At 43.5% G+C, this 60,948-nt stretch overlaps 1 protein-coding gene across 1 annotated transcript; it reads left to right on the forward strand.

The window, feature by feature from the left end:
• Positions 1-5,509: 5,509 nt before the first annotated feature.
• mtbp (MDM2 binding protein) lies at positions 5,510-60,184 on the forward strand. Its single transcript, XM_015949073.3, has 23 exons — positions 5,510-5,664; positions 6,429-6,512; positions 6,598-6,671; positions 7,663-7,814; positions 8,025-8,083; positions 10,399-10,543; positions 10,921-11,035; positions 14,990-15,100; positions 25,265-25,359; positions 27,334-27,400; positions 27,488-27,605; positions 27,891-28,067; positions 31,151-31,264; positions 43,822-43,965; positions 45,308-45,401; positions 45,542-45,700; positions 45,972-46,067; positions 46,140-46,403; positions 46,505-46,659; positions 47,791-47,885; positions 57,018-57,131; positions 59,601-59,666; positions 59,733-60,184. Exons 1-23 carry the CDS (start codon positions 5,598-5,600, stop codon positions 59,775-59,777), a joined length of 2,610 nt encoding a protein of 869 aa, XP_015804559.3. The 5' UTR covers positions 5,510-5,597; the 3' UTR covers positions 59,778-60,184.
• The last annotated feature ends 764 nt before the right edge of the window (positions 60,185-60,948 follow it).

Raw genomic sequence — 60,948 nt, forward strand, 5'->3', positions numbered from 1 at the left:
TGGGATCTAACGGTGGTTCTGCGTGGCTTATCTGAAGCCCCATTTGAGCCAGTTGGACCAAGTTCCTGTCACTTACAACTGCCTTGCTGCTGGCATTGGCATCAGTCACGAGAGTGAGCGACCAAACTGCCCTCTCAGTGGCTCCCGCATGCCTCAGGATCCGGGCAGATGGCGGGTCTGCTGTTTTCTGCCCCAACCCAGCCTTTGTGCCCGAAAAACATTAATGCTTCCTTCAAATCCAGGTCAATTTCATTGGCTGGACTTTTTCCTCCTCCCCATAATTCTGAGGAGGAGGCGGCTTCCCCTCTTCTCTGCCCGGTGCGCGCGCTCGCACGATATGTGTCACGCACTTCAGGGATTCGCCGCTCACAAAGCCTGTTTGTGCACTACAGGGAGTCTTCCCTTGGGCACGCGCTGTTGGCCCAGCGCCTTTGACTCTGGCTATGTGACGCCATTTCACTCGCTTACACATCATCGGGGCTGCATCCTCCTGAGACACTCAGGGCTCACTCAGCCAGAGGGATTTCCTCTTCTGTGGCGCCCCACAGTGGTGGGTCAATGGAAGTCATTTGTCAGGCTGCTTCATGGGCTTCACCCTGTTCCTTTACTCGTTATTATTTACGAGATGTGTCTTCAGGATCCATCACTAGTTCAGTGCTTGGACCTCAGCAGGCTGAGTGAACGCATTATGGCACCTCATCAGCCCTGCTTGAATGAATTTCATCCTCTTGTGGATGATATTTTTTAGTGGTGGCCCCACTCTTCTCTCTGGCTAACTCAGCCTTTTAAGCCCTGGGCTGAGGCTGAGCTACACCCACTAAAACGAGACATGTTGGGTGTGTCCATTGGTTGAGCTAACCAGTGTGGCGTAAACCCATCCAGCTGCGCATTATTCCAATAGCAGCTCGCTTAAGGGCTAAGACTAGACGAAATAGAACGTTGGTTACGTATTGTAACCCCGGATTCTATGAGTCTAGTCGCAGCCCTTAAGCCACTTGGCCACACTGGTTCTGTTAGGACTAAGAGCCATCGGAGGCGAGCAGTGGAGTCGCTCCACTTATATACCCACAAGGGGTGCCCACGTGGTGGGCGTACATTTAAGCTCTTCATGATTGGCTGATGCTGAGATCACCCTTCCAATAGCAGCTCGCTTAAGGGCTGCGACTAGACTCATAGAATCTGGGGTTACAATACGTAACCAACGGTCTTCCTATGAATTTGATCTGTTTTCTGTGGAAAACTGTTAACTTACTTATAACAAATGAAGTGAACTTGATCTTTATACTTGTGTCGGTAAAAGTTCCCCGGTGTAATGGAACTGATGGAGTTCTTATCTGAGAATTCTGGAGATCCAGGATTTGAATCAGAAAAACTAGGGATGCACCGATACGATACTGGTATCGGTATCAGCACTGATACCAGTACCGGTATCGGTAAAAGTTAACTGATACCATGAACCGATACCAATGCAGTTGCTTGAAAGTGGCTTCCCTGTAACTTGTCATTTCTGTTCACCTAATATTTTAGTTTTGTGATGATTTCTATTCATATATTTTACTTTTTATCTACCTCACAGTCTTTTCCTGTTGAAAGCAGAGAAGAAAATAAAATCTGTGTTCCAAATCATTGCATTGTTTTGTGTGGTAGAAGTATCGGTATTGGTAATCGGTATCGGCGAGCACCCAGATCCAAGTATCGGTATCGTATCGGTTTGGAAAAAAGTGGTATTGTTGCATCCCTAAGAAAAACTCTAGAGATGTCATGGACAAACACTCTGAGATAGTCGATTCAGACAAGAAGCTTGCTGAGCTGCAGAAAAGCAGCTTGGAGAAGAACAGATTAAACTTGGTTTGGAGTCTGAGCTGATCCAAAGCAGGGAGACGGCCAGGCTTTATTATGAACAAGCTGAGAAGAACTATGGAGGAAACAGAGATCGACCTCCATAGTATAATTTTGGACCTTCTAGATCAGACGAGTTAAGGAGCAGCCTGAGGAGTTAGAAATCAAGCTGAAGCTTCAAGAACAATTCTGTTCCTAGATCCAACTCAGTTCTGAACCTAAATCACAGGAACCAGAAACATCTGTGGAGGCAACTCTGAGGTTGTGACTGAAAGATGGATTCAGAAAATCCTAACAATTGTCAGATAGACACAGGCTTGGACACTGACCGGAATCTGTGCGGAAAAGTTAGATTCAGTGGAAACGGACAGAGGTCTCCGTGGAAACAACACTTCCCCTAAAGACTTAAGCCCCAAAGACGAGGTTCCACAACCAGTCAGAAAACATCAGGGGAACCTTTCATGGAGTTTATGACTCCAGCACATCTATGGAAACACAAAATCAACTCCTCTGACTGAAGAAGAAGAAGAAGAAGAAGAAGAAGAAGAAGAAGAAGAAGAAGAAAAAGAAGAAGAAGAAAATATCATTTCTATAGCGCCTCTCAAGATAAAAAATCATGAGGCGCTTCACAAAAACAAAAAATGTAAAAGATTGTAAAAATATAAAAAAGCATTCAGAAAATGTTTAAAAATATATTTAAAATGAGCAAGAATAAGCAATTGCGATTTAAAAGAAAAAATGTTAAGAAAGAGAGAGAGTGAATAGGAAAGAGGGAAATCAGTGGATCCTGAGGAAGGTGGAATAGGTGGGGAGAGCAGAATAAAGAGAGAGTGGTGAAGAAGGTTATACAAAAGCCAGCTTGAACAAGTGAGTCTTCAGCTGCTTTTTGAAGGAGACCACTGAGTCCACTGATCTCAGGCTCAGGAGGAGAGAGTTCCAGAGTCTGGGGGCCACAGCAGCAAATGATCTGTCACCTTTGGTCTGTAGCCTGGTGCTGCACAACCAGTAGGCTTTGATCACTGGACCTCAGGGACCTGCTGGGGGTGTAGGGACTAAGAAGATCACCAATGTAAGATGGTGCTTGTCCATGCAAGGCCCTATAGACCAGAACCAGGATCTTGAAATGAACCCTGAAGTTGACTGGCAGCCGGTGAAGCTGGAGGAGAAGCGGGGTGATGTGGGTGTGTTTGGAGGACTTGGTCAGAAGCCGAGCACAGGCATTCTGAACCACCTGTAGACGGTTCAGGGAGGTTCTGCTCAGACACGTGAAAAGAGAGTTACAGTAGTCTAAGCGTGAGGAGATGAAGGAGTGGAGAACTGTCTCAAGTTCAGAGCGGGACAGAATGGGACTCAGCTTAGCAATGTTCCTGAGATGGAAGAAGGAAGAGCGAACAAGAGAACTGACATGAGAATCCAGGGTGAGAGCTGGGTCAAAGGTCATGCCAAGATTCCTGACAGATGGTTTGGTGTGGGAAGCAAGCTGACCAAGAGAGTCTCTGAACATATAGACTGGTGGACGACACCTCCCCAACACACAGACACATGGAAAAATGGGACTGTGTGGTGGAGAATATGTTAACCCTTTAGCCTTACAACAATGTTGCTGGTCCAAATTCCAGCAGCAACCTTTCTGTATGACGCTAGCGTATTCTCCCCCATGTAAACAAGCCGCTTCTGTGTAGGGTCATACAACAAAACTGATGTCCTTTGAGGGATCTTTTATAAATGACCCACACTTGTGTAGCACCTTTCAGAGTTAGAGGACTCCAAAGCGCTTTACACTACATTGCATCATCCACCGGTGGATTAAGTGTCTTGCCCAAGGACACAACAGGAGCATTCTCTGCCGGGATCTGGGAATGATACTACGCTCCGATCGCTGGACAACCCGCTCTACCTCCTGAGCTACTGCTGCCCACGTTACAGTTTTTGTCGCTCTAACTGATTGTTTTTATGTTTCAGTGTAGATATTTTTATTGTTACTTGATTATTCTTACTGTAGTAGTAGTAGTTACAGGGGCGATGGTGGCACAGGAGTTAAGTGCTCGCCCCGTAATCGGAAGGTTGCAGGTTCGAGCCCCGCTCAGTCTGTCGCTGTCGTTGTGTCCTTGGGCAAGACACTTAACCCAAGTTGCCTGCTGGTGGTGGTCGGAGAAACTGGTGGTACCAGTGCTCGGCAGCCTCACCTCTGTCAGTGCGCCCCAGGGCAGCTGTGGCTACATCGTTGCTCATCCCCACCAGTGTATGAATGTGTGTGTGAATGGGTGAATGACTGATTGGGTTGTAAAGCGCCTTGGGGGGTTCCAGGACTCTATAAGGCGCTATATCAAATACAGGCCATTTACCATTTTACCATTTAGTTACTAGCTTATTTGTTCAGTGTCATGTAAAACAGCTAGGTTAATTGGTGACTAAAGCACGTAGTTCTCAATCAGTGGGGCAGACTCCCGGTCTCCCCTCCCTCTCCCCCGATACACCAGATGGCCAGTCCGTCCTTGCAGGGTCCCACTCTGGGCCTCTTGAGGCCCGCAGAGCCAATGTCCCACCGAACAAACACACACGCCAAGAACAAGGTGCGCATGGGGCTGCTGCATGGTAGAAAAGGTGTTGGTGCTGTAGCCTCTCAGTGAGGTTGCTGGTTCTAAATCAAGATGCAACCTTTCTGTGTGATGCAACCATTTTCTCCCTCATGCATGTGGGTTTACTTTGATCATTTTATACCACCAGGTAGTGAATGGGTGAATGACTGATTCTATTGTAAAGTGCCTTTGGGGGGTTCCAGGACTCCAGAAGGTGCTACACCAGATACAGGCCATTTACCATTTCAACTTGAAATTGTTTCTGGGTCATAGTGAATGTCACACCCTGTCCTGTCTCCCCATTCTGTTCAGTCCTGTGTCCATGTTAATTGCTCCCACCTGCCTCTCGTCTCCCAATCACCCAAGGTCCCAGCTCCTCCTGTATTTAAACCCTGTTAGTCCATTTTGTCTGGGTGGCTCATTGTTTCATTGTCCAGTGTGTGTTCAAGATTAAAGACTATAAACTCATTCTGGATTGCCTGCCTGCCTGCCTGCCTGCCTGCCTGCTTCCTTCCCTCACCGGCATGTTGTGACAGTGAACAGCTAATCTGAAGAAACTTGGACGGGGTCCTGCGCCGCAGCGTCATCTGTTACAGAAAATGAAATTACAGCATAAATTTGCAGTCTTAGCCAATTAGAGCATATAAGTGAGCAGGTTAGTTTAGTTTATTTATGCAGCACAGAAAGAGTCACATAGTGCTTCACAAATAACATTAAGAAGAAAACATGATTGGGAGACGACTGATCATACTGAGCCTGCTTCTTTTGGAGGTTTCTTCCTGTGAAAGGGGTTTTTTATTTTCCACTGTCACTACATGCTTGCTTAGTATAAAAAACACTTAGAATACTATGAATAGGTTCAATTATCCAGGCCCAATTCACTCTCTAATCAGCTAATTAATCCAAAACATCTGCAAAGGGTTCCTGAGCCTTTAGATAGTTGATCAGCCTCCGCTGAATTACTGAAATAATTTGACTTTTGCTGGATTTTCCAGTTGTTGCGAGTTTCACTCGCAAGTGGAGAGACACGGTTGTGGAAGCTGACCTGTGTCAGTTCATGGTCAGTCCGTTAGAGGGCGGTGTGGCGAGTTTAACTTCATGAAGTTATTTCTACAATAGAAGAAGAGCTGGCGGGAAATTGACGTCACACCAAACAGTATTTACAGATGTTTTTGCACGATGGACCGCTATGTGTTGGTTATTTACTTTTGCCAAACGTCAGACAACTTCACGGAAGATGATGCACGTAAGTTTTACTAAGAAGTCCGTCCTGCGCTTCCAAAGTTAGCTGTGCTAAGGCTGCTTAGCTAGCCAGGACAGTCGCTTCAGAGGCAAATGACGCTATTTGTTTAGCGCCACATTGTTTTCAGGTGTAGTTACAGTTTTACTGACCCTACCTAAATATCTATGGCCTGTCTCATATCATAGTAGCGAAGGGTTCTTTTAAAGTAGTTGTGTTGTTTTAGCACTTAAAGCTAACCGGATTCTTTAGTGTCATAAACAGAACAGGAATTACAAAAACACTAGATTAGTAAAGACAGTTTAGACACTGTCCTGATTTAAAATGAACTCGGAAACAATAAGACAAATGCAGACATTACCAGAGGTATGACCAAGTCACTGCTTTGCAAGTCACAAGTAAATCTCAAGTCTCGAGTCAAGTCGTAAGTCTTAATAGATTTTATCAAGTCAAGTCACAAGTCATTAAAATAATGACTCAAGTCCAAGTCATGTGACTCGAGTCCACACCTCCTGACATTACTCTAAAACCACTATACTTTATTATGGCCACACAGATTACAGCTACATGTCTTGGTGTTTGAATTGTTGAGGATGTCAATAGTTTTATTACTGTCAGGATTACATTTTGACGAAAAGCAGCACATTTATTATATCCTGAATAAAGTGCCTGCCTCATAAGAAAGTCAATAAATGTTCTTTATCTATTTTTAATATGGAATAAATCTGTTGTTTGTGAGCAAACTTTGACTGCTGTGTCCCTGTCTGCAGGTTTGGCGCAAATAAAGAATGTCTACAGCACACTTGTGGAGATGTCCATTCAGGACTCGGCCAAACCGCTTTCTGTGTTTCCAGGTGTGAGAACTTTTAACTGAGTTTTATTCACACAGCTGCTGTTTTCACACCAACTTCCTCTCACCTCTGTCTTCCTGTTTCCCAGCCTGCTCGCTGAGTGGCTGCCCGACACCTCCGAGGTGCTACTTTGCTGTTCAGGCTTGCCAGTCGGCATCACAGGTGAGAAACTGGCAGAGGTGTGGACTCGAGTCACACGACTTGGTCTCGAGTCAGACTTGAGTCATTATTTTAATGACTTCTGACCTGACTTGATAAAATCTATAAAGACTTATGACTTGACTCAGACTTGAACGTCGATGACTTGCAAATTGAATCGACTTGCATCTGTTGACTTGATGATGACTTGAGCATATTTGATATTTTAGCACAAAAGTGGCACGACATGGACGGAAATCATGAATCATTCTTGGTTCTGGGTTTGATGTTGTACCGCTAACTGCAGCAGCTCTTTGTTTAGAATCATTATTATATCAGCTTTATTTCTGGAATGTATTTATTATCATCGTCATTAAATACAAGTTTGACAGATGACTCGATTATGACTTGAAAATTCAGAGTTAAGGACTTGGACTTCCACATCATTGACTTTGAACTCGACTTGTTTGTCTTTGACTTGGACTTGACTCGAGACTTGACTGGAAAGACTTGTGACTTGCAAAGCAGTGACTTGGTCACACCTCTGGAAACTGGAAAACATTCCTGATGACTTTGGAAAATACTAGTTAGCAAAAACGTTGCTCAAAACACAAGCAGAGTTTTAGCCACACTTGAGATAATTATTTTCTTATAAATTGGTTAAAACTGAATAAAATAATCAGAAATCTAGTGAACGAACCATTGCTGTTGTACAGCTAATGTTAATCAACTTGGAACACTTTACTACGAATCTCTCTGTTTCTGTTCTTGACCACTTAAAACCCAGTATACGTGTTTTATTCTAGAAACTGCTGTGCCGTTTTGTCTGTAGATAACTCTCGAGCAGTAGCTTTAGCATTATTCATGATCAGAAGTTTGATAAACACCTGGTGTCGTTGTGGATGCATTCGTCATAGATCATGTGTACAAGCAAGATGCAGATATATTTCCTCATTCAGACCATCCGTTTGTGATTTTAATCAAGTTCTTTTAATTAACTCTGGTTTCAATCAAGTTTTGCAGCTCTGACTGGGAAGAACTGGTGACAAGTCATCACACAGCTGACTCTGAGGAGGAGGAGAGGTGTACGGCTGTTGAGGAATGTCTGACTTCACTGAAAAACCAGGAGGAAGCAGATCGAAGGGAGGAGCAGCTGTCACTCACAGAGTGAGCGCTGATTGTATTTGGCCTGTTTTTCTGTAAAGAACCATTTTCCTATAAATGTACCTTCATAATAAATAAGAAGCATTTTCTTACAAATCTCGGACTTAAATTTAACGCACACGTAAAAGTAAAACAACGAGGACAACCGGTAATCGAGGAAGAAATTATGGGATGGTTCTATGCCGATGTATTCTGAATATCTCTGTTAAACAGGCTGCTAGATGAGGCTGCAGAAGGACTTCATGTGTTGTCAGACAAGCTGCCACCTCCAGGTAGGATTGGTCAAAGCACAGCATCCACTTCCTGTTATTTAGGAGATTTTAGTTTCGCTCTAATGAATCTGTTAAAGTAGTCCAGCACATATTGTTCTGTGGTGGTTATTGAAATGTTTTCACACGTTGCACAGCTCAGCCTTCACGTTTCTCAGTGTAATGTCTCCATGTGTCAAAAGTGAGACGTTTACAGCAGCAAACATCATGTTTATACAGGTGCTGGCCAGTAAATTAGAATATCATCAAAAGGTTGAAAATATTTCAGTAATTCCATTCAAAACGTGAAACTTGTACATTATATTCATGCAATGCACACAGACCAATGTATTTCCAATGTTCATTACATTTAAATTTGATATTCATAAGTGACAACTAATGAAAACTCCAAATTTGGTATCTCAAAAAATTAGAATATTCTGAAAAGGCTGAATATAGAAGACACCTGCTGCCACTCTAATCAGCTGATTTACTCAAAACACCTGCAAAGGCCTTTAAAAGGTCCCTCAGTCTTGTTTTGAAGGCACCACAATCATGGGGAAGACTTCTGACTTAACAGCTGTCCAAAAGACAATCATTGACACCTTGCACAAGGAGGGCAAGACACAAAAGGTGATTGCTAAAGAAGCTGGCTGTTCGCAGAGCTCTGTGTCCAAGCACATTAACAGACAGGCGAAGGGACGGAAAAAATGTGGTAGAAAAAAGTGTACAAGCTCTAGGGATAACCGCACCCTGCAGAGAATTGTGACGACAAACCCATTCAAAAATGTGGGGGAGATCCACAAAGAGTGGACTGCAGCTGGAGTCAGCGCTTCAAGAACCACCACGAGGAGACTCATGAAAGACATGGGATTCAGGTGTCGCATTCCGTGTGTCAAGCCACTCTTGAACAAGAAACAGTGCAAGAAGCGTCTCGCCTGGGCCAAGGACAAAAAGGACTGGACTGATGCTGAGTGGTCCAAAGTTATGTTTTCTGATGAAAGCAAGTTCTGCATTTCCTTTGGAAATCAAGGACCCAGAGTCTGGAGGAAGAGCGGAGAAGCACAGAATCCACGTTGCATGAGGTCCAGTGTAAAGTTTCCACCGTCAGTGATGGTGTGGGGTGCCATGTCATCTGCCGGTGTTGGCCCACTCTGTTTCCTGAGGTCCAGGGTCAATGCAGCCGTCTACCAGGAAGTTTTAGAGCACTTCATGCTTCCTGCTGCTGACCAACTTTATGGGGATGCAGACTTCACCTTTCAACAGGACTTGGCACCTGCACACAGTGCCAAAACCACCAGCACCTGGTTCAAGGACCATGGTATCCCTGTCCTTGATTGGCCAGCAAACTCGCCTGACCTTAACCCCATAGAAAATCTATGGGGTATTGTGAAGCGGAGGATGCAATACGCTAGACCCAACAATGCAGAGGAGCTGAAGACGACTATCAGAGCAACCTGGGCTCTCATAACACCTGAGCAGTGCCACAGACTGATCGAGTCCATGCCACGCCGCATTACTGCAGTTATTGAGGCAAAAGGAGCCCCGACTAAGTATTGAGTGCTATACATGCACATTCTTTTCATGTTCATTCTTTTCAGTTGGCCAACATTAGAGAAACAAACATTTTTTCATTGGCCTTTAGAATATTCTAATTTTCTGAGATACCAGATTTGATGTTTTCATTGGTTGTCACCTATAAATATCAAAATTAAACGTAATAAACATCGGAAATACATTGGTCTGTGTGCATTGCATGAATATAATGTACAAGTTTCACGTTTTGAATGGAATTACTGAAATATTTTCAACCTTTTGATGATATTCTAATTTACTGGCCAGCACCTGTAAGCTGTCTATAATCGGGATGCACCGATGGATCGGCATTTGATCCCAATCGGCCGATAGCGCCCCTATCGGTTTTGATTGGAGTTTTCAAAATAGATCAAAGCAGACCGATCAGACCATTTGAGATTAGGTTACATTTCCTTTATTCCCAGATTATGTAGTTTGTAGCACTCATTATAATGTTGTAGAAAATTTCTGGCCAATCCACGTGATCGGTGATCAGCATTCTTTGATATCGGTATCGGTGATCGGCAGCAAAAAACCTGATCGGTGCATCCCTAGTCTATAATAAGGGGTTGTAAATTAAAACTATGTCTGTTTCTGCTGCAGTCACACTGAAGATAATTCCTGACCTGGTTACTTATTTTAAACGTGTCTCTGATTAAACACTGGTAGCTCACATCATCCATATAATACAGGAGTTCTCTAATGTAAGTGGTTAAAAAGTAAAGCAGCACAACAAAGTGAACTGTCCCATTCCTCCTTCCTAGGTAAAGCCTTGCTGGATGTTCTGTTTCTGGCTCCTTGTGAACAGCCCCCGCCTGTTAAAGACCTGCTGCCTCTGTTGGGAGCCCTTAAACACATGGCCTGCTGGCATTCTGCAAAAATCACCGTGGTTACAGAGCATACTGCTGGGTAAGGAGACTCTTTTCTGTTTTATGTTGTAAACAATAAATTAAAATAAAATCTTTTTATTTATTTTTTACCAAGTATTAGTTTATTTCTTTATTTGATACCCAGAAATGTTGTGCTTCTTTCTCGTGTTTGTTCTGAAGCCTTTTCATCTCATTTTGCATTGGTTGTAATGACCCACGTTCACCACTAGAGGGAGTTAGATATAAAAGTATGATCAGCTTAACGTTTAAATTTCATACAAAATCCTGCTAAATGCCCAGAAGGTCCCAGAGAATGTTCACAATGCAGCAGGTTTTTATTATTTATTTAATCATCAATGGAGGTTTAGGCGGGTCAGATGTTAACTGAAGTTCAAGGAATCATTTTCAATTCTTCAGGTGGCAGAAGGCCGCGTCCTCCCTGAGCGCGGGTCTGGTCGAGCCTGCTGACCTGCTCAGCTGCATCGACTACAGAGAAATGTGGAGAGGAGGCCTGGTCATCAGAGAGAAGAAGGTCAGATTTGGTTTATTTGAACTATCTCCACCATAAAATGTCTGATGATGTAAGTTTAGATAAGATACTGCGGTGTGTAAAATGACAACCATGTTAACATCAATAACTTTTCTTTAAAAACCTTCTGTTGGAAATGATCAGAGAAAATCACAGGTTTTACATTTGAAACTGAAAACAGGGAAAATGCAACAGAGCGTGCAGCTTCTCTGTCCTCTGAGCTAAGGCTCGTTCAGGAGCTGCTCTTGTGCGGTGACTGGCTTCGGATCTACTTCAGGGTGAGTGTGCAGCAGTGTGACAGCCTGCTGAGCAGAGCCACTCCATCAGGGCCGAGCAGATATACACTACACGAGCAGCAGCAGAAGAATACTTATCCGTCTCACATTTTCAGTCTCCCAGCACTGAACGAGATCTGTTAATGCATATGATCAGAGCGCCTGTGGCGAATGCTGCACACGCTGCTTCTTGTCTAAAGGGATCCATTCTGTAGCCTCGTAAATCACTTTTTAATTGTCTGTAATGACAAAACTTAGTGAACCCAAACCTACTGCGAGGACGTTCACCTGCTTTTTAAGTGTGTGCCGTGAGCCCACCCTCAGATCCAGTCTGCTGCTGCTCGGACTTGATGTAGTTTCAGTCTGTCAGCAGGTTTTGCTCAGAGACCTGCTGCAGGGGGACTGTCCCAAGTCGATATGTGCAAGTGTTTCCTGCACTAATGCATCATGTTGATTCTGCATCTTCTGTTTAACCTTTAAATGAATGCTAGTTGATATTATTTGTGATATGATGGCAATAACTAAAATATTTAAGATAAAGCAATCAAATATCTATTAGAAGCCTAATGCCCTAATCAAAGAGAACTCTTTGACCCAACTTTGTGATCATGCATCAGTGAGATTACGTTCCAATAGTCTAGAATGTGCTTGTTTAGTGTGGCTTCACCATTATCAGGTGCCGTGGAGACCAGGAGAAAATCGTGGAGAACAGACTTTATTTGGCACTTGAGAATTTAGCTAAATGTTCTCTGTGTTTATTTTAATAAGTTCTGACCTGTGACACCGTCCAGACACGAAAACAGAAAAGTTGCATCAGACCTAATTGATTTAGAAGAGCTGAATAACAGAAATAATTCTGAATTTCTAACTTGATTAGAGTATCAGGTTTTATTTTCATGCTTCCCTTTTCGTTCCACATGACTCCTGCAGAGCATTCAGAGCTAAAAGACAAATGTCCACACATTTTCCCTTGGGGACCAGTCTGTCTCTGCTGCTGAATGAGTTTGGAGCGCTTGCCCTCGGGTCACTGAGGGGTCTTGGGAAATATCTTTGAGCTGTCTACATTACCATGGCAGAGCTGCCTCTGCCTGGTCTGGGCATGCCCGTTTTGGCACGATTACTACCATCAAACGTTTCAGCTGAATGTTTTAATGTGCTGAAGCATGTGTGTGAATAACATGTCTGAGGTCCGATCCTCTCAGGCCCGTGCCATATTTATGTCCCAAGTGCTGTTAAATAAATGCTGTCAGATAAAAAATAATCATATTAGTAAAAATAAAAATAAACAGATGTAGAAAATCATATCCCTATAACCAAATTATTTAATTAATTAGCTGTGCGTTCTCCTGTCCTCCGACACACACACACACACACACACACACACACACACACACATGGGACTCTCAGCTGTTATTTTCGTTAAGGAGTGTGCACGTACAGCATGCGCGCCTCGTGCACGAGCCTACTATTGAAGCTGCCGTTACGCTTTTGGCCTGAGGGGGCAATCGTGAGCATAAAAATTCTAAACTCCGTAAAGTCGCTTTAAGAGCACCATAATAATATAATTGATTAAAAACGGAGGCAGCATAAAACGCTGAATAATATTTCACCACATTGAGTTGTAGCAACTCTTTATTCGTCCTTCAGGCTGATTGGTGCGTATCTATATTCATGTTAACCAGATACACGATTGCTTGGATACTAATTTTTTTCTTCAGCCCTTCCTGCTCTCTGTTTTGATGTGAGTATGCTGAGGCAAGCATCCAACTTCTCCTTCATGAAAATGACCTTTTCTGAGCAGCTGCCTTCAGAAGAAAGTCTGCTCCAGCTGTCAGCTGGTAAAAGGTTCCCAGCTGGGGAGGTGGAACAAAGAAGCACTCCCGAACGAGTACAAGCTCGTCTTAAAATGAGACCCTTATCATTGTCATGTAATGCAGCTAATTTTTGTGTACTTATCTATTAAGTACCTGCATTTATACACCCATGGGACAGCAGCATAGCAGGATTATTTTCCATCTAACAGAAGATATCAGACAGTTTATTGTTGCCTGCTACAGAAAGTTCAAAGATGGGCAACTATGTTTTTGTGTTCATGCTCGTCTCTTAGTACATTGTCCCTTGAGCCACTAGAGCAGGGGTGTCAAACTCAAACTCACACGGGGCCGAAATGAGACTCTGGGATAGAGTCGAGGGCCAAACTTAATATTTTTTGAAAAAGTGACGGCAAATTTGCACATTTTATTTATCAACATGTATGCAATTTTGAACCTTTAAATTTGGAAACAAACTTGTGTCTGCATTAACACTGAATGTGGAATAACCAAATTACACACGAGCAAGTCCGTTTTAAATAAAAGGCATCAGTGGTATTCATTACTTGTGGTATATTCAGCATTTTTAAAATCTATTCAGGATTTATGTTTTCTTGTTTGTTCATTTTTCTTATTTTTTATTCTCCTTTTTTTCTCCTGTAATAAGTGTCATCGCTGCTGTGACATCTAGCTTTCCCCACTGAGGAACAATAAAGGGATTTTCTATTCTATTCATCTATCTGCAGCCTTTCCACTTCCTGTTTACTGTAGGTTAAATCTTTTCTCACGGGCCAACAACAAAATAAAATATAATTTTATCTTAAATGAAAATGCAACATCTCACCTGTTAACTTTCATGTTTTGGAGCAGAAAAAGAGCATAAAACCAACATATTTAAAGCTCAGTTTGCTCCACTGGTTTACTGTGATGCTCACCTGTTCCAGCCAGATACCTGCATCATGGGATTGATCTGAGCTGAGGAGGAGACTCCTGTTGTTTTGTTCATCTTCATCATAATATTGACAACATTAGATGACAACAGGTGCTCACATAGGTTTGTGCTGATGAACATGTCTGAGCAGCTTGACCACGTTGTTGTGTGTCGGGGAGGAAACACGACAGCAGCCAAAGAGTCATGCTGGTTTGAGCGCGTCGCTGCTCGCTGGAGTTACATCAGCTCTGTCCGGACGTTAGTTGGAAAACTTCCTCTTTAAGTCGTGAACACATTACTGAGCGGCTAGAATCTCCGTTTCTGGGCTTCAATGTCAGAAAACAGCTGAGTGAACTCGGCGCTGAGTGAGAGGAGTGTAGTTTGTCCGAGACAGCGGGGCTGCAGACGCCCAACTACCCCTGACTGCCTCGGGCTGGAAAAAACCAAGGAGGGGGCGCGTCGCCTCCGCGCTGACGCCGCAAAACATCATGGGAGTTGAAGTCTTTGCGGTAAAATTGGCCAGCGGGCCAGTTTTAATATATTTTTGATATTTATCTCGCGGGCCACATAAAAATGCTCCGCGGGCCGCATCTGGCCCGCGGGCCTTGAGTCTGACATATGTGGTGTAGATGGACTTTAAGATCTCTTTCTTTGATCTACTAACACCATTTAAGGGTTAAACCAAATAGCCATTAAGTCAACCCTGTTTTTTTGGCATCATAGCTAACGCCACACATGTATTTTGATGAAACTCACAAAAAAGGATGCACAGCCACGACTAAGCCATCCGCATTCAAGATGTCGGTTATTGCGACAAAAAGTCCCAAGTTGCTAAGAAAATGTTATTTTCAAGGTTTGGCCAGCATGCATTTACTTCATTCTGCAGAGAGCGAGACTGGATGTTTTCTAACTCGTGTTTCTCTCTGTGGGTGTGTGTCAGTGTGCATCAGAGCTCCGGTTTGATGGCTTTTCTCTGCGTGCTCATCCGCAATCAGAACCAAGTCCCTTGCAGGCTCTGTACACCACCGCAGATCACACACTAAACTCTGAGGTAAGGCTCCCTCACACCAGACGTTCTGTACTGCTAAACCCTTTGTTGGGTTTAACCACTAACACCAACGTCAATTTGGGGTAATTGAACGCACTGACTTGAGGCTGTGGCTGCATAATGAAGCTTTAATCAGAATTAGTCGCTATTTTGTTTTTATCTGTAGGGTCTAACACCTTTTCCCTTTAGTTCTCACTGATAGAGATTTGTACCCCAAATGGTAAACGGAGTCTTCTGCCACAGTGCTGTAGGGTCTGCACTTAATCCAAGGATTGTCTGTGTGGATGGCTTGAAATGAAGCAATCTTTGGGATTGTTTAGCTTCAAAACCAGGTTATAATAGAGGTAATCTCAATGGGATGTTTTGATTGATGGGATGAGTAGAGAGTAGCTGAGGGTTTTTTGTGTTTCTTTAACCTCAGTTGCCCTCATTTTACCTCCCATCTGTTCAATAAAATGAGGTTTATGCAGGTTCATCTCCTGTTGGTCCTTTAATCAAACCTGAGACCATCCATTAAATCAGTAGGGCTAACTAAATAATCTTTAGTGTAAATTAGGGATGAGCGAGTACACCACTATCTGTATCTGTATCTGTATCTGTTCAACCAACTAAATTATCTGTATCTGTATCTGTACTCGGAATGGGCGTGGCATAACCCGGAAGTGGGCGTGGTTTACATCAATATATTATTTTAAGTCTGAAATTGATATGGATTGATCAGAAGTTGTTATGTGTATTGTTTATTTGAAAACTATTTACAGAGCAGCCTCAGAATTGAGATTAAATATTTTTGATCACAATAGTAAAGGAACTATTACAGAACAAGTGTTTCAATAAAATCAGAACATTAATATTTGAGTGCATGGATTAATACATCTGGACTCATGCAGTAGGAACTAGGAAATATGAAATGCTAGAACCAGACACAACTTTATATATATATTTTTTTTTAATTTTAATTTGATTAAACAGATTTTTTTCTTAACATTCTTGGTATTTTCCCACACAAAGTTAAACAAAACAATGTTGATTTGTGTGAGTGAGTGAGTGAGTGAGAGAGATTTCAAAAAAATAAAAAAAAAACCAGACCGGAGCGGAGGTAGTGACTCAGCACGTCAGCTCCGCCTTGTCAAACTCACCATGTAAGTTACGAAAAAAGTCACTTTAAATATTCAACCGAAAAAGAGGCGAGCTGAAGAAAACCTAGGGAAAACTGAAGAAACGTGAGAAACAGTGAAGCAATCACAGCGATATCCGTTACTGTCTGTGTGTGTGCGTGGATGAACAGGACGGACTGCGCTCCCGGCCGGCTGCAGAGTTTTGTGTGTGGGGAGGGGCGGGCGCTCTATGTGACTGGCCAATCACAGAGCGTGAAGACAGTCAGTTACCCAATGAAGATTTTCCTTCAGCACGATTACAGATATTGACCCGTTTTACTCGTTTCATGCTCGTATTCGTCAAAAATGCTTTATCCGTACCGGATATTCGTCAACGAGTATCCGGCTCATCCCTAGTGTAAATGTTAAACTGGCCAGAACAACTTTTATAGTGTTCAGGTTGAGCGTTACAGTGGCTAAATTTACACAACCCTAACCATCCAAAAATATATTTTTAAGTAATTTATTTGACTCTTTAAAGCTTGACATGTGACTATTGGAAACTTTTTTTTCCTAAAAAGATTGATCTATTTATTGGCAATATCAAGAAAGCAATTGTATAACTATTGAAAGCATTGAATGAGGAAAATAAATAAATACATGTTTATTCTGATTGTACATTTCCTTTTAAAACATTATTACACTTACAGATGAAGGAAAAAAAACAGTATTAAACAGTATTAATTAAAGATGATTGGCACTTACCTCCTGCAGTGCTTAGACGTTCCACAAGGAGGCAGACGACTTAAACAGAGTTCAATGGAGAAGAAGTTTGAAGAATGTACTAATCCTATTATAGAGCTAAAAGGTCTAAAATGTAGGTACAGCTAGTATTTCTGGGTACCATAATGTTGGCCAATGAGTTTAATGAAACAAAAGAGAAACTGAAAATGAGTAAAACTCCAAACATCCACAGTCGTACTCACGCATGGTGATTTAATTTTGTATGATTTCCCCTTTTAGAAACATTTAAGTTAGCTACCGGGTCATACTGGTGCAGGCACATGTTTGAACCTACAGCCCTGTGAGTTTGGTACAAATGTATAAAACAGAAATGTAAAAAGCACAAGAAAATAATTTTGCCAGGCTTTATATTGCAACTTTATATTATTTATTTTTTATGCTCATCCACAACATACACTTGTTAGAATATCATATAGCCAAAAAAATAAATAAAAATCAAAGTACAAAAGGTATGCACAAGTTTTCTGTACTGGAAATGGACTTAAACCACCTTAGTGTCATGCCCCATCCTAAATAATCACAGTAACTTCAGAAATAAAACCAGGTTCCATTGCTGCCTCTGATTTTCCAGTTCTTTTTGTAATTTCTAACACTTCTGACATAATTCTTTCAACTTATTAAAAAGGAAAGAAGAACAAATAATAAAGAAATCAAGTAAATAAAAATATCCTTAATTCAGTTTAGTCATATAGAGCCAAATCACAAGAGTTGTCTCGAGGCACTTCACAAAATAAAACATTCCAGATGAGTTCAGTTCATTATGCCAATTGGATTACAGTTTCCTATATAAGGAACCAGCTGACTGCATCAAGTCACTGACTAGTGTCAAAGTCTTCACAGCAATCCTCATACTAAGCAAGCATGTTGCGACAGTGGAGAGGAAAACTCCCTTTTAACAAGAAGACACCTCCAGAGGATCCTGGCTCAGTATAAGCAGCCATCCTCCATGACTCACTGGGGATCGAGAAGACAGAGCACACACACACACACACACACACACACACACACACACACACACACACACACACACACACACACACACACACACACACACACACACACACACACACAATTAGTTTTCCTATAGCTGTATACATTGTGAGATATTCTATTTAGTAAGATATAAACTTACTGCATCTTGTCTTTATCTGAGGGAATTTATAATTAATTCAACAGATGAACTAGTAGTAGCACATTTTATGTTGAAGAAAGTAAAATGTTAATATTAGGAGAGGGAGAATGTTTAGTGGTTGGCAACAGTGTGCCGCCCACCAGGAGGCCATCACAGCTCAGCAGAACGCCAGTGTAGCTTCTTCTGGGGAGAAAAACACTTAAGCCGGGCGTACACTGTGCGACTTTTTCACTTTTTTGAGCCGATTTTCCACTCGTGCGAGAATACACAAGATCGGGGCGCGTTTTGCGCTGAGTGTCGTGTAGTGTACAGGGGGTTACGAGAGGCGATTAACACCAGGTGGCCAGCTACCGATCAGCAATCGTGAGCTCGCACGGACTTCTGGGGTGTTTGATGTTTTGCTCGTTCCTCGTGAGGGTTGAAGCGGCGCAGCGAGCGACTGTGACCCAAAAAGTACCAGAACCGCTCACGGCGCATGCGTAATCATGCGTCAACACAGCTCACCCGCTATTTCCCTAATGACACACGTTGTTCATTTTTATTTCTACACATCTTTTACACACAATGACAAAGATTGTCAAGAAAGCGTGTTTGTCATGTTCATGTCAAATTAAACTGGTCACAAAACACAGATTTACTTTCTTTATTTCGTTTTCCTCATCCAACCCCCATAAATCCCTGTGTGTCCTCCTGCAGCACTCCCGAAGGACAACAGGCAACACAAGACAAAAGTCTGACGTGTTGTGTAAAAACTGCTATTTTTAGCATATTTTAGGTCCGACGTGTTTCTACCAGACGTACAGTGTGAGCAGTCAGGTCGCATCTGAGAACTGGGTCGTACAGTGTGAGCACATGACTCGTGAGACCTGCTCTGCGAGGAAGTCGTACAGTTTGAGCTGAAGCTGAGTGCTACGAGTGAAAAAGTCACACAGTGTCCGCCCAGCTTTAGAGGGAACATTTGACAGCTGAATTAACAGGAAATAATGCAATTAGAGAGTAGTGGTTGAAGAAAGGAGCAGAGTGTGGAAAGTGGTCAGTGTGTCCTCCAGCAGTCTTAAGGCTATAGCAGCATAACTACAGAGATAACTCAGGATAACCTAGCCTTTTAGCAGGAGGAATGTGGGGGGCAAGGAGAAACGTCTTTACCGACTGTATTCTCTACTGTACACTCCACCTCCCTCTATTCCCCCACTCATCCACACCTGGGCTCTCATCAGAATTTAACCATAGGCCCTATCAAAAAAAATGTAAGCTTAGTTTTAAAAGTAGACAAAATGTCAGCCTCATGGACTAAAGCTGGGAGTTTGTTCCACAAGAAAGGAGCCTGATGACAAAAAGATCTGCCTCCCATCATATTTGTAGATATTCCAGGAACCACCAGTAAACCTGCAGTCTGAGAGCAAAGTGTTCTGTTAGGAACATATGGAACAATCAGATCATTGATGTGTGATGGCGCTTGATTATTAAGAGCTTTATATGTGAGAAGGAGGATCTTAAAATCTATTCTTAATTTATCAGCGAGCCAGTATAATGAAGTTAAAACAGAAGAGATCTCCGTTTTTATTCTCATGAGAACCCAAGCTGCAGCATTTTGGATTAGCTGAAGAGTTTTATCCACATTCAACATTAGCAAACTATTTGAAGTCTGTAGCACCAACTAAGAGGTTAACAGTATACCATTTTACTCAGCTTTATCTGGTTTCAGCGGTGAGACAATGTCTACCCAGTTTTTCACTGATCACCTTAACCTAATCTTCCCACTTAGGAACCTCTGTCCTCAACCATATTCTAGTGGTGGCTTATTTTTTTTCTTTCCACCAACATGAACATATACAGGTCCTTCTAAAAAAATTAGCATATTGTGATAATAAAGTTCATTATTTTCTGTAATGTACTGATAAACATTAGACTTTCATATATATTAGATTCATTACACACAACTGAAGTAGTTCAAGCCTTTTATTGTTTCTAATATTGATGATTTTGGCATACAGCTCATGAAAACCCAAAATTCCTATCTAAAAAAATTAGCATATTTCATCCGACCAATAAAAGAAAAGTGTTTTTAATACAAAAAAAGTCAACCATCAAATAATTATGTTCAGTTTTGCACTCAATACTTGGTCGAGAATCCTTTTGCAGAAATGACTGCTTCAATGCGGCGTGGCATGGAGGCAATCAGCCTGTGGCACTGCTGAGGTGTTATGGAGGCCCAGGATGCTTCGATAGCGACCTTAAGCTCATCCAGAGTGTTGGGTCTTGCGTCTCTCAACTTTCTCTTCACAATATCCCACAGATTCTCTACGGGGTTCAGGTCAGGAGAGCTGGCAGGCCAGTTGAGCACAGTAATACCATGGTCAGTAAACCATTTAGCAGTGGTTTTGGCACTGTGAGCAGGTGCCAGGTCGTACTGAAAAATGAAATCTTGAAGTGCTCAGAAATCTCCTGATAGCTAGCTGCATTGACCCTGCCCTTGATAAAACACAGTGGACCAACACCAGCAGCTGACATGGCACCCCAGACCATCACTGACTGTGGGTACTTGACACTGGACTTCAGGCATTTTGACATTTCCCTCTGCCCAGTCTTCCTCCAGACTCTGGCACCTTGATTTCTGAATGACATGCAAAATTTGCTTTCATCCGAAAAAAGTACTTTGGACCACTGAGCAACAGTCCAGTGCTGCTTCTCTGTAGACCAGGTCAGGCGCTTCTGCCGCTGTTTCTGGTTCAAAAGTGGCTTGACCTGCGGAATGCGGCACCTGTAGCCCATTTCCTGCACACGCCTGTACACGGTGGCTCTGGATGTTTCTACTCCAGACTCAGTCCACTACTTCCGCAGGTCCCCCAAGGTCTGGAATCGGTCCTTCTCCACAATCTTCCTCAGGGCCCGGTCACCTCTTCTCGTTGTGCAACGTTTTCTGCCACACTTTTTCCTTCCCACAGACTTCCCACTGAGGTGCCTTGATACAGCACTCTGGGAACAGCCTGTTCATTCAGAAATTTCTTTCTGTGTCTTACCCTCTTGCTTGAGGGTGTCAATGATGGCCTTCTGGACAGCAGTCAGGTCAGCAGTCTTACCCATGATTGCAGTTTTGAGTAATGAACCAGGCTGGAAGTTTTTAAAAGCCTCAGGAATCTTTTGCAGGTGTTTAGAGTTAATTAGTTGATTCAGATTATTAGGTTAATAGCTCGTTTAGAGAACATTTTCATGATATGCAAATTTTTAGAGATCGAAATTTTGGGTTTTCATGAGCTGTATGCCAAAATCATCAATATTAGAAACAATAAAAGGCTTGAACTACTTCAGTTGTGTGTAATGAATCTAATATATATGAAAGTCTAATGTTTATCAGTGCATTACAGACAATAATGAACTTTATCACAATATGCACATTTTTTTAGAAGCACCTGTATTTGTCTCCTGAACTCTTTAATATTTTGTTCCCTCTTCTTATGTACAGGAAATTTAATGCAAACGGAACTTCCACCTTCAGAATCTTCTCCATACAATTCTTCAGATCCTGCCAATATGATTCAGTGTAGCTGCCTTCACAAAAGAAATAGAAGTGATTGGCTCTGTCTAATCGATTATTTTAATGTTTTGTGTACAGCATTGTTTTTGCCTGTCATTTAACAGGTTTATTAAATGACCTATTGTGGTTCAGTAATGGCTTTTCTTATGTAGATTATTAAGCACAGAATTAAAACCTCACAGGAGGATTTACAGGCTCATGTGTGCTGCACAATAACACACACAGACGGTCTTCACTCAGATTAATGAGATGAGCAACAAACACAGTTTGTTGGACTTCTGACATTAAAGGCATGAAAGGAATTATCGCTCTTTAGACATTAATAACCATAATACTGAATTTTAAATTGCCCCACGTGTATAGTTTATCTTTTTTATTGTCTGCGTTATGTGTTTGTGCTCTCTCTCTGTGCGTGAGCCTGAATGCATGCTCATTAATGAGTTAAAACTGCTCTGTCATTCAGGTGTGTGTTTGTGTTTCGACTCATTTGCTTGTCCACGGAGAACGAGACGGGAACTGTGTGTGATCTCATCAGACTCCTGTACAGAGAAGCAGATGGCAATGATTGTTTTGGCATAAAATGAAGGAAAAAAACAACAACACACTGACGACAACCAACTATCACATCTCAACACCTGCTGGGATAAATGACTGCAGATAACTTTTGTTTTAAAAAAGCACCAGAGAAACCTCAAACACCTAAAAGAACATGTAAATCAGTCCATCTATCCATCAATCATCTTCTGCTTATCCGGAGTCAGGTCGCTAGGCCAGCAGCCCTTAGAAAACCTGGCTTTCCTCTCCCAGCCACTTAAGCCTGGTTTATGCTTCTCCGTCAGCTCCGCAAGGGACAGACACGCACGGATTGACGGAAGCGTTTTGCTCTTTTACTTCTCTGTCTCCTGGGGAGTGTTGCAAAGCAATTGCCCGGCAGCACAACAGAGGGCGTAGCGCTGTTCTGTGGCATCCTGCCATGTATCGGTCCAAGATAGTGTGTTTATATATGTGTTTTTTGTGTATATAAGAGACTTTTAACACGGACATATTTCTCTCATGCGCTCCCCACCTCTAAACCCAGGTTTCCTGTCATTTCCGTCCACAAATAAAACGCTTGCTGCGCATCTTTTCATTCCTCCAGTCATGGGAGGATGAAACGTTCATATTTTTAGAGTTTTTTCGCGAGGTATTCTTCAAGCTTCTCCGTGTCTGCCACTAGTTATCCTCGGCTCTCTTTGCAATGGCGGCGCTGTAAACAACAGAGGCGTCCTGACCAATCACAAGCTTGCGTAATCCGTCTCGTTCGACGGATGTTTAAAAAAGTGGGCTCGACTCCGTACGTACTTGCGTGCCTGCCGGAGCCCTACGCAAGGACGTTGCGTGTCTCCGCACTGACGTAGACGGAGAAGCATAAATCAGGCTTTAGGCCAACACTGCCAGGAGAAATCCTAAGGTGTTCCCTGGCCAGCTGAGATACATAGATCCTTCAGTGTGTCCTGGGTCTACCTTTAGGTCTCCTCCCATTTGGATGTGTCTTAAAAACTTCAACATGGAGGCATCCTAACCAGCGGAGATGGGGAATTGTGGCATCAACACGTCCTCTTCATGCCGTGTTTTTCTTCAGTTCAGCAACTAAACCAGGTGATTTTCATCAGCACAGTGAATGCACCTTGTTCAGTTGCTGAGCAGAACAAAATCACGGCATGGAGTTGACTTGTTGATGGCATAATTCCCATCCCTGCTAACCAGATGCTCGAGCCACCTCAACTGGGTCCTCTTGATGTGGAGGTGCAGCGGGTCTACTCCAAGCCACTCCCGGATGACCAAGCTTCTCATCTTATCTCAAAAGGAGTGCCAGCAACCCTGCAGAGAAAACTCGTTCTTTTGGTCACCACCCAATAGGGCTGCAACGATTCGTCGATGTTGTCGACAAATATCGACAATAGAAATAGTCGACAATGAATTTCGTTGTTGACGTTGTCGCCAGACGTGTTTTTTCCGACCGAGTGAGGCATTTCACTTCATTACAATCTCTGCCGAGAGTTGCACATGCGCAATAGCTTCTCTGCTGAGCGCCAACTGACAGAAATGGCAGCGTCCAACACAGCAGCAATGCGTACCAAAACATCAAAAGTTTGGGAGCATTCTAGCCTGGATTTGGCGAATAAAAAGATTACCTGCATTATTTGCAAAGCAGTCCATGTGTATCACGGCAGCACCTCGGTGATGCATGAACACTTAACGAGAAAGCACGTCGGATATTTGTATGAAACGGAGTCTGATTCACCTCAGTAAGATTTAAATAACACAAAAGCCGATACGGTTTCTTTTGGATGTACGTTTTTAAACGTATTTTCACTTTTCAAAAAGAGAGATTTAATGTTACGCCCGACTGTGCCTGACAAAAGTATTTTAATTTTATTTTTGCATTTATGTCTATTCTGACTGGGCACTGTGCGTAATTGGTGTTAGACAGGGCATTTTATTTACTTTTAGTATGAATTGGCCTATCAGCAGCAAAGTTCAATAAAATATGCATTTTCCATTTAAGTACCCATCTTTCTCGTGTTTATTATAATTATTCACATAATTAAAGCAATCTTTAAACTTAAGAAATTTTTCTTAATTATCCGATTAGTCGACTAATCGTTTCAATAGTCGGTGACTAATCGACTATTAAAATAGTCGTTGTAGCCCTACTACCCAATGCTCGTGACCATATATGGGTGTGGGAACGTAGACTGATCCACCTTCCAATGCATTTTCAGCAGATGGTGATTTTTAATTTTTTATTATTTCTTTTTTATAGAGAAGAATGAACAGTTTCAAGACATGATGACACTAAAAACATTCTTATTACAAATCACATGCATGCAGTCATACAATAAGTTTGTAAATGGTAAATTGCCTGTATTTGATAAAGCACTTTCTAGAGTCCTGGGACCCTCCAAGGCGCTTTACAACACAATCAGTAATTCACCCATTCTCACACACATTCAGGTGAACAGCGTTTACTCAAAACATTTAATATACAGGTACATTTACTTTTTCTATTTTCCTAAATAAATTATCTCAGAGAGATGTGAACAGCGTTTACTCAAAACATTTAATATACAGGTACATTTACTTTTTCTATTTTCCTAAATAAATTCTCTCAGAGAGAGAGAGAGAGAGAGAGAGAGAGAGAGAGAGAGAGAGAGAGAGAGAGAGAGAGAGAGAGAGAGAGAGAGAGAGAGAGAGAGAGAGAGAGAGAGAGAGAGAGAGAGAGAGAGAGAGAGAGAGAGAGAGAGAGAGAGAGAGAGAGAGAGAGAGAGAGAGAGAGAGAGAGAGAGAGAGAGAGAGAGAGAGAGAGAGAGAGAGAGAGAGAGAGAGAGAGAGGAGAGAGAGAAGAGAGAGAGAGAGAGAGAGAGAGAGAGAGAGAGAGAGAGAGAGAGAGAGAGAGAGAGAGAGAGAGAGAGAGAGAGAGAGAGAGAGAGAGAGAGAGAGAGAGAGAGAGAGAGAGAGAGAGAGAGAGAGAGAGAGAGAGGAGAGAGAGAGAGAGAGAGAGAGAGAGAGAGTTTTGTTGATTCTCCTTTCTTGTGTGTTCTGTTCTGGTTTTGCAGGTCTTCCATTACTACGCTCCGCTTTTAGACTTGGTCCAGCTGGTTGATCTGTCAGACCTGCCCAGCTTTCTGATGTCCAGCTCTCAGTTTGAGCTGTATCCTCATCCAGTGTTTTTGCTTAAAATGGAGAACTTACTCTATCTTGAAGTCATGTTAACACTTCAAACACCATCTTTTATTTTAATAGTTTTGTTTAAACATTTGTTATAATCAGGACTTGAATCAAGGTAAGGGTTTACACGTTTCAGCTTCATTCACAAGATCTAAGTCCTAATAAAATTCCTCATGTTGTTTTTTAAGATTTGACCACATGTTGTGCATCCCATCAATGAATTCTAATACTTTTATTAGAACAGCCATTATCTTTCATTTTTGTGTATTTAAGAAAAACCAAAAGCTCAAAGGACCTATTTTAGTTTAAGGTCTTGAAATGTTCCAGATGATTCTATTTTAAACCTTCGATAAAAACAAATGATTTTCATCAGCCTGAATTTAGAAGCGAAAACAAAATGCTTTGTTTAATAAAACTCCTCCCACGCCCGCTCCAACAAAAAGTGCCTACAACGGCGTCTTGGGTGAGTTAGCTACTTTTTAGGTTATAGTAGTCCAGTGGTAAACTCATTTTTACCATGTGCTGATGTGGGTTCGGCTCTCGGTGGTGTCGTCACTAATTTATTTAGCCAGCTGAAGCACATTTCATGTTTTTGTATTTTTAGTTTTATTGATTATTTTCTGCAAAATATTTTGTGTCTCTAAAGATCTTTGAATTTGGTCATTTCCAAGCAGCTTTTTAGCTGATTTCTCTGCTCACCGCTACGGCTAGGAACCTCAGGGTATCTCACGATACGATGCGATTCGTGTTGCATGTCTCGTGGTACGATATCACAAATGTTTTAGTTCATTCTCATGATGAGCGCCCCCTAATGGAAATCTGTGGTAGTGGTTAAAAAACTGAAATGGGGAAAGCGCATACTGGTACACGTTCGTGAGTATAAATATCACAATAGTTTGCCAAGTCTGTATTTTGTCCCACCCTTACTCCCCTTACATGGTCTCACACTGGCTTAATAAACAAACAATGCAAAAAAAACACCTTATTAAATGATGAATGACCTGCGCCTGTATAGCTAGCGCCTTTCAGAGTCAGAGGACTCCAAAGTGCTTTACACTACAGTGATCATTAATCCATTCTCACACACATTCATACCCTGGTAGTGATGAGCTATTTTGTAGCCACAGCTGCCCTGGGGCACACCGACGGAGGTGAGGCTGCCGAGCAGGCGCCACCTGTCCCTCCGACCACCCGCAGCAGGCAAGGTGGGGTTAAGTCTCTTGCCCAAGGACACAACAACAGAATTCTCTGTCCGTATATTAGTATACGGATTATATGTATTAGTATATTCTCTGTCTGTTTATTAGTCCTTATATTTTGTGGATTATGGACTACAGAGGAAAGTGAGCAGTTATGCTATAATCTGGCTCATTTACAGTCTGTACAAAGGTATGTTTTTGTTCATTAATGTTCACTGTCCTAAATAAATAAATAAAATAAAGATTTTAAACAGTGTACCACTAAAAGATTGAAAAAAAAAAAGAAGAAAAAAGTTACGTCTGAGACCGGGATGGGAACCTACACACAGCACTAGACTACCAAGTCTGTTACATGACACTAGTCACCTAAGCCACGTAGCCTGAGCTGGCCAGGGGAGACAGGTTTCAGACCAGAGGCTAGCTTCTGGGGAGGAGCAAGGCCTGACGTACAACTTATGCATTAAAAAAGTTAATGCAGGCTGTTTCAGAGATTTCAAAATAAAATAAAAACTTTGCAGCTGAGACAGGAAAAAGCACGAATGCTGCTAAAAACAGGTTTGAGGGTATTATTCATGACGAAACAGCAATATTTAGCTAAAAAGTGTATTTTTCCATCATATGGCCCCTTTAAAGTAATTTGTACACTTTTTGTTTAATGTTTCGTGTGAGCTCACTGACTTGTTATAATAATTCACTGAAACAGAATTAGACATGTGCACATACATGATATGATATTGTTCCTTTACAATTAACAAAAGAGACCTGTCTGGGAAGTCCAACAAGGCTAAACTTCTCTTGGACCAGCTGAGGTCGCTGCGTGGAAAGGTACAGCTCACTGTTGTGCTCTTACACACTTCATACACCCCCGGTAAGTGTGAATAAATGAAATGAGGCTTTTTCATGCGTCTTCAGGTTGGAGCTTTGTTCAGCCTGTCCTGTATAGTCACTCCCATCGCCCAGCCTGCATGCAGCCAACTAAGCTCCCAACGCTGGAAAGAGACTTTGTCCAGGAGACCAAAGTCCATTCTTGGTTTGTCTTTTCAGGCTTTTGCCCTTGTGAAGCAACAGAGATGTGACACATCAACAAATACACTGAATGATGCATTTTGTTGAGAATGAATAAAAAACAGTAAAATGTGACAGATGATTATAAACTTTTGTTTTAGGTATGTTGTACGTTTAAATGTCCAAATTTAACAAATAGGAATGAATGAGAAGCTTCCCGACAGCGGTGGATAATTTCATCAATGATGAGAAAGTTCTCCACCAGAGGCGTTCTTTATGAAATTTCCCACTTTGCTGCCTTTTCCTGTAGTGCCAGATGTCGATGTGAAAGGTGAGAGTGCAGTCTACTTCCTGTTGGTCCAGGGCTCTGATGATGCCGGTTCTGAAGCCTGCAGGGTCAGGATGATGCACTCTTACGGTCAACTTAATGGAGCAGCTGCTATGGCAACCGTCTCTGACTTGCTGAGCAAGAAGCCTCTCTCATCAGGTATTTTTGTGTTTATCTCTGCTGTCTTGCTGGTGTAGGGGCTGTTGTTTTCCTTCACAGCCTGATTTTGGGTGGAACATTGGCGATAGCTGTCTGCACTTGCTTTTATGTTTGATTTGTGATCAACTTAAATAGGATTTAGTAGTCCCTGTTTGCAAAACTACTAAAGATGGGTCCCAGGGGTGTTGAGGCAAAAAAAGACTGCGCCGGTTTAATTCAGTTTCACCACAATGAGCTAACGGTCCACGCTTACGTAACACCTTTTTAACCATATCTAATTCTCCAGTGCTCTTTAAAACGTGTTCCTCGTTCAGTCATTCACTCACACTTTCTATTATATAATTGAGCTCTACATTTGCAGCACTTATCCTCTCTAGAAACGCTCTCACTCACACAATTAAAGGGTTTGGTGTCTTGCCCGATGACACTTCAGCATGTGGCAGGGCTGATAATCGAACTCTCCATCCTGCAGCTGACCACTCCAAGCTGATTTCACATGCACACGTCAGCTCTTCTTAAACTACATTCAGCCTCTCGGTTCCTCTACCTTAGGTCTGCAAAGCTTCAGGGATGCTTCGTAATTTGAAAACCTCGGTTGCGTTTGTACTCAGAGCATTTTATCCGTGTAACTTCAAATGCCTAGAAGTCATTTTTTATCTACATTACTGTAAAGGAAAGCAGTTCAAAGTGTGAATGGGTCAGACGCCCAATGGTTTTGTTCACCGAAGTCGTCTCTTCTCGTCCTGTAGCAGAAGTGGATGCTCCTCAGGGCTGCTGGCCATCAGAACCCCACTGATATAAATATTTAATAAAGCCACATGCTCCTCCTTGTATGTGGTGCTCTTTCTTCCCCGCGTTCCTCAGGTTTTCATTCTCTTAGCTAAAAGTGAAGCTAAGTTTCTCTTCTACAGAAAAGTCCTTGATCGTTCCTTGTCTAATATGAGATTCGAGACCTTCAGTGAAGTTTCCTTCGGAGAGTTCCTGTTGTTGTTTAACATTTTATGCAACCTTGAGGAGACATTTTTCTTTGCTTTGGAGTAAAGGTGCCCTAACTGCCTCATGACACAGCGGAGGTTTTACTAGAATGAGTCTTTAAATACACAAATGAGGGCTGCAGCTGTAGAGGAATAAAGTCTGAATGATGACACTTTTGTGTTTGGAAACAGAAACAATCTGGAACACAAAACAACTCTTATTTTTAACGGTGTTGGAGGAATCTGAAGGTGGTGAGTCATTCTGGCAGATTGTAATTAACACCTGTCTCATGCAGGTGTTCTGACGTTGTAAACCTCACACACAGAACATTGTGGATGTAACTAAATAAATCAAGAAATGATTCCCATTCAGGCTATTAACAGCGCGCTGAAGATCTGAAGTTCAGAGTGCATCTGTCAGAGATCAGACGCGTTCCAGCGGAACCACGGCTCACGGGTGCACAAGTGAGCACATCTGGGCTGGGCAGAAGTAATTTTACAACACTGGTTTAAATAGCGCCAAGAACGAGACGCGGTGACTTAAACGCTGCAAGTTGTGAAGCGCGTTCCATCCGCGAGCCGCATCACCAAGCGGAAAGTGAATGCGTCAAGCATAAACCAAGCTCTATGGAGCTGTGTCGCGCGCACGCGCACACACACACACACATTCAATAAGCGCGCAAGCTGCGCAAACTCCGGCGCGCCGTCAGACGGAAGACAGAAATGAGCTCTGCCTCTTCTGTGATAAAAACTTTTAAGAGGTTTTGTAACATTTTTCATTCAAGGTCAAATTAAGATATTAGTTTCTATTTTGGGATGACGTATTAAAGTCGGGTCCGCTCCAGCCAGTGACTCCGAACCTGACCACAACTACTGCAGCATTTGTTATTCCAGTCTGTGTGGCAGCGGTTTGCAGATTCAGCCACACCATAAAACAGCAATAAGTCGGTCTGAGGCAAAAGTGAACGTCATGGCTATATCTTTTCCATCTTTTCCCCTATAGACATTTGATTACGCACAAGTAGGTGACCAGTTCAGGTTTACGCAGAGCAGAAGGAAGAAGAGCGCTGGCGCCACAGGTTAAACATTCCTACTTTAAGAAAACCGTTAAATTGCATTATTTATGTGCTACCTGGGCACTCTAAATATTTATTTAAAATTAAATCAAAAGGAAATTGTAATGGTATCGAATGTTTATTAATTACTATTTAAAAAATGAAAGTGATGGGGAAAAAGGTCGATCATATTTTTTAACCCTGTCTGTTTAGCTTGACGTCTGATATATATATATATATATATATATATATATATATATATATATATATATATATATATATAATATAGCCATGCCCTGATGTGGGGCTGGGGGGTGTTACAACCAGGTGTCTAGGGGGCCTGGGGTAACATGGAGGACGCGTGACACAAAGGAAAATTAACAAAGGTTTTATTTAATTTCTCTTAATTCAGAAAAGATGACTATTATTCTTTTAACCACCACAGATCTAAATCCACTTTTACCAAAACAGGTTCAAACAGTAAGAGCACAATATCGAAGTTCTAAGTGGGAGACAACAGACCAGAGGAAAGGCAGCTCTGCACTATTGTCCCCATTGGTGAGGAGCTCCAGCTGGTCCTTTAAACAATTTGCGGCTGATGAAAACCCAGCTCAGCTGGTGCAGGGAGGAGCAAGGGTGAGCCAACATAGTCTGCAGGCAGGCTCCTCAGATGCAACATAAAATGCACAAAAAAATGAAATCACAACACAAAAAGGCTCCAGCCGTAACAGGGGGTGCGTCGACATGGCCGGGACATAGAAGGGGGTGCGCGGCTAAATAAGTTTGGGAACCGATGACTTAGAGTAAAGCTACATTTGCCAGTCATGTGTTACATATGTAAAAAACTAGAGAAAAGTTGTGTTTTGTGTTGCTGATTCTGGCCTATAAGAAAAATAAACAGTTATTAAACTTTTAAATATCACTATCAATTCTCACTTTTAGTTGCTGTAATTGGTTGAAATATGCTCATCTATGTACATTTAAACTTGTACACCCCCCCCCCCCCCCCCGCCCTTAATGTTTCTTTTTTTACTAATTATTTCTCTTCTATCAGGAGGATTCGTAGGAAACACCCTTCACCTTCTGCCCAGTTACCAAGGAGAAGACATTCTGAGGAGGGAAAGGAGGATGGCTCGAGTTCAGGCGCTAGTACTGGAAGAATATCTCAGTAAGTGTGCAACTTTTAACGGTTAGGCAAGGCAGCTTTACATGTGTAGCACATTTCATAGCCTGTTTAAAAAAGCAGAGGCGCCATCAGGGAGTCTTTGGTCATTCATAAGTGGTCTTTGGAGAATGGAAACAGCCACGGCAAAGCTGACGTCGCCGTGTGAACGTCTGAAACTTCAACAGTATTTGTCGATGTAGTGCTGACTAAAGCTCGGGGGATGTAGCGCCAAATGATGTTCTCAAATTGTTTTTCTAGGATTCCTCACAGCTGCATTTATTGGACAAATTAAATACTTGTTTGAGCCAGATTTATTCTTTGCATTCTATATTTAAACTGTCGAAATTAAGGTCAGTCGTTGAAAAAAATCGCTTCATCAATCCATCAAGTAGGGATGCGCCTAGTAGAGGCCGACCTATGCAGCACATTGATTGTGAAAGGTAACTGAACACTCACTGTGTGTAATTTAAATTAAATAAGTAAATAAATAGGGATGTCCCAATCAGGTTTTTTTGCCCTCGAGTCCGAGTCATTTGATTTTGAGAATCTGCCGATACCGAGTCCCGATACTTTTAATACATAAAAAAATAAGAAAAGGAAGAAATAGTTCCAGAATGTTCCTTATTTTTTTATTTAATTACCTTTTTATTCAAATTTTTAACAACAGATCACTTCTGTGAGGTAGCTTGAACAATCAAGCAATAAATAACATAAATTCTTCACTTTTGGACTTTATTGCAAATATAAAAAGTCTAATAAAAATACAGATAGCACTTCAACTTAAAATACCTGGCAGGGGTCTATTTTACCTCGGCCCCCAAAATGCTTAGATACGTCCCTGGGCATGGGACGGAGTTTTGAAGATGATCTGAATTGTATCAACTATATAAATACTACATGCTGATAAAGTATTGCTTTAAACAGGTACAAACGTGTAGTGGGATGAATCTACATACATTTTATTTTTTAAGAACTTTGTTTTGTTGGTTTTTATTTTCCTGTCTGTCTCTGATCTTCCTGCATCTCCCAGTCCTCCAGACAAACTCCTGCCTGCTTCCTTCTTTTTCACCCCACAAGTAACTTTTTAACCAGCAGATCAAATTGATCTATTGACCGCAAATGCTGAGTCCATATAAATAATATAATCTCGATGCAATCCACAGTGTTCATTACATAGAAACGCAAGTAATCGGCATAATGAACTCGGTTGGAATGTTTACTTTATGCAGGACCCACATCTCATGTGGCTTCTATCCTCCTAAAACATGTGCATGAATAAATAAGCGGCATCATAGTGTTGGAGCACCTTCGTACTTCCTGTGGTTAGTCTGTAGGCAATGTGGAACGCTCACGTTTTTCACAAACCATTACATGATGGCTGGATAAAGAGGGTGTGGGGGTTGTCCTGTCGACATGCAGGGTATAAACTGGAAGAGTCCGTGGTAAAACAACAAGATGGTGAACATTGTTATTTTATGCGATCTGGCAAACCAATTAGTCGGATAAGCATTTGTATTTCTCAGTCAAATGAAGAAATAGTTCATTTTGAACATGAAGTTGATGAGAGAGCCGAGTGTTTGGTGACGGTTTGAGAAAGAAGTGCAAGAAAGTCAGAGATGCCACAGAAGATGGTTGTGGATGTTGCAGCAGCTAGGCGACACCGGTGTAAGAAGCATCTGGAGGACAGAAAGGCCATGAGGTTCTGGTCAGAAATTACAAACGTTTTTGATGGAAATGAAATGCATCATCATGGCATCCAACTCAGCTGTGTGAAGGTGTGATATTCATTCTTAAAGAGCAAGTCACCCCCCTACCAGAATGCAACCCCTCTCCCATTTCCTGTTTGAAAAGTTTGCCACAAGTTGCCTGGCAGACCAAGAGGGCGGAGCCACTAACAGATACACACACAGCGGCATTGTGACATAGTTAGATACCAGCTAATGTCATAGGGTACATCTTAGCCAATCGCGATGGCAGATTTAAATTCAAATGTAGTGCACAGTTTTTACCTGAAGAGGGTGCAACACTGACAGTTTTAGGTAAAATATTTAAAGTGGAACCAAAGCCCTTTTCAGATAGACATTCTGGAACATTTGCGGACAATTCAATCCGGTTTTTAACCGGAACTGTGTTTTCAGACACACCACTTTTGTACTGGAACTTGTCCTTTCGGCTGCGTTCACACAGCAGGGAAAAGTTCCAGATGTCTGACGGCTGCGGGGGGTGGGGTGGGGGGGAATCGGACTTATGTTAAGAAGGAGAAGAAAATATCATTTCTATAGCGCCTCTCAAGATAAAAATCACGAGGCGCTTAAGCATAATTCTGCGCACACGAAGACGCATAAGAGACCTGGATGATGAAGCTCAATGGTTAAAGGAATCACTGAAGCGGTGTGAAGCGCTCCGTCGCGCATCTAGACGGTACCGTAGGAGGCGAGCTGCCGTGGTTCGCTTATGGGTTCGCCGCATGCTACAGCAGCGGGCTATCTGGGTGCGCACGGCGTCCCCCGGTCCCCTCCTCCTCCCCCTCCCTCTTGTCCGGAACTTTACCTCACCAGTCTGAAGCAGCCACCCTGTCCGTAACAAGTCCGGACCTGTTACTAGGGGCTTTGTCCGGATAAATTCCGGAACATGTTATCCGGATGTTTGTATTCAGACAGAAACATTTCCGTTTTTCATGGCCTGTCTGAAGGGGGCTCAAGATGCACTAAAGTGCCAAATTACTGACTACACATGTCCACGGTATGATTGATTACACGCTCATTTATATGATTTATATATTTATTGGCTGGGGAGAGGGACATCTGGGCCTCCGTGCTTAGGCTACTGCCCCCGCAGCCCGACCCCAGATAAGCACCCTAAAATGGATGGATAGATCAGCATTAAAAAGTTGATTTGGGGGTGACTTAAGTTCAGCTTTGCAGTAATTATACTATCAATATTGGCAACACAATTGGCGTAATATTCTTGCCTCACCATGTCACCAAAGGTAACTGAAAGGACACACAGTCTGGCGGCAGTGTTTTCCTGATGAGCCGCAGTGGTGTGTTTTAAGAACAGATTTCCAAGAAAACCAGTGAAAACATAAAATGGTAATTATTTTAGCAACTAAACAGTACATTTTAAAATCATTGTGAGAACATAACACAGTAGATTTTTTGTCACAATTTTAAAACACAAATAGAGTTAGAAAAAACAAAAGCCAAAGTTATAGACAAAAAGGAAACAAAAAGGTGAGATAATTCACTATGTACCTCATCATCCTGCTCTGTGAAATACACACACACACACACACACACACACACACACACACACACACACACACACACACACACTTGTATGCGCTAGAGAGGAGACGACAGAAGAAAATGTATCTAATGGATCCAAGCAGAATTATTTGATTTATTTATTGTTTTTAGCTGCAAGATAAAAAAAATCACTATAAAGACATTTCATAGCACTGGCTGGTATTTATGAATAATTTTGATTAATTACACTGAAGAGTTTAACTGTTAAGTCCAATTCAAGCTTCCTGAAATGTCTTCAAACCTCAGCTCTCTCCAGCACCATCATTTCACAGACACACTTAATTTCTTCTTGGCAGCCTCTGATTCTGACACACCAGTGGAGTGGAGTCAGATTAAAGGAAGTGGAGTGAAAATCTTTATACTTTTGGGGAAGCAGTGGGTCTGTTCTTTCAAAAGGCCACGAGCAAAGTGTGAAATCCTGACAGACTACAAGCCTTAATGAAATTCCTCGCAGTTTATTCAGACTTGACATTAAATTGTGGAGCGGAATGTCTGTGAAAGTTGCAGAAGTTTTGTCGTGCTGTTGGAAGTTTCTGTGATTCTAATAAAGTTTGTGTGCACACGCAAGCAGGCACACACACAGTCATGGCCTTTTTAATCTTTTTCACTGCCTGCTTTATATATGTGTGTGTGTGTGCGTGCGTGCGTGCGTGCGTGCGTGTGTGCATGCATGTGTGTGCACGTGTCAGTGTCAAGAACTTCATTTATCTTTTTCTTTCAGTTTTACTAGATCTGTTATTTCCACACAAAAGCCCTGTAACACCTGTAACAAAAAGTTGATTTAATGAAAACAATTTCATCCAGATTTTTTTACATTAATAAAACTTTTTCAAAATCCAGTTTGGAAAAACATTTGACTCTTTAGCGGCATGCAATTCAGAGTAAGTATTGCATCTACGGTAGCCCACACATCAAAAAGGCAATACGCGGCGACAACCTCCAGCTTTCACTGATATGACTGATATATCGACCTACATGTTCTGAAGGAAACAAGCAAGTTCTGTCAGGCTGCTTGAAGAACACAGCTACCACCGATCCACACATGGAGGAGGGCTGGTGTGAGGCGGGAAGAGGGGTGGCGATGGAGTGGACAACACTAGCTGCCTGTTAGCCACCGGCTAGAGGAGGAGGGCTGGAGCGTGTTGGGAGAGAGACAGCAGAAGAGACTTGAGTAGAAGGAACTTTATGAGGTGTGTTGAACTGGTACTTAAGGACCGGATTGGGAGCTCTATGAAGAAAAGATGAATAAACAACTAGAAGTGAATTAGGGAGCATAACTGCTTGGAGGCTGGTGGCAGGCGGGGAGCTCACCATATGTGTTTGCCAAGTGTTGGACAAGTTTGACGTGACCTTTGATTTCATTGTTTGTTATTCCAACAAACCGCGCACAGCATCAGTGCACATGGTGCCTTCTTCTCAGTTGGTTTGGCAGACTCCTTGCTTCCAGGGCGTACTGCTGCCCTCCGCAATTTCTTTCTCGGTTACATCATGTAAATGAGCAAACGTGAAATGCAGAGCTAGTATGTCTCTAAACAGCCACCGTATTTCAAAATGGCACATGGCCATGGAGCATTGACCTTCTATTATGTATTTAAAAATGTAAAATTTCATGCTGCGAAGATGTTGGTGAGAAATATTAATGAGAAAGGACAAGTTTGTGTCCTGGATGCAGTGGCGGTTTTACCATTAGGCATAAGTCGGCGGCCGCCTGGGGCCCCTTATGCTGGGGGGCTCTCTTGCTCTGGCTGCTGGTACCCCTCTGTTAATGCCACAGTGGACTATTCCTTTAAGACACTGATGCACAAACAGGAAGTGATCGGTAGTCATTCCACTCCAATCCTGTTGGTGGCAGTAATGCACCAAATTGTTCTTTGCCAAGTGCCATAAGACCACAAATAAGAAGAGAAAGCAGAAAAAGAAGAAGAGAGGCGGAAGCATTCGTAACAAACTCAAAGCGGTAGTCAAAACATTAAGCATGAAATGGAGTAATCCTAGTGGCTCCAATAAGAGAAAGAAGCAGCTTGCTTTAAAAAAAGCTTTTATCTTCATTTTCGAAAGTGACGTCGTTTTTCCAATGTAAACTTCAAAAGGAAGCAGAAAAGGAAAAACAATGGACAATGTTTAAAGGGAGGAAAACAGACCAAAATGGAAAATAGAAGAAAAAAAAAGACAAAAGCACAGGAGCACTGATGCAGAGCAAATAGTGGACACTCAAAGGGAGAGAAAGACGGGTAAAAAAGGAGGACTAATAAAAAGTCAAAATAACTCATGTCAGAAGGGGGAAGAGTTTCGCAAATCCAGTTAAAGATAAGGTTGTCGAAAATTTTGTGTAAGGGGGCCCCATGTCTGTGTTCGCCTTGGGCCCCCAAATTGCTAAATCCACCACTGCCTGGATGCACAGAATTTGGTAGTAATCAGGTAAAAATATGACACACTGGGGCTTTAACATAGATCCTTTTAGACTTGGTCTTCATCTTTCTCCGGCCTAGGGATGGGTACCGAATTTGGTACTTTTTAAGGTACCGACCGAATTCCACAGTACCGACCGAGCACTGATTCACGTCATTTCAAACGGTGCCTCGTTTTGGTACCCGTCCATCATAACGAGAACTTGCCAAGACAGCTGCGCATGCGCAAGAGCGTTTTGTCATTGCTCGCTGCGAACCAGTTGTAAACAGAGCAGCATGGGTAGAAAGAATGCAGGCTAAAGCTTGGGTCCACTTCACTAAATGTGATGGGTAACTGGGCGATGAAACCAGCGACAACGATCTAAGTGAGACATCCTCATCTTAATCCGCTCCGGTAGGTAAATATAATTAGCTTGATCTGTTAGCTTCCGTTTCGCTAATGGTGCGTTCGCTTTCTCCTCTGAACTCCGAATTCCCGACTAGAAGAACTTGAACGCGCTCTAAAGTTTGGCTTCACTTTACTAAATGTGACGGGTGAAAACGAAACCAGTAATAACGATCTAAGTGTGAGGCATCATCGTTTTAATCTGCTCCAGCAGCTAAATAAACTGTTTAAGATAATGTTAGCTTGATATCTTAGCTTCCATTGCTACCATTGTTATCAGCTAATGCTGCGTTCGCTTTCTCCTCTGAAATTCTAACTTTCCAGTAGGAAAAATCAAATGAAAAAAGATGGCAAAAGGAATGAAGATACACAGTAAATTTAGTTCACAGGAAAGATGTTTGCTTCAGTTTAATTATCAGCTTATAAAACTACAAGGACGATGTTAAAATACAAACAGTTGTATGTTATTTATCGTGATATTTATCAAATATTGTTATATTTTGAGAAAAATATATATTTAATTATAAAAGAGAATTAAACTAATAAACACTCAAAAGTATCGAAAATTGGTACCGTTAAGTACCGGTATCTCCAGACCGTCCTCTCCCCAGCCACCTCCACCAGTTCCTCCGGCAGGGCCCCAAGGCGTTCCCGGACGAGATTGGAGATGTAACCTCTCCAATGTGTCCTGGGTTGCCCCGGGGGCCTCCTGCCGGCAGGACATGCCCGAAACACCTCCCCAGGGAGGCGTCCAGGAGGCATTCTGACCAGATGCCCAAACCACCTCAACTGACTCCTTTCGTTCCGGAGGAGCAGCGGTTCTACTCCGAGTCCCTCCCGAATGTCTGAGCTCCTCACCCTATCGCTAAGGCTGAGCCTGGCCACCCTACGGAGGAAACTCATTTCGGCCACTTGTATTCGCAGTCTCGTTCTTTCGGTCATTACCCAAAGCTCATGACCATAGGTGAGGATTGGGACGTAGATCAACCAGTAAATCGAGAGCCTGACTTTCTGGCTCAGCTCCCTCTTCACCACAACAGATCGGCTCAGCGTCCTCATCACTGCAGACGCCAAACCAATCTGCCTGTCGATCTCCCGATCCCTCCTACCCTCACTCGTGAACAAAACCCTGAGATGCTTAAACTCTTCCACTTGAGGTAGGACCTCTCTCCAGACCCGGAGTTGGCAAGCCACCCTTTCCCGGTCGAGAACCATGGTTTCAGATTTGGAAGTGCTGATCCTCATCCCAGCCGCTTCACACTCGGCCACAAACCTACCCAGCAAGAGCTGAAGGTCAGAGCTGGATGAAGCTAGGAGGACCACATCATCCGCAAAAAGCAGAGACGAGATTCTCCTGCCACCAAACGCGACACAATCCACTCCACGGCTGCGCCTAGAAATTCTGTCCGTAAAGGTTATGAACAGAACCGGAGACAAAGGGCAGCCCTGGCGGAGTCCAACCCTCACCGGGAACAGGTCCGACTTACTTCCGGCTATGCGGACCAAACTCACGCTCCTCTGGTAGAGGGACTGAATGGCCCTTAACAAAAGGCCACCCACCCCATACTCCTGGAGCATCCCCCACAGGGTGCCCCTGGGGACTCGGTCATAAGCCTTCTCCAAATCCACAAAACACGTGGATTGGTTGGGCAAACTCCCATGCCCCCTCCGTCACCCTTGCAAGGGTATAGAGCTGGTCCACAGTTCCACAGCCAGTACGAAAACCACATTGCTCCTCCTCAATCTGAGATTCAACTATTAATCGGACCCTCTTCTCCAGTACCTTGGAGTAGACCTTTCCAGGGAGGCTGAGGAGTGTGATCCCCCTATTGTTGGAACACGCCCTCCAGTCACCCTTCTTAAAGATGGGGACCACCACCCTGGTCTGCCACTCAACAGGAACTGCCCCCGATGACCACGCAGTGTTGCAGAGACATGTCAACCACGACAGCCCTACCACATCCATAGCCTTGAGATACCCAGGACGAATCTCATCCACCCCCAGGGCTCCGCAGCTGTGTAGTTGTTTGACTACCTCAGCAACTTCTGCCCCAGAGATTGGACAGTCAATCTCCAGGTCTCCCGGCTCTGGCTCCTCCTCGGAAGGCGCGTAGGTGGGATTGAGGAGCTCCTCTAAGTATTCCTTCCACCGCCCGACTATAACCCCAGTTGTCGTCAGCAGGTCCCCATCTCCACTGTAAACAGTGTGAGCGAGTTGCTACCTCCCTCTCCTGAGGCGCTGGACAGTTTGCCAGAACCTCTTTGGCGCCGATCGATAGTCTTTCTCCAAGGCCTCACCAAACTCCTCCCACGCCCAAGATTTTACCTCGGCAACTGCCTCTGCTGCACCCCGCTTGGCTATCCGGTACCCGTCTGCTGCCTCCGGAGACCCACAGACCAGCCACGCCCTGTAGGCCTCCTTCTTAAGCCTGACGGCTCCCCGAACCTCTGGTGTCCACCAGCGGGTACGGGGGTTGCCACCACAACTGGCACTGGCCACGTTGCGACCACAGCCAGCAACAGCCACCTCAACAATCTCAGAGTGGAACAAGGCCCACACTGAGTCGATGTCCGCCACTGCTCTCGGGACGCGGTCAAAGCTCTGCCGGAGGTGGGAGTTGAAGGCCGTCTTCAATCAGATTCAATCAATCAATCAGATTTATTTATAAAGCGCTTTTCAAACAGAGTGCTACTCAAAGTGCTTTACAAAATGACCCCAGATTCCCATAACAGGTTAAAAACATTAACAGGCATATGCAAGCGCGCACGCACACACACACACACACACACACACACACACACACACACACACACACACACACACACACACACACACACACGTAAAATTATATTAGGCTGAGTCCAGATGAGTCAAGTAAGGTAAGGCAAGGAAACGCCATCAGAGGAGCCGTCTGCCCCGGCAGCATCAGGTCTTCCATACTAAGTCAGGGCGCTTAGTGGAGGGGGAGCATAGACCCCCACCTATAGAACGCCCAGGAAGCTACAGTCAACCACCGCTCCCGGGGCAGAGGGCCCCAACAGAGGAAACACTGGATTTAAATGAGTAAAACTATAATAAAAGAGCTAAATAAGGGACAAAAGTTAAAAAAATAAGTAATTAATAAAATCATATAGAGAGTAAAATAATAATATTAAATAATAAAATGGTGCTAGAATATAATCATATAAAACATGCAAAGCAAGCAATAAAATATAATCATGTAAAATGAGAAATAAAACTGTAGTAAATATTTAGATAAAAGCTAACCTAAAAAGATGGGTCTTGAGCCTGGACTTAAAAACATGAATGTTCTCTGCAGCCCTGAGGTCCTCTGGCAGCTCGTTCCAGAGGCGAGGGCCATAACACTGGAAGGACGCCTCGCCGTGAGTTTGTGTCCTAACTTTAGGGCTGACCAGGAGACGCCTGCCAGAGGAGCGCAGAGGCCGTGAGGGTTCATATGGTGAAAACAGTTCTGAGAGATAAAAAGGCCCAAGACCTTTAAGGCACTTAAAAACCATTAGAAGAACCTTAATATGGATCCTGAAACAAACGGGGAGCCAATGCAATGATTCCAAAACCGGTGTCATGTGCTCCCGCCTCCTGGTCTTCATCAGGACACGTGCTGCCGAATTTTGTAGAAGTTGTAAGCCTGAGATGCTCTTTTTAGGAAGACCAGAAAGCAGGGCATTGCAGTAGTCTATCCTACTGGCGATAAAAGCATGCATCAGCATCTCCGTATTGGCCCGAGAGAGAATGGGGCGGACTCTGGCGATGTTCTTTAGATGATAAAAACCTATTTTTGTGTCTTGACAGGTTCTTCTGCCAAGCGTTCCCAGCAGACCCTCACTATGCGTTTGGGTGTGCCAGGTCTACGCGGCATCTTCCCCTGCCATCTGATCCAACTCGCCACCAGTTGGTGATCAGTTGACAGCTCCACTCCTCTCTTCACTCAGGTGTCCCAAACATACAGTCGCAGGTCAGATGATACGACTACAAAGTCTATCATCAACCTGCGACCTAGGCTGCCCTGGTACTAGGGCTGGGCGATATGACGATTTTAGACCATTTTACGATCTACACATCTGACGGTCTGTCATTTTTGAGAGACCGTTTTATCACGATTCACAGCTGCTGTTGAATTTCTGCCTCTGAATGAAAAGGGAACTTACCCCAGGCGAATGACACGCCTTTGTTTGACCCTTAACCAATCAGAGTGAGTCATAGTAATATATTAGTGCCCCGCTTGTTTTCACCTTCACCTGTGTGTGAACAAACATGGCTTCGGCCGCGGCTGAGCAACACCGAGGTTTTCGTTCCGAAGAGGAACGCAGGGTTTCCTTAGCGCGCGGCGCTAACAACTTAGTGACGTGACATGTCTCGGAGAAAGCGTAAAAACACGTTGGACGCTTCTTCTGAAGCAGGAAAATAACACAGCTTCTTAAGCAGAGCACGACGTCGCCTCGGCTCGTTCACCCTCTGCCGAGCCGGTGTCGGTACCGACTGAGCTCGGTCACTGGGTCGATGGAGCTGCCCCGTGACTGCCTGATGGAAAACCAGCGGGTTTCATCAGACTCGTAAAGTTTCTTGTTTTTGTTAGGGACCTCTGTATTTTACCGCTCCCTCCTGCAGTCTTCCCCTATTAACATTTAAAATGATTCTGTAAACTCCGTGTATCAATAGAAACAATCTCTGCCAGCTGCAGTAAATGTAGTCTCCAAATAATAAGAGGTGCATTCATCTGTGTATCTCCTTTGATCCGCATTAGTGATATTCTCAGCACCAGAACAGTGAAGCAAAGAAAGATTCCTGAGTTTGTTAGTAATTTTATTTATTAGGTGCATCTAACCTGTTCTATTTTTCTCTGAAATGAGATTAAATCAGTGCTTCAATGGGTTGTCTCCAATCTGCACTGGAAATTTTTACTTTATTTAGAGACTTGTTGCAGAAAATATTCAGAATGCGCAGTTATTTGCTACCACAAGCGATCTCTGGTCCAGCCGCACATCAGAGCCGTATTTGAGCTTAACTATCCACTACATGAGCAACTGGGAGCTACATAGTATTTTGAACAAGTTAATGTTTGCACAATACGTTTGCAATTGACATGTTTGCACTTTAAATATGTTTACGATTTTAATTTATGTTAAGTTACTTGAAAAACGAGAAAAACTGATTTTTGTAATTGTTTCTCTCAGGGCTTTTATCATCTCTGGTGTGAGTTTAAAATATAAGTGTGTTAGCACTGTGCTGATTATCCCTAATATGAATAAATGTCTATTTATTCAATGTTTCTCTTCTTTAATACGCAATTGAAGTTATGCTATTCATGGATAAAAAAATCGTGATAAAATATTGGAAAAATCGTGATATTCTATTTTTGCCATATCGCCCAGCCCTACCTGGTACCAAGTACCACCGTATTTCAAAATGGCACATGGCCATGGAGCATCAACCTTCTATGTTCGAACATGGTGTTCGTTATAGCCAAACTGTGGCTTGCACAGAAGTCCAATAATGAAACACCACTCGAGTTCAGATCAGGCGGGCCGTTCCTCCCAATCACACCCCTCCAGGTCATGCTGTCATTGCCCACGTTAGCATTGAAGTCCCCCAGCAGGACAATGGAGGCCCTGATGGAGCACTTTCGTCCAGGGACTCCAGAAAGGGTGGGTAATCTGAACTGATATTTAACCCATAAGCACAAACAACAGTCAGGACCCGTTCCCTGACCCGAAGGCGGAGGGAAGCTACCCTCTCGTCCCCCGAGGTAAACCCCAACACACAGGCAGAGAGTCTTGGGGCTAACAAAAAGCCAACCCCAGCCCTCCGCCTCTCACCCAGAGCAACTCCAGCAAAGGAGAGTGTCCAACCCCTCTCAAGGACTTGGGTTCCAGAGCCAATGCTTTGTGTCGAGTTGAGTCCGACTATATCTAGCCGGTACCGCTCAACCTCTGCCACAAGCTCCCGCACCTTCCCCACCAGCGAGGTGACCTTCCATGTCCCAAAAACCAGTTTCCTTGTCCGTGGATCGGACCGCCAAGGCTCCCGCCTTGGTCTGCCACCCGATCCACACTGCACCGGACCCTTCATGTTCCTCCTGCGGGTGGTGGGTCCACAGTTGGATGAGTCCATGTATCCGGTTCGGGCTGGGCCCGGCCAGGCCCCATGGGTGAAAGCCCGGCCAACAGGCGCTCGCTCATGGGCCCCAACCCCAGGTCTGGCGCCAGGGTGGGACCCTGGTAATCCTCCTCCGGGCCGGGTACTCCGACTCCTTGTTTTTACGTCCACTATTGGTAATTTATTGATTGTATTTTTTTTTCTAACTTTTAAGAGGACGCAAATTTAAAGAAATCTCTACATGTGTTCGAGGCGATGGACATTCAACGCTGTGCATCCCCCTGTGTGTGTGTGTGTGTGTGCGTGCGTGCGTGCGTGCGTGCTTGTGTGTGTGAAACTAGGACAGAGAGAAGAAACTCCAGTGGACATCTGTGACTTGAAGGCCATTCTGAATCTTACCAGGGAGCGGTATCTAACGACTGCTGACTCTGCTCTTCCTGCTGCTGTCACCTGTCTGACAAATGAGCAGCCTCCAAAACACCCCGGTATGAACCAACCCAAGAAACGCACATCTCACTGCTTCTGCCCTCATACGGTCACAATTTTAGTAAACAATAACATCTGGTAATTTAAAAATAAATCGTTGGTGGAGAAAGAAATTACGGCCTGCCGCCTCGGCTCAGTCTGCTTAAAGAGGGGAGCTCTAGTCTTAGAAATGCAGCTTTAGGGCTGATGGGACAGAACGTTGGGCGGGTTTTATGTCATGAGTGACATTTTGTTTGGATTGCCTGCAAATTTGTGTCCATCGTTATGTTTTTTAGCGACTGTCGTAAACTTAAGATTTTCATGAATAAAACGACCACTAGACTAGTTTATCCAGCTGCCTGCAGCAGGGTCTGTATTGTTGTCCATCATCATATTTACACAGATTTAGTTCTAGATGTCTCACTAAAAACTTGAATCAAACAACGGGACAGGTGAGATGTTTAACACATGCACAAGCCAGCTTATTTTCCTAAAGTCCCTCCATCTTTTTGTGTCTGTCAGGTGTGTGTTTTGGATTTCCGTGTCGACGTTCCTCCGAGCACTGTGACTTTGTGTGGGAATGACGAAGCTTTGGCAGGAAGCATCAGTCCTCTCATGCGAGGAATTTTTCATCCTCGGGTGCGCGGTCCATCTCATCTGTAATTCTGCTGCAGCCAGACTCTGATTTCCATCCTACTTGATGTAAACATGCAATCCTCCTGTCCAAACATGAGAAAACTGCAGAGTTGGGGGAATTTTGGATGCATTCGTTCAGTCGCTTCCTGCCAAATGTTGAGCGTGCCGACCTGTGTCAAGTGAAAGTTCAGATAACTCCTGTAATCCATCTCGCGGCTCCTGGTGCTTATATTACACCGCCTACAGAAAGTGGGAAGCTGTGCAGTAACTTAACTACTTTTGCTGCTGGAAACTGCATTTATGATCTACGACAGGTCTTCTTGTCGTCCGGTATTTAAGGCCACATGTTTAATGTCGTGTTCGTTCCTTCCGGCGGCAGCAGCGTTTCTGGTAAGAAGCTGTGAATGCTCGTCCATCAGCGTTAGAAAATGATACATTTCTCCTGCTTTTTTCTCTACTGTGTGTTTTTCATTTTAGGCTGAGCTCAGACAAACGTTACAGGAAATAATCCGAGGTTATGGAATTTTGTCTAAATTACCGTAATCCCTAAATGCACAACTAAACATCAGCTGTTCAGATTAGAGTCAGGATGAAGACAGTAGGTCAGTTTTCCAGCTGCTCATCAACACTATAAATCAAATAGAAGGGGATTTGTGAGTTTTTCCTTTAGAAAGTAACTTTTCTGACTCTGCAGTAGTCAACAACTTTCTTTTTTGTTTATTCCAGGGTTTCAGACGCTTTCTCTGCAGCCATCTGATTGGCCTGAGCGAAGTGTCCTGCACAACATCGAAAACCTGCAGAGGAGAAGACAAAGGAGAAAGTAAACAGGATCATTTGTTGAGCCAGTTTTGCCCAGAGTGGGCTTTTAATTCTTAAAACATCCTGTCTTTGTTTTGCTTAGTTTTATTATTCTTTTGCATGAATATTTATTACATTTCATATCGTATGTGTCTGTTTCAGGTTAGGGCTGCTAGGTCCCGGCTCCAGTGAAAGTCTGTTGGGTCCCAAAGACAGCCAGAGGGGCTCCACAGCTTTACTCGATGCCAAAGAACTTCTAAAACACTTCAGCTCCGATGGCGTTCCCACCGGAGATTTACAACCGCTGGCTATCAACAGAGGGTAGGAGCAGTCATCATATTGCAGATCCCATCTCGCTCGTTTCTCATACAAAAATTTCCAGAGCAAACACAATCCCAAGCTTTTAGATCCACCTTCACTGCTGCAGAAAATATCCTTTCAAATGAATTTTGATTTTAAGTACGAGAGCAGAGCAGTAATCTCTGGGCGTTTGTGTTTAATTGTACTGTTTTGTTTAAAAGAGAGGATGATTTCCCCCTTATTACTCTCTTTATTTTGTTTTCATGTCTTCTTTATTTCTTCTTCTCCCTAGTGCTAACCTGTTTCAGCTGTCACCTGACCTCTCACCCAGGAGAGTCAGCCAGATGTCCTTCAGAATGGCTTCAGCCTCCCACTACCACGGCATAGAGTAATTATACCTCACTGAATGTGATGTTTCCTTTTTATTCTTTACTTTTCTCACGTGAGTTTGTTGCCACAGGTTTTGCCTGGACACCCAGAGTTCCCTCGACCGAGACCAGGCATTTGCACGGCTCCAGTCTCGTCTGATTCGCTATGAAACACAGACCACCTGCTCCAAAGAGCCCTGTGCCCTCACCTTTGCCCCCAGCCCTGCCCCCTCGCCTGCGGTGATGTCAGAACCAGGAAGTGTGCCCGATGGAGAGACTCTTCAGAACAATGATGTTGCACACCTCAAACGCAAGTCTCGGGAGTTAGACATAGTTGGAGGTTTTCCTCGTAAGAGGTAGGATGGCAGAGTTAGCTCCTGGTCGGGAGTTGGTGATGTTGATGGGCAGAGAGAGCGAGAGCGTCCCTTCAGTGTGCGTGTGTGTGTGTCTAACCAAGGTTGGTGAAGTCGGAGAGCAATGACTCTCTGTGTTCTCAGAGCAGCTGCAACAGTGGTCCACACACAGACTTCAGGTCTCTACGACAACAGCCAATCAGATCCCAGTCCACATCGTCCTCCATCAGGACCGCTTCAGCCACCAGATGGACGTCAGGTGAAAAAGTGCTTCAGTGGAAGCAGCTTCGACATTGTTTAACAATGAAATTGGTCTTCATCATTTAGGTTTGCTTTTAATTTTTGGACAATGCCAAATAAGTTAAAGGAGGATCTGCAGAGATGAATTCAACACATCAAATTTACATTTATTTTTATTTTGTTAGAGTTTCTTTTAGGCTTGACACGATTAGATTTGATGTTTTCTGTGCAAAAACATCTATCCACCTCATTCCTATAACCTGTGAGCCTCTGTGTGAAAAATGCGACTGACTTCCAGTCGCACTAATCCTCTTTTTATGGGCTTTTAGAGACGGAAAACATGGAAACATCAGCTCACAGCTCCAACGGGACACCGTTACACTCCCTCTGCCCACTGCACCAGAGGGGTGGAGGATAATCTTAAAATCTGGCCAAAGCTAACATACAGTAGCATTTTTATCTACTTCCTGAACTCTGTCGCGTTTGACAGCAAGGAAATAAACTATCTTAAAAGCTCCGAGGCTTATCAGTGCCAACACAGTAATAGGTTTGATCGTATTTTGTTGAAAGAGATGGGACACAATCCTGTTTACCTAAAATCAGGCGTAGAGTCGAGCCAGGGCCTTAAGTCCCTCATCACCAAGCCTGGGTTTTAGCTTCTACATCAGGTGAAATACAAACAGCAGGTTGATACCGGCAGCCTAAACACACGTGACACTAGTTAACAAAATAAAAGCATCCATCATGTTGGATATTAAACTGAAAACTGAAGGAAAAGTAGCTAAAGTATAATGAACAATTGATCAAAACCTCTGTGAAAGATTTAGGAACACTTGAATCATTGAAGTAAAGTATAATAAAAGGAGGGATGACTCAAGAGTTGCACAGTGCTGTATGCTGATGACTGAATAGAGCCAGAAAAGTGAACAATGCAATAAAAGCTAAAGAGAGAATCGGTGAGGCTGGACACCTCTAATCAGTGGTCTGAGTCACAATGTGTGGGTCGACCTTACAGGCTTTAAACGGCTCTTTCTTTAGCTTGGCACCACTTTTATGAAACAATCAGTTTTTATTTTATCGTTCTTTTGCCTTTGGACATGTGCTGATGTAGCTGCGATATCTAAATGTTCTCTCCATCCTGACTCTTAAGGTTCATGTCCTGACAGATGTCAACAGCAGAAAACGGCTCAAGGACGCATCGAGGTCAAACCTGCCAAAGAGTCACGCTCCCAGAAACACAACAGGGTGAGAGATTCATTAGTTCTTTAAAGATAAATTCAATAATTCTCTGTTTACTGTAGCTATCAAGTAGTCTGCTTCACCCACCGGAAGGCTGAAGAGCCCGTGTTGTAAGCTCGTCAGAAACGCAGTGCTACTAAAATAACACACAAAGAAAGAAATTGGCATGTGATAACGTTATATTTAAGATACTAATAATAAACAAATGAGGCCATATTGTTGTGTTTGATGTCTCAGATTACAGTGCGTTTCACAGATTGGTCTGACGTCTGTTTATATGTGTTCACAGAAGCAAATGTGAGGATTAAATCAGAAACTGAGTAAACATCGTTATCAGTCAGCAAATCTGCAACCAATCACAAAAATTTAGTTCAATTAAACTAAATGTTCTCAAAAGTAGAAGCTTTTGCATCAGTTTGTACAGGTTTGTGATCAAGATCATTTTTAACCTGAAAACAGTTGTCTTATTTAAGTCTCCTTAAAGCCGCGCACTTTGCAGTTAAGCTTGCTTTACCACCCCCTAGTGTCCATTTAGTAGAACCAAAAGCAAAACTCAAAGGACCTTCATGAATTTAAATTCAAAGAGTCTGAGTACCCGGCCCGGAGCGTTACCGGGGTCCCACCCTGGAGCCAGGTCTGGGGTTGGGGCCCGTGAGCGAGCGCCTGGTGGCCGGGCTCTCACCCATAGGGCCCGGCCGGGCCCAGCCCGAACCAGATACATGGGCTCATCCAACTGTGGACCCACCACCCGCAGGAGGAACATGAAGGGTCCGGTGCAGTGTAGATCGGGTGGTAGACCAAGGCGGGAGCCTTGGCGGTCCGATCCCCGGACACGGAAACTGTTTTTTGGGACATGGAAGGTCACCTCGCTGGCGGGAAAGGAGCAGGAGCTTGTGGCAGAGGTTGAGCGGTACCGGCTAGATATAGTCGGACTCACCTCGACACATAGCTTTGGCACTGGAACCCAAGTCCTTGAGAGGGGGTGGACACTCTCCTTTGCTGGAGTTGCTCCGGGTGAGAGGCGGAGGGCTGGGGTTGGCTTTTTGTTAGCCCCAAGACTCTGCCTGTGTGTTGGGGTTCACCCCGGGGGACGAGAGGGTAGCTTCCCTGTGCCTTCGGGTCGGGGAACGGGTCCTGACAGTTGTTTGTGCCTATGGGCCAAATATCAGTTCAGAGTACCCACCCTTTCTGGAGTCCCTGGGATGAGTGCTAGATAGTGCTTCATCAGGGGACTTCATTGTCCTGTTGGGGGACTTCAATGCTCACGTGGGCAATGACAGCTTGACCTGGAGGGGTGTGATTGGGAGGAACGGCCCGCCTGATCTGAACTGGAGTGGTGTTTCGTTATTGGACTTCTGTGCAAGCCGCAGTTTGGCCATAACAAACACCGTGTTCGAACATAAGGATGCCCATCGGTACACTTGGTACCAGGGCAGCCTAGGTCGCAGGTCGATGATAGACTTTGTAGTCGTATCATCTGACCTGCGGCTGTATGTTTGGGACACCCGAGTGAAGAGAGGAGTGGAGCTGTCAACTGTTCACCACCTGGTGGTGAGTTGGATCAGATGGCAGGGGAAGAAACCGCGTAGACCTGGCAGACCCAAACGCATAGTGAGCGTCTGCTGGGAATGCTTGGCAGAAGAACCTGTCAAGACAGTCTTCAACTCCCACCTCCGGCAGAGCTTTGACCGCGTCCCGAGAGCAGTGGGGGACATTGACTCCGAGTGGGCCTTGTTCCACTTTGCGATTGTTGAGGCGGCTGTTGCTAGCTGTGGTCGCAAGGTGGCCGGTGCCAGTCGTGGTGGCAACCCCCGTACCCGCTGGTGGACATCAGAGGTTCAGGGAGCTGTCAGGCTGAAGAAGGAGGCCTACAGGGTGTGGCTGGTCTGTGGGTCTCCGGAGACAGCAGACAGGTACCAGATAGCCAAGTGGGGTGCAGCTGTGGCAGTTGCCGAGGCAAAATCTCGGGCGTGGGAGGAGTTTGGTGAGGCCATGGAGAAAGACTATCAATCGGCGCCAAAGAGGTTCTGGCAAACTGTCCAGCGCCTCAGGAGAGGAAGGCAGCAACTCGCTCACACTGTTTACAGTGGGGACTGGGAGCTTCTGACGTCAACTGGGGCTATAGTCGAACGATGGAAGGAATACTTAGAGGAGCTCCTCAATCCCACCTACGCGCATTCCGAGGAGGAACCAGAGCCGGGAGACCTGGGGATGGACTGTCCAATATCGGGGGCAGAAGTTGCTGAGGTAGTCAAACAATTGCACGGCGGCGGAGCCCCGGGGGCGGATGAGATTCGTCCTGGGTATCTCAAGGCTATGGATGTGGTAGGGCTGTCATGGTTGACATGTCTCTGCAACATTGCGTGGTCATCGGGGATAGTTAATGTGGAGTGGCAGACCGGGGTGGTGGTCCCCATCTTTAAGAAGGGTGACCTGAGGGGGTGTTCCAACTGTAAGGGGATCACACTCCTCAGCCTCCCTGGAAAGGTCTACTCCAAGGTACTGGAGAGGAGGGTCCGATCGATGGTTGAATCTCAGATTGAGGAGCAGCAATGTGGTTTTCGTCCTGGCTGTGGGACTGTGGACCAGCTCTATACCCTTGCAAGGGTGATGGAGGGGGCATGGGAGTTTGCCCAACCAATCCACATGTGTTTTGTGGATTTGGAGAAGGCTTATGACCGAGTCCCCAGGGGCACCCTGTGGGGGACGCTCCAGGAGTATGAGGTGGGTGGCTTTCTGTTAAGGGCCATTCAGTCCCTTTACCAGAGGAGCATGAGTTTGGTCCGCATCGCCGCTAGTAAGTCGGACCTGTTCCCTGTGAGGGTTGGACTCCGCCAGGGCTACTCTTTGTCGCCGGTTCTGTTCATTACCTTTATGGACAGAATTTCTAGGCGCAGCCGTGGTGTGGTGTGTGTCGAGTTTGGTGGCAGGAGAATCTTGTCTCTGCTTTTTGCGGATGATGTGGTCCTCCTAGCTTCATCCAGCTCTGACCTTCAACTCTTGCTGGGTAGGTTCGCAGCCGAGTGTGAAGCAGCTGGGATGAGGATCAGCACCTCCAAATCTGAGACCATGGTTGTCGACCGGAAAAGGGTGGCTTGCCAACTCCAGGTCGGGGGAGAAGTCCTACCTCAAGTGGAAGGGTTTAAGTATCTCGGGGTCTTGTTCACGAGTGAGGGTAGGGGTGATAGGGAGATTGACAGGCGGATTGGTTCGGCGTCTGCAGTGATGCGGATGCTGAGCCGATCTGTCGTGGTGAAGAGGGAGCTGAGCCAGAAAGCCAGGCTTTTGATTTACCGGTCGATCTACGTCCCAATCCTTACCTATGGTCTTGAGCTTTGGGTAATGACCGAAAGAACGAGATCGCGAATACAAGCGGCCGAAATGATTTTCCTCCGTAGGGTGGCCGGGCTCAGCCTTAGAAATAGGGTGAGGAGCTCGGACATTCGGGAGGGACTCGGAGTAGAACCGCTGCTCCTCCGGATCGAAAGGAGTCAGTTGAGGTGGATTGGGCATCTGGTCAGGATGCCTCCTGGACGCCTCCCTGGGGAGGTGTTTCGGGCATGTCCTGCCGGCAGGAGGCCCCACGGTCGACCCAGGACACGCTGGAAAGGTTTCATCTCCAATCTGGTCCGGGAACGCCTTGGGGTCCTGCCAGAGGAGCTGGTGGAGTTGGCCGGGGAGAGGACGGTCTGGAGCTCCCTAGTTGGGATGCTGCCCCCGCGACCCAGACCCAGATAAGCAGAGAAAGATGACAACGACAACAGCAAAACTTTGTCTTTTTAATGCATTAAAGCAGCTATCTGGAGTTTTCCCCTTTCCAGAATTATTTATGATTTTTCAGAAATCCATAAAAATTATTGTCCTATCATGTACTGTGAAATAATGTAGCAAATACTTCCTTTTATTTATCTATTTATTTTTTTGCTCAATGCATATGAACTGAGCACCGATCAGCACTAAACAACCGCATTGCACTAACGCTTACGTACAGATGTTAATCACAGAGCATGCTCGAGCGTTTAGACGTACCTCGTTGTTGCAGGTTGGCCACTTTTATCAGGCACAAGTATTTTATTTTATTTTATTTTTTTCTTTCAAACAAATAAAACAATTCTCATAATAATTTCCAACTTAGATAACTTATCACAACCATCATTGTTCGAAAAGGAATAGGAAGAAGCATAGCTTATTTCACCAATCCCTAAATCAAGTTACTCATACTTAAAAAAAAATTAAAATATCAGAATACAACAACTTCTGAACACAACATCACAATACAACTCAAAAGTACAAAAACTCAAATACAACAACGTTAGTATATATCATCACTACAGTACATATACAAATCAATTATCCTCTTGTCTGTATCTGGAAAAAATGAATTCTTTATATAATTTCCTAAATTGCACTATATTTAAACTTTCTTTCCTCAAGACTATTCCATAAAATAACTCCACTAATTGAAACACACATACTTTTCAATTTTGTTCGAGCATAATGCTTCAAATTTAATTCCCTTCTCCACTTATATCCACCTTGTCTGTCTGCAAGATTTTGAATATTTTCAGGCAGTATTTTTTATTTACTTTGTACATAAATAATGCAGTCCTCAATTCTATCAAATCTTTGAACGTTAAGGTTTGTAATTTTATAAATAAGCTATTTGTGTGTTCATTACATCCCACATGGCTGACCAACCATATGGCTTGTTTTTGTAACGTACAAAGTGCATATAGGGTGGTTTTTATAGGTGTTTCCCCACACTTCAACACAGTAGGTTAGGTATGGTACTATCAGTGTGCAGAACAGTATATACAATGCCTTTTGATTCACAAAATGTCTTGCTTTTCCCAACACCCCAATACTTCGTGCTTTCCTTTTACATATTTTATGTGAGGTTTCCAACCTAATTTGTGATCGAGGATTACACCCAGAAATTTATTTTCATACACTCTTTCTATAATAATATCATTTATAGTTATTGCCATATGTGTATTTATTTTATGTTTTCCAAACAACATAACTTTAGTTTTGTTTAAGTTTAATGATCTATTCAAATCAAACCATAGTTTCAGTTTAGCCATTTCTGTTGTTACCAACTTACAAACATCTTGCAAATTTAGGCTTACACGACATAACTAGAACGTACATGTAATAATTGTAAAACAATGTGTTTTAGCTCTGTGTTGTTAGCTAGAGGAGCGCATTCATGTTGCTTTCAGCCTTAAAAATGCAAATAAAAGTAGGTCAAGATGTGATACGCTTGTCAACCACTAGATGGTGCCGTCAGATAAAAGAAAAAATACGGACAGCTACTTTAATCTAACTGCTGAAATGTCTCCTCAGCCTTCATTAGTGTCTACAGGAGTGATTCATAACTGAATCAAACGAATCAGCTGTGTTCATAGTTTAAAACATGCAGGAAACATTCTAGAAGCAGACTGCAGCGTCAGGTACGTGAGCTCAAAGTTCAAAAGATCCGACTGGCACTCGGAAGTTGCAAATGCGGTATTCTGGCCACAGAAGGCAGTGGGGGTCTGAGTGACATTTCATTAAGCCTGTAAAGGGTCTTTGGCTCTGCTCAGTGGCCTAGTGGTAGAGTGTCCTTCCTTGGACTTGGAGATCAGGGTTTATTCCCATTCGCGTCATACCAAAGACTTTAAAAATGGGACCCAATGCCTCCCTACTTGACAATCTGCTTTAAGGGGTTGGGTTGGGGGGGTTAATTCACCAAATAGTTCCCGAGCGCAGCCACTGCTGCAGCTCACCGCTCCCCTTCATGGTGATGGGTCAAATGCGGAGATGAATTTCACCAGTGTGTGATGATGACTTTTATCACATATCAAGAAAATTATTTAAAAATATGAAAAAGTTGCAAAGTATGGCTTTAAATAACAGCGGGACAAAGCCAATAACCCATTTCAAGCCTAAAATAGCAAATAATGACTTTTAAGTCTGTTTTTTTATTTATTAAAATATTAAAGATGTCCAGATTATTGCTTTAATCTGATGGCACCATCTAGTGGCTGACAAGTGTATCACACCAAGACATTTTACACTTTCCTTATTTTCAGCTGAAAGCAAAACCTCTCGTTCTTGACCGCGCTCCTCAAGTTGACAAAACCGAACAACTTGTTTTACAGGTATTATGTTCATTTTATGTTGTGTTTTTAAGTATTTATATTTTAAAGACTTATCCATAGGAAACGTTGCCAACCTGCATCAACTAAGGTACGTCCTTAAACACTCGAGCACGCTCTGTGATTGACGTCTTTATGTAAGCGCTAGTCTAAAGCGTGTTTTAAGCTTCACGTATATAAGTTCCATGTGGAAATGAGACACGCGTCGGAACTTGCAGCGTTTACGGTTCCTTCCTACCTTCTGCGGCTTGTCTCCGCTGTGAGCCAATATTCTCCCAGACTGTAGGGGGCGGCATGGGGCTCTACGGCATGCATCCATCACTACACCATAGAAGTAGAAATCACTGTTGTTTGCAACATTTTTTCACTGCATCCTCCTCTTTTCCGACTGTGACCGAAATTATTAACAATATTTTGATCATGGTGATCTTTATGGGCCGAATCATAAAGATGTCTGTACTTATGAATCTCCTCCACTACGAGCACTTGCCAGTCCGCCATGTGTTTCTGTGCAGGACCGTCCGCATGGTTAGAAAATTTCCTAGGTGCACAGTCCGGAGCCTTTGGGCCGTGCGGAGGGGCGTGGTTGCTAAAATTACATAATTTGGTTGTGCGGACCTCGCGGACGCATCAAGCATGAACCAGCTTTACTGCTTTTGGTTAGTGCTGACCGGCGCTCAGTTTATTTGGAGCTCTATGGGACGGGGGGTGGGCTTAGCTAAAATATAAGATGTGTTGCCTACATGATATCACAGCACACATTAAGACAATCACTTTTGTGGATTGCTGAAAAATCATACACGATTCCTGAAAGGGCAAAACTCTGGACAGCAACTTTAATCGTCTAAAGTTAAAGCCCCAGTGTGTAAAAACATTTGACTCATTAGCGCCACACAGTTCAGGGATGGTATTGCAGCTACAATAGCCCACACACTTCAAAAAGGCAACGTGAAAACACCACACACCAGCTTTCAACCTTCTGCGTGTTTTTTCACAGGTTCTGCTGCTTCCTACAGTCGGCGTCTCTCACACCAAAGCTGCAGCGTCACTCGCCTCCCCGATTCCAGAGCCGTGCACGCACCGCTTTCAGTCCAGTATCACCAGATTTAATGGAGGCTTAGTTTTAATCTGTAGTCTCTGTTGTAAAATATTTACATTAGTAAATTAAAATGGATACATGACTATCAAAAAGCAGAAGATTATCAATATTACATGATCTCACATGACGTGTTTTTTTTTTCTTTTTTTTTTCTTTTAATAGTTTGTTCAACTGAGGTGTGTGACAATTAAATAATAATGAAACAAAGATTATAACACATTTAACTGGTTAGTTAGCATTATTTTATAGTTTCAGTCTACAGGATGCTTTGTGGGTGCAGCGTTTCAAATCTGAGCTTCAGTTCTTCTATAAATAATAATAATGTTTCATCAGTTATGCTCAACAATGCACCTTTTACTTGTATGCTGTTAAAAATGAATGTCTTCTCGTTTAAAATGAGGTATAAAGGCCTTCTCACAGAGGCTAAGCTAGGATTCTGGTTATAAGGTTTTCACCTTCAACAGGTTTAAGAAGCTGGGAAAACAAGTTCTCCACTCTTTGATGGCTGGTTTGTGTTGGTGTAGATTCTCCATCATCCAGGACGTAGAGATCCTAAAAGTTCAGTGGGTTGCTGTTTGAAATACGTTAATCATCGGTTCCTAGTGGTAGAGTGTCCGCCCTGAGACTGGGACATCAGGGTTCGATTCCTGGTCGGGTCATACCAAAGACTTTGAAAAAATGGGACCCAATGCCTCCCTGCTTGACACTCAGCATTACGGGGTTGGATTGGGGGGTTAAACCACCAAATGGTTCCCGAGCGCGGCTGTGTCTGCAGCTCACCGCTCCCCCAGGGGATGGGTCAAATGCGGAGAACAAATTTTGCACACACACCTGTGTGTGTGTGTGACAACTAATGGGACTTTCACTTTAACTTTCTTAGAATGTCTAAATAATGAGAAGTGAATCGTCTTTTAACAGTGAAAAGGGAAGTCCGCTCATCTCTTAGAAACAAAAAAAATCATGACGTTTGTGGTAAAACATGTTTTCATTCTACTAAACTCCATAAAGAGCTGAATATTCCTCCAGCTTCCTGTTTCAGGCTCCGAGTGGCAGGTGGACACACGATAAAACGCGCTCCGCCTGTCTGAGACTCAAGCAGCTGCTTGTGAAGAAAAAAATATTTTATCTTCATGATCATCGCGAGTGTGTGGGTTGCATTGTAATGCTGCAGCATATCCAGTGTTTAGCTTTAATATCACCTACTGCTCCGTCCTCTCCCATTGTTCACACACACACACACACACACACACACACACACACACACACACACACACACACACACACACACACACACACACACACACACACACACACACACACACACACACACACACACACACAGTCTCTGCATGGCTCCTCCTGTCCCTCAAACAGCACACACACTCTTTCCACATCCCGACCTTGACTCGTTTTGATTTCCGATTACTATGCAAACACGCTTATCATGAGATCCTGAGTAAAGGGACGAACAGTTGGCCCTACTCTGGAAAAACGACAGCGCTTTATTCAGGACAGAGATTAAAAGCTGCCTTTCTGCTCCTCCTGAGACTGAATGGCACTGATGATTTCTCACAATAATTTATGGCGTTTCCTCAGAGCCGTTGCCGTGACAAGATTAAAGGCGGATGTGTTTATTTCAGGAATGTGTTTTTCCTGTCCCTACCAGTGAAATATTCCTGTGTTTGTACCTGCAGTCTCACGCTGTGAATGTAAAGACGTGCATTCACGTGGAAGAACGGGTTTCCCCTGAAGGAACAAAATTGTGACATTCAGTCCTTTTTACTGAGAAAACCCAGATTAAATTAGTCTCTGTGAAGACTGCTTGGGCATAAACAGAACGATATTTTATATATTTTCAGGTCTACTCTTAAAAAAAGTGTGTTTTTTTTATGTCCTCAGATGCTGCAGGAGGTTGTAGTGAAAACACTTAAGCAGCATGAGATCACTGCTGAGCACGAGTGCTTTGACGCCTGCAGCAAAAGACTATTTGATATCTCCAAGTTCTACCTGAAGGTTGGTCCTTTCTCCCTTCACTGTTTTTATTTGTGTCCAAGACGGTTTTTGTTTGTGTTAAAAAATAATAATGATTAGAAAATCTTGACTCTTGTTCTCTATTTTTATTTTGAAAAGGACATGTTTAAAAAAAAAAATTTTTTTACTTCATGTTTTGTGAATGATTTTATTAGGTATGCGCGATATATCAGCATCAGTATCGGCAGATGTTAGTCATGTTTTTTACCATATCGGTCCGATGAATAAAACCGGGCAGATATTAACCACAGATATTTTTTTTAATCTCTCCTCCATTTGTTTATCTGTTTCAGAGGGCCGGGGGGGGGGGGGATTTAGTCATGTGACAGTGATCGTAATCCTCTCGAGCAGGATTGTGTGTGTCGTGTGTGTACATAATGTAAATTCAGCTTTAATCATTTTCATTTGATACAAAATCAGCAGATTTTAGAAGCATTAATGTCAGCATATCGGTATTGGCATATCGTTTATCGTCCATATGAGTGATATTAATCAGTATTGGCCCAAAAATGTCATATCGACGCATCACTAGATTTTATGATACAAGATTTTATGATAACCCCGACAGGAGTTGTTAAAATGTGAAGGAGGGGGTAACGTAAGAAACATGATAGTGGGTTTAAAATGGGTTTAATTGTCATAAAAATGTTGTAAAAACAAGCAAACAGATGGAGGGCGTAATAAAAATAATGCCAAATGAAAACATAACAGAAAGGTTAACATTAAGAGACCATTTACCAACATTAAAACACCTGGTTAAAACTTTGTTAAAAGTTCGACCAAAACGGAAGGTGTTTAAAACCAAAGTCAATAAAATTGTATCAGACAAAGTTAACCTTTAACAAAGAGGTAAATACCCTCACCAAGACTGTTAAAACCAGTCTGCCAAGATCCCTGGGAATCGTCTCCGGGTTTTACCATTTCTTTAGTAAAAACTCAAACTTAGAGTTAAAAGTCATCAAATGGAAGGGGTTTAAAAGAGAACGAAGCCTGGAGGACAGCAGAACCCCTGCACTGCTGGATGGCACAGCCTTTTCTCCCAGGTGTGGGTCATCACAGGGATTCAGGTCAGCTGTGCTCATCAGCAGCCTGGAGGAGGAGGGGCGGTGTCTGGCTGATCACTGGGGCTGGCTGATCCTGGCTCCTGCATCACTAGAGGCCAGGCTGGTGGCCATAACAGTGTAGATGGAATTCTATTCCAAATGACTGTAGTTAGAACAAGCTTGATTCTGGTTTGGAGCGTGGATTTTTGGTTCCTCTGCAGCTCCGATCTGCTGATACATATTTAGATGGATTTCGCTGAGCTATAATTAACTCAGTACTTTTTCTGATTAACTTGAACATTATGAATCTGGAAGTGATCATTTTCACATGGAAGATTTGTTATTGTAAGCGTGAGTTAGTATTTTGCGACGGTGTGTTGAACAGAAAGGTAATTTTTCTCTTGCAGCTTGGTCATGATGCATTCATATAAAACAATCTGATTTAATGTTTCACCCCCACTTTTCGCCTCATTCGCATAATGTCTGCAAAGTTTACTATGCTGCTAACAGTCACCGGTAAAGCCAGTGACTAGAAGTTACGGACCAACCCTCCATGACGTGTCTAACCAATTCTCTGTATACGAGTCCTTAAGCATGAAATTAAACCAACAGTTGATTGTTGTTTAGGCTCTATTAACATGGAGTTTGGTGTTTATGTACATAATACCAGAACATAACATTTTTGGTTATTAATGCAGAATAACTGTTCCCTTTGAATTACTTCTTTAAAAGCCACATATGGCTTTGATCTAATTAGTGTGTGTGTGTGTGTGTGTGTGTGTGTGTGTGTGTTAATCAGCAACAAAACATTTACTTTCAGTTAACAAACTATTATGAATGGCTTACTATGATAAAACTCTTAATTTATGGCCTGTTAATATTGTTACATCATTGGTAATAAGCACCTAATAATAGCGTAGTAATGACTAATTCAGACTTAGTCCACTAATATGCATATTAATTGGCAGCTAATTACTGGTTAATTTGTGTTCCCTAAAGTGTTACCAGAGTTTTTAAAAGATATCTGGAAAAATAAAATTGAACTAACATAATGGTAAAGTAATGTCCAGCCTGGATGATGTTTTTGCAACTTTTCCTTTTTTCATGTTTATTCTTTAACCTTTTAGTTGTTTTATCCTGTAAGGTAACAACCAGCTACAGCGGATCCAGTCCAGCATCGTTTTCACCATCAACTAGAGTTTAAAGCACCCAAATATTACAACGTCTCATTATTTCAACTCAAATTTGTATCAGATTGTCCAAAAAGGACGTGACACACACACCTGTAAGTGGTGACTCCTGTTGGTTTGTTGTCCACAGACCAGTCACCCGTTGTCTCCGACTTGCTGTTGACTTGTTTGGGTTTGATGATTAAATGAGCTCAGGTTGTTTTTGTGTTGGATTCCAGGATCTGAAGACATCTCGAGGTCTTCATGATGAGATGAAGAAGGCGGCCAGCAGCAACGTTAAACAGGTACAACCGCCACGCCGCTCTGCTCTTTTAAAACAGACGCTTTCACACTAAAGCCTTCTGTTGTAGGTGATCGACTGGGTGCTGGAGAAGAGCTCAAAGAGCGGAAGATGATGAAGAGGAGGTTTTGCCTAAAGGGGCAGCTGATTTTATATTTTAATGTTTATAAGACCGTTTGATGTTTTTACCATTTCTGATGAGTTTTAATTAGATTTTCTTTACTAGAATTGGTTTACCGCCAGTTAAAACGTTTGGTTTTGTGCTTTTCCACGCTGACATGCACACGTAAACACAATAAACCACACAGTAGATGCTGCTGTGGGTTCAGGCTCCTGAGAGTCCTCTCAGGATCAGATTCCTTCTTCAGGCTGCCGAGTTCTTTTCTTTTTATTCATAGATTTTATGTGTAATTTTAAACCTTTTCACATCTAAAGACGTAGTTTTGTGCCTTTGTGTTGTACATATTTTGTCTTTGTGTTTTTAATGTGATCTTTGTACCACAATAAACAGTCTGGATCGTATTTTATGTTTGGGTAGCTCAGTGTGTGGAGGGTTGTGTGGGAACGGCTGCAGGAGGAAGAAAAGCAGCTTGTGTGTTCTAGAGTACAGTTCACGGCCTAATCTGGATGGCAGCAGATGCAAACGAAGCCCCGGCAGAACGGCGGTGATTCTAGCCGACCGTCAGATTTATCGGGTTTCTCTTGGTTGGGATGAATGACGCTGTTTAACATCTGGCTCTGGATTTCCTGCTTAGGAGTCGGCCACAAACATTCTGGATAGTTTACCTGTTTTCTGTAAAAGAACAAATGAGGTTTAATCAATCAAACTCATGCGATGCCAAATGTGTCGTTACATTTTCATGCTTAAGGACTTGTATGCAGAGAATTAGTTACTTTCTCTTTTTTACATTCGTCTTCGTCTTCCTCCGCTTATCCGGGTCCGGGTCGCGGGGGCAGCAACCAAACTAGGGAGCTCCAGGCCGTCCTCTCCCCGGCCTTGTCCACCAGCTCCTCCGGCAGGACCCCAAGGCGTTCCCGGACCAGATTGGAGATGTAACCTCTCCAACGTGTCCTGGGTCGACCCGGGGGCCTCCTGCCGGCAGGACATGCCCGAAACACCTCCCCGGGGAGGCGTCCAGGAGGCATCCTGACCAGATGCCCAAACCACCTCAACTGGCTCCTTTCGATCCGGAGGAGCAGCGGTTCTACTCCGAGTCCCTCCCGAATGTCCGAGCTCCTCACCCTATCTCTAAGGCTGAGCCCGGCCACCCTACGGAGGAAACTCA

The sequence above is a fragment of the Nothobranchius furzeri genome, chromosome 5 (genome assembly GCF_043380555.1).
Source record: "Nothobranchius furzeri strain GRZ-AD chromosome 5, NfurGRZ-RIMD1, whole genome shotgun sequence".
Lineage (NCBI taxonomy): Eukaryota > Metazoa > Chordata > Actinopteri > Cyprinodontiformes > Nothobranchiidae > Nothobranchius > Nothobranchius furzeri.

Bases quoted from the DNA above. Each gene is read 5' to 3' on its own strand.
- mtbp (XM_015949073.3), top strand. From the start codon at position 5,598: ATGGACCGCTATGTGTTGGTTATTTACTTTTGCCAAACGTCAGACAAC. The intron at 31,265-43,821 runs GTAAGTGTGCAA...GTGTGAAACTAG, and splicing joins AGTACTGGAAGAATATCTCA to GACAGAGAGAAGAAACTCCA. The intron at 45,701-45,971 runs GTAGGAGCAGTC...TCTTCTCCCTAG, and splicing joins CCGCTGGCTATCAACAGAGG to TGCTAACCTGTTTCAGCTGT.